This window comes from Mobula hypostoma, chromosome 5, assembly GCF_963921235.1.
Source record: "Mobula hypostoma chromosome 5, sMobHyp1.1, whole genome shotgun sequence".
Lineage (NCBI taxonomy): Eukaryota > Metazoa > Chordata > Chondrichthyes > Myliobatiformes > Myliobatidae > Mobula > Mobula hypostoma.
The window spans coordinates 20981988-21054076 of record NC_086101.1 but is presented as its reverse complement, the minus strand read 5'-3'; the positions used below and the strand labels follow the sequence as shown (position 1 = coordinate 21054076).

Sequence of the window (72089 nt, the reverse complement as noted above, 5' to 3'; positions counted from 1 at the left end):
AATGGGACACTGGGACAGTCAGTCACTTTGCCAGGAAATGTGCCAGGAGAAAGCATTTCATTCATTACTTGGGACTACATATATTCATCTAATCAAAAAATGGTTCAATTATGTGTGAAATATAAAAACAGCCCAATAACTTGTAACAGAGAGAGGATGACATTAAACCGGAAGGACTGTAGCCTGGAAATACAGAACCTAACAGACAGTGATGAAGGTCTGTATGAAATAATTGCAAGGACCAATACAGATCTCCATCATGAAGTGACGGAACTGCGAATTTATGGTAATATTATTTTAATTATAATATATATTCTGGTCTGACATTTTTAGAGTAATTAAAGATGAAAGGGGAGATGTTTATGGTCTGAGCTGAAGTCTGTGGGATACACAAGGCAGAGGGAACACTGAAACACTGCTCAGATGCAGCACCTGCTTTTGTGAAGGACCCGGTCCGAAGCACTGTCTGTTTACTGTATGACTTAGAATGATCTCTTAATGTGAATTCTTGCTGCCACCTGTGTACTCATCCTTTTGTCCTAAAAGCCACATTGTTCAATGGTGAGTGGGTATGTCAGCAGCATTTATATCTCCTCCTTACTATTTGGAAGGAGAATTGTACAGTGCAGAACAGAAGTGAAAGTGAAGGACAGGAGACAAAGGTGCTGTTCTACTGAGCTTCATTTCAGAGAATCTAGATGGAACATAGATAGCATGGGGAAGGAATGTTCCTAGTACTCACAAAGCTGTTGATACAAGATCCATTTGTGTCTCCTTATCTAAAACGTGACATAACATGGGAGTTCTAACTAAATGTCAGCAGTACGGTTCCTGGGATAGAGGGAAATCCCATACAAAAGACAGAGTGGAGTACACCTGTATTGCTTAGAGTTTAAAAAAATGAGAGGTAAACTCACTGAAACTTAAGAACTAGATCTTCAAGGTCTTAAGACAGTGGATGCTTGGGAGACATCTGCCCAGTCTTAGAAGGCTAGAATCAGCATAACGGGTAGGTCTGCTCTGGAAGACTGGGGAACCCTAATTATTAAGGTGTATTAATACTAAAGTAGATAGATGTTTTGTATATTAAAGGAATTAGGATAGTGTAAAAATGGCATTGATGAATGGCAGAGGAGATTTCTCCTTGTCCTGTTTCCAAAGTTCTTGTGAGGGGCTCATGGCTAATACTTACTTGTTGATAACCATTATCTTTATTTGTGTTTTTCTTATAAACAGAATCTGTATCAACACCAGTAATAAAGAGCAGCAAGTTCAACTCAGATGAGGTATGTAAAATTAGTTTGCGCTGTTCACTGGAGCATGGCACGAAGCCAGTTTTCACTTGGTGGACAGGAGGTGATGAGGTCACGGCCGATGAGTCACATGTACTGACTGACGGAGGGAGAAGACTGGAATTGTCCGTAAGGCTGAGTGAGAACAACGCAGTGTACAACTGCACAGTGAGGAACCCTGTCAGTGAGGCAGCTACGAGTGTGGATCTCAGAAGGCTCTGTCTGGTCACTGAAGGTTGGTACATTACATTTTTAAACCCTGTAAACTTTTCCTAAAAATGATAGTGATTTATTTCATTTCTCTTCTAATCTCAAAAGTCTTACAATGGACAGGGTAAGGTCTGAGATAGATCAGTGACATTTTAGGAACATGGAATCTGAGTATAACCCTCCAGACTTGACTTTGGTTCCCTATTCATTCTGATCCCATCTATGGATCAGTCAGAGCTTGACTGCAATGGGTGGGAATCACTCATGTTCAACACCACTGATACCACTCTAAACCTGAGATTAACATTTGAGCTCATCTCTACTCCACCTGACTGTACAATTGCAGTCTTATTAAACAGACTGTCACAAATTCTCTGAGGTACAATTGAGACAATAAGGAATCTCAAAGGACGCTGGTGATGAGAAGACTAAATATTTTGTTTCACAAGGTTAGGGAGTGACCAATATGCGGCAAGCCTTAACATAGTATAGGCCCTTCTTCCCTCCCACATTGCCCTCCATTTTTCTCTCATCCATGTGTCTATCTAAGAGTCTCATCTGTGTCTCTAATGTATGTACCTGCACCATCACCGTGGGCAGCGGACACCAATTTCTGTGTAAGACAATGTATCTCAGCTATCCTCTCTATAGCATCATCCAATCACAATAAAATTATGCATTCTTATATTAGCCACTTCCAAATGGCTGTCCACTATTATCATCTGGAAAAAGGTGCTGGCTACCCACTCTTATCATTTTATAAAACTTCCCACTTCCTCCAACTAAAGGTGTAGCTATGGGCACCCGTTTGGGTCCGAGGTATGCCTGCCTTTTTGTTGGCTTTGTGGAACAACCTATGTTTCAAATCTACTCTGGTATCTGACCCCAATTTTCCTTCTCTTCATCGACGACTGCATTGGTGCTGCTTCCTGCACGCATGCTGAGCTCATTGACTTCATTAACTTTACCTCCAACTTTCGCCCTGCCCTCAAGTTTACCTGGTCCATTTCCGACACCTCCCTCCCCTTTCTAGATCTTTCTGTCTCTATCTCCGGAGACAGCTTATCTATTGATGTCTACTATAAGCCTACTGACTCTCACAGCTATCTGGACTATTCCTCTTCTCACCCAGCCTCTTGCAAAAATGCCATCCCCTTCTCGCAATTCCTCTGTCTCCGCCACATCTGCTCTCAGGATGAGGCTTTTCATTCCAGAATGAGGGAGATGTCCTCCTTTTTTAAAGAAAGGGGCTTCCCTTCCTCCACCATCAACTCTGCTCTCAAACGCATCTCCCCCATTTCACGTACATCTGCTCTCACTCCATCCTCCTGCCACCTCACCAGGAATAGGGTTCCCCTTGTCCTCACCTACCACCCCATCAGCCTCCGGGTCCAACATATTATTCTCAGTAACTTCCGCCACCTCCAATGGGATCCCACCACTAAGCACATTTTTCCCTCCCCCTCTCTCTCTCTGCTTTCCGCAGGGATCGCTCCCTGCACGATTCCCTTGTCCATTTGTCCTCCCCATCCCTCCCCACCAATCTCCCTCCTGGCACTTATCCTTGTAAGCGGAACAAGTGCTACACATGCCCTTACATTTCCTCCCTCACCACCATTCAGGGCCCCAGACAGTCCTTCCAGGTGAGGCGACACTTCACCTGTGAGTCGGCTGGGGTGATATACTGCGTCCGGTGCTCCCGATGTGGCTTTCTATATATTGGCGAGACCCGACGCAGACTGGGACTTCATTTTGCTGAACACCTACGCTCTGTCCGCCAGAGAAAGCAGGATCTCCCAGTGGCCACACATTTTAATTCCACATCCCATTCCCATTCTGATATGTCTATCCATGGCCTCCTCTACTGTCAAGATGAAGCCACACTCAGGTTGGAGGAACAACACCTTATATTCCATCTGGGTAGCCTCCAACCTGATGGCATAAACATTGACTTCTCAAACTTCTGCTAATGTCCCACCTCTCCCTCGTACCCCATCCATTATTTATTTATATACACACATTCTTTCTCTCTCTCCTTTTTCTCCCTGTGTCCCTCTGACTATACCCCTTGCCCATCTTCTGGGTCTTTCCCCGCCTCCCCCTTTTCTTTCTCTCTGGGCCTCCTGTCCCATGATCCTCTCATATCCCTTTTGCCAATCAACTGCCCAGCTCTTGGCTCCATCCCTCCCCCTCCTGTCTTCCACTATCATTTTAGATCTCCCCCTCCCCCTCCCACTTTCAAATCTCTTACTCGCTCTTCTTTCAGTTAGTCCTGATGAAGGCTCTCGGCCCGAAACGTTGACTGTACCTCTTCCTAGAGATGCTGCCTGGCCTGCTGCGTTCACCAGCAACTTTGATGTGTGTTGCTTGATTTTATAAACCTTGACTTTTTTCCATCAGCAGATGTTTCCATGGCTACAAGTCATAGATGCAAGGGGCAAGGCACAAGCAATAGAAGGGAGCATGTTTTTGTATGGAATGATTTTGTGTTAGTGAAAATAGACTCAAAGGGTTTTCCAGAAGAGAAAGTAATTTCCCTGGGCTTGTGTCAGCAGCTTATCTAAAACTGTTCTTTGGTGGCTATCTGCTTTCAAATTAGACACTTTATTTTTCTCTGGGCTGGTTCCGTGGTTGAAACAAAGTATTTATAATTAACCTCCTGACACTTTCTGATGCTTAAACTTCTAGATTCAGCAATTTAGTTTTGATTGCCTTTAACTTGGCAGAAAAAAATTATATGAGGTTAATTACGAACAAATTTAAGGTTTAGGTCTATTTGTAGATGCAGCATTCCGGTCCAAATGAGTTTGTACTTCACATTACAGCCAGATGGACAATCACACCACTCACCCATACATCCTTGGAATATGGGAGGAATCCAGGGCACCTGGAGGATAACCACTACGGCTGTCTGGGAACATATAAACTCCTGACAGACAGCATTTGGGTATAAACCCAGGTTGCTGCTCTGTAATAGCATTACACTAACCACTTTGGTATCGCGCTACCCCATGAACTCGGCAAATAAGGGTAAGTTAGAAAAACTGTCAAAAATAAAAGCAGCGATAGAGATCATTTGAATGCCGAAGGAGGGTGGTGAATTTGTGAAATTCATTGCCACAGATGGCAATGAACGCCAAGCCACTGAGTATATTTAAAGCAAAGGTTGATAGATCCACAATTAGTAAGGACGTCAAAGGTTACATGAGAATGAAGGAGCACTGAGTTGAGAGGTGAAAATAAGCTATGATAAGTGGCAGCACAGATGCAATGGACCAAATGGCCTCATTCAGCTCCTTTGTCATTTGGTCTAATCCTTGGTCGGAATCAATTTATATGCCACCACCCATATGTTCTTGAACAGTACAATTTTCTTTCTTTCAGGAAGAATTTCATTGATGAATAATGTTTAAAAATTATTTTGAATTTATCAATAGAATGAAGAAGGAATTGGCTAGATAAATCTCATTCTTACAGGCTCCTTCTGAGGACAGGGCCAAGATATAGAATGCTGAGACTTGGTGTTTGTTCTTTTTATATGTTTTCATCTTCTCTGCAATGACAAAACTTTACTGTGCAGAAGGCAGCCATTTTGCTCAGTGATTCTGGTCGGACAACCAGGTCAGTCCATTCTCCACTCTCCTTCCTCAGGATGGACAACTTTTTTAATGCTAGGATATTTCTGTTTATCCCTTGAAACCTCTGATTAATTCTAGTTTCAGTCACCATTCATACAGACAACGAGATGTAGAAACAGTCACTCTTGATCAATCTCATCTGCCCCCTCAGCAGTTTCACCTTTTGCCCCTGGTAACCTCTGATCCTTGAACTATCTGCTCATGGGGACAGCGTCCTTCCCTATACCATGCTTAAAGCAGTTATCACCTTGTAAATCTGCATCAGCTCTTCTCTTAATATCAGCTTCACCAGTCTGCTGTATTTCTTATTTTAAGCAAAGTTTAATTAATATGTTGAGAGAATCACAGATGACTGTCCATCCCTTTCCAGGTGAGAAGCTACTGAGGCCACTCCACATTCGTTTAATTACTACCATTGCTCTGAAAGCTTTCATCACTGCAATTGTTTTTGCTTTGTGTTGGAAGAGAGAACTCAAGTTCAATAAAGGCAAGTACTCTTGGAATATTCTTATTGTCACAATGTGCAGCCCTTGGTAATGCCCCATCACAATATTTGGGCTCAAGTTAGTCTTTGTGAATGGGATCTCTGGCATTAAATCCTATCAGGTATGGTCTCATTAAACTAGTGATTACCACCTGGCAATCATTAGTGGAGGAAATCATACCAGCTCCTTGGCAGGAGTTCTGTTCTTCTTCTGAACCACTTAAATGGGACTTTCCTGCATAACTTCCAACTCAGTGGGTCCCATTGCAGGTATTTGTATTCAAGCCCTTCATCAGGCCTTGCATTGCACATGCGTCCAATCTGCTACACTGGACAAGCTCTCTGCATTCACCTGATTGCAGGTACCAAGCTGACCAGACAACCTCACCCCCAGCTACAACACTCAAAACCCTCTCCACCACCAACACAATGGACCCCAGTTTCCTCTTTGCAGTGCAGGACATAATGGAATGGTCTTGTCTTGCATATTCTTCAATACCTGGGTGTGGATTTCCCTGCTGTTCAGCAACTAACAGTGTACCTCATATGGGATCTAAGAATGTGCAAGTCCAAAGTTTGAACCACAACTGGGAGCTCAGATCAGAAGAGCAAAACTGAGCTGAAAGGATACAAGGTAACTCCTACCTAACAGCAATGCATTGCAGTAAAGCAATATCTGTTGCTCTGAAGGGCCATGTAATGCCTTCTGTTCTTAGAGGTTTATGTGATTTTCATAGAATGCTTTCCAATTAAACTAGATCACAGATGATGTCACCTCTTAACTGAGCTGCATAGGTTTCATTACTAACTGCAAATATTTTTTGGATGCTGTACATCCACAGAGGAGGTTGAAGTATCAAAGTCAGCATAGAATTCAATCATTATCTTAGAATGTGCTGTGAAGACAGAAAGAAACCATTCTCAGATTTTTTCAATGGAGATTAATTAACCAAAGAGAAAGCCAGAATGGAAAGAACAGTTTATATTGCAAAAGTGAAATTCCAGTCTGTGAGTAAAGCAAAGATGTTGGGAATAACCTGCTTGATTTTCTGCTCCCACTCCATCTTGCCTATCCCTGCACAATCTGTAATTCTGTAGTTCACCAAACTTGACTGTGTCTGAAAGAAAGGTTAAAGGAAAGCAGGAACATCTAAGCATTGGGGATATTTCTCATACGATAAACTGGTCCAAGCTATGTTCTGCTCCCTCATGGCATTTTAGACAGAACGGTGCAAATCCTCATGTTTCTTCTGTCCTCCGGCATTTCACAGTACTGGTGACATGAAGAAAATTTGTCTTTTGAACTGATCAAAACCATTCTAATCTCCACCTTTGTTGCTGCTGTACACACAAACATGTGGCCTTTCTTTGCTACAATGCAGCATGAGATACTCCTCTACTTTGGGCACAGATATTCACATTTGCCTTCTTAAGGTCTTTCTGAATGCATAGTTTTTATATCCATTATCACAGAGTGTTATTTGTATTGTGGAAATTGGATTGGTGATAATCGACAAATCCTTTGGGTGACCAACATCATAATGTAAATATCAATTCACCTCGATGGCACAGGCATTTTCTGAAACTACACTGGCTGTGAAGAGTACTCCCACTTCATTTTACAATGAAGAACAGAACTCCACCATGTTTTTTTTTTCATCTGAGGGCGAATTTGTGATTTTCCCTGGTTTAAAGTCTACTGTATAGTTTGATACCAGCAAGAAATAACTGGATACCTCATTCCTAGTGGAAGTTTATAAAGGGATGGCAGCTGGGTAGTTCAGTGAAAGGAAATGCCCACAATGTGCCCATTGAGGATAATGTCAGACTTCTCTGAGATGTCCTTGTGGTTGTGCAGTCAGTCAAATTTTTGAATGGAGAAGGTATGGTGGGTAACCTTTAAGGGGAAGGATATCTGGAGAAAATATTTACTGAAAATAGAACAGAAGGAGCATCCAGACATGGTTCCAACAGCAGTTGTGTTTTTTTTTAATTTAAAGCTTCTGATACTGAAAGGAGAAGTAAATCGGTGCTGTATGCTGTGACCAGGAGAACAAACATTGCCATGGACCAGGTCAGTAGAAGCTGCAACATTTGTTGGGTTTACACTTTTCCCATTCTCTCCCCTTTCTGCAGTGCCAAATATTCATCAATACTTTCAAGAAGAGCAAAGTTATTCATACCCTGATCAGTTTCCCTCCTTCTGTGCATGAATGTTGTCTCTGTCTGATGGTGTGAGGAGGTTCCGTTTGATAAAGGCTTCATGATTTGCACAATGGAATTGTAATTTGATTATGTCACAGAATGTTACAGCACATCTTATTCAGTCCACTGTATCTGCACCATCCAAACAATACCAACTCCTCTCCAGCTTTGTCTGCACTATTGTAGAATACAGCACATCAGATGTGATGAGGACTGCTGCCTCCTCCCCTTTCAGTAGGCAAGCCTCAAACAGCCATCAAAATTTTCAATTTTCTTCCAACCTTATTTTTATAGGAACACGCCCTCACTGATTTCGCAAGTCTAAAAATAGATACGATTCCTTCCACTTCATCAACGCCACTGCTGAACTCTATCACCTATGACTGACAGCAAGCATTGCAGAACTGGGTAGGGCAGCTTCATCCGTTATTTATTCTGTTGAGAGATACCTCAGCCATGTGGAAGTAACTGCACACACTTGTTGCAAAGCCTTGTTCTTTCCTTGTTCTTTAATTGTGAGATGTGGTGTGTACTGGCGAGGCCAGCATTTATGACCTCCCCTTGAATGCCCTTGAGAAAGTGGTAGAGTGCTTTTCAGTGCTTTCACTGAGATTTGGTGAAGGTTTACCAGGGTTTAAATTCACCAGAGGTAAATAAACAGGTATAAGCTCAGTGGCCACTTTATTCGTGACCTCCAGTGTGTAATAACATTTTATATTCCATCTGGGTAGCCTCCACCTGATGGCATGAGTATTGTTTTCTCCTTCTACTAAAGAGAAAATTTCCCTCACACTCCTGTCTACTTCCATTCCCCCACTCTGGCCTCTTATAACTTCTCAGCTGCCAGTCATTTCCCCCAGGTCCCCTCCTTCTTCACTTTCTTCCTATGGCCCACTTTCCTCCACCCAATTCCTTCCCTTCCAGACTTTTGCCTTTCCTACAACCCCTGGCTTCACCTATCACATTCTGGCTATTCTCCATCCCTCTCCCACCTTTTGATTCTACCGCCATACACTTTCCTCTCCAGCCCTGAAAAAGGATCTTGGCCGGAAATGTCAGCTGTTTGCTCATCTCCATAGATTTTGCCTGGCCTGCTGAGTTCCTCCTACATTTTGTGTGGTTTTCCCTAGGTTTCCAGCATCTGCTGAATTTCTCATGTCTATGCTTACGATCACAATTTCAAACACTAGGTTTCTTAAAGATACCTTGTTCTGGAAAAAGGAATAAAAAGAAAATTACGACATGAACCAAAAAACAGTCATTGAGCACAGTGGGATTGGATGAGGAACATTTTTGAGAGATGAGGTAATTTAAGGGTTATTACATCCCTACCACATGAACAGTCCCCTCATGGGAGATTTCATCATAGCTCTAAGGTAATTTTAGATGGGACTTCAAGAACAAGGTTGATACCTCTGCATTTCATATGCATTTCTCTGTGACTTCCAATTTATTGAGGTTTCAGTAATCTTTGTTCTTTTGTGTTTTCTCTCAGTCCCTCATTTTGCATTTGCTGCTTGCCACAAGGTACCTCTTGAACAATTCCTTCTGGCTTCTCTTCTTTCATCCCTGGGCATTTCTCCTCCAAATTTTTCTCCCATTCTGTTGCTTTGTTGCATTTTTGTTTCTGCTGCTTCCATGATTCCATGAATCCAACAGAACCCCTTTCAATCTCTTCTAACCATTTCAGCGTGACTAACTTATGAAAGTGGAAGTTTTCCACCAAGACTGTGTAGGATAAAGTTATTACAAACAGAGTTTGAAAAAAATACAGAAATTGCATTTATGCATTGCCTTTAATGTTGTAAAAAATCATCAGGACTTCACTGTGTTAATGATCTAAAATTGGCAATATGTAGTTAACAAAAACTGGAGGCAGACAGCAGAAGTTCAGTCAATGGGGAAACAAAAGTAATTTTAAAAAATTGCCAATAAGATTTGCCCCATCAGTGAGATGATACAGAGATTATGCAGTTCAATGTGGCTTGAGTGCTGACTGCAGATACTGCAGTACTAACCCAACTTTGAGGTCCCACACCATGGGTCTGAATAAAAACACAGATGAATAATCAGATAACAGATAGGATTGGAACAAGAAACAGTAGAGAGACAGCAGTGTGCTAGACGTACCAACCACATCATATTTTAAACAATCCTGGTAAGCTGATAACCTTCACGGTTATATTTGCATATGGGTCAGTTTTGTATTTTTACAAAATTGCTGTTAGCAATTTTCCAAAGTCAAATGCTGTGCTGCTGACCAATAAGGGAAATCAAAGCTTTATCCAGATCACACTGACAGTACAGAGTTCCTTGTATAATGACATTTTAAAAATCTTCTCCACAAGTTCAGCACAAAACCCCGGGAGGAAACTCTATACATTTTAGCAGATCCTGCAATATTCCACAAAACATAGTTAATGTCCCTCCGTAGCTGGACAAAATAGCTCTCCCTGTCCATGTCTTATAGCATGAAGCTTCCTCCATGGTCGAAACCTCCACATTACTATAAAGTACTCCCACGGCAAAGTTAGAGGGTCAGATTATCATAAAGAAAAGCAGAAATATGCAGCCATTTCTCTGCATATCCCACAGTATAGCGGTCTCCAGCTATTGAAAAGACTTTTGACATTACTTTATAACACATAACTCCTCTGTTTCACCTTATACTTCAGAAATTATACAGATTTTTTTTTAATTCCTTGATTTTCCAGTGCTAAATTCTGTCTCCAGGTCTGGAAAATATTTTGTATTCCATTCCCTTTAAACAAACTTCCTCATTATGTTTCAAAAATGACTCAGATAATCACACAGTCTAAATGAATGGATCATTAAAATTACTTTTTTTTCAAGCCACAGAGACATTTACATCAACTGGATGCCAATGTAGGACATCAAAATCCAAGGGCACAGCTCACAACGATATACGATGAGATAAAATACAATCCTGATTTGAACACATCTTTGGCTGGAACGAACATGGAAGAGAAGTTCAGCACTGAACATTGATCATCCACCACATGAAACATAAAAATGGCATTGAAGTGTGCTTTAATCCCAGCAATTTTTATGCTCAGCAACTTTCGGCACTGCCTACAGCTGACACAACTGGCTAGCACACTGGGAGAACAGACCAGGCGTTGGAATAGGCTTGCAAGGAGAATCCAATTTGGAAAGACTGGGAGAAGCTGGACAAATCTAAGTAAGAAATGTTGGAAATACACAGCAAGGTGATGAGTTCTAAGGTGGAGGCATGGTTTATACCTCACAGATGAGTTAGGAAGAAGTGTGATGGATTGATAGCTTTCATTGAAGGAAGATCAGGGAAGACTCACTAGGTTCATTCATGGGATCAAAGTGTTACCTTATAAGGAAAGGTTGGGTAGGTTAAATCTAACCTGATCGGAGGTTATATAGTAAACCCATGTCTGTACTGATGATTAAGATTCTGCATAAATTTGACAAGATCGATGCTGAGATAATGTTTCTCCTTATGGTGAATCTAGCTTGAGGAAATATCACAGTTTAAGGTGGCAATGAAGTGGAGTTTCTTTTCAGGGGATGTAAACATTTGGACTTTCTGGAGGCTGAATCATTGTGTATTGCAAGGCTGCAAAATCCAGATTTTCAGTCTACAGTTAGTCAAGGGTTACACAGGAAACTTGAGCTAAGCCAAAGCCTGATCAGACATGATCTTTGGCAGAGGAGCTTGAGGATTTTGAAGGAAACCACTGCCTTTACATGTGTATACTCAGGTAGAAGTGCTGTGCATGAGCTGTCAACCACAGTGTATTTCCACCATTTCCTATTTGTTATGGTTATCATTCGGCCATGACATTTCGTATTTTATTTAATTAACTTTTTTTTTATTGATGCATTTCTCTGTATGATGGTGATATGTTTGCTCTATTCCAACACAAATGTATTCTCATTTTGTTAACAAAGCATTTGGAATTGGTGTGGCTTTAAACAAAGATGCTCGGTGGTGTGGCTTAGAAAGGGCCCAGTGACAACACTGACATAGAATTTCCAGCGTGCCTTGAAGGAGTAATGCACTGGAATGGTGAAAAAGCAGTGGAACTACTACCAGCAAAAGAAAAGTTGTTGCAGGAACTCAGCAGTTCAAGGAGCATCCGATTGTAAGGGTGGAGTGGGGGAGAGGGAGGCAAAGAGATTGTCAAAGCTCGGGAACAAGACTCTTAATCAGGATTGAGATCAAAAGCTTTGCTGGTAAGTCACTGGTTTCAGGTTCAGTGAAGGTGGTTCTCAAAGAACCGTCTAAGATTCTTGTCAAGTGCTTCAAACATCACATTGGGTTTAGAAAGGAAAATCATGAAAGGAAGGCCCTGTTAAATTTCAGGTTTGGTATGATTTAACATTAACAAGAAACTTGCAAATGTAAAACCCTCCAAAATAAATTTGTCACGTAGCATTGGATAAAAACAGTGTAGCACTACGGAAATGTTTGACAACCACATCATTAATTTTAGCTTTAAATACTGAGGCCCATACTGAGGTTTCTTCTGATTCCTACTCTCGCCTAAAGGGAAAATAGAGCAGGCAGGGTTTTTTTTGCACAGGCAGAGTGGAGAATTTAAATGTAAACAGGGAAATGGCAGTAACCATCAGCTGTCAGAAATATGAGAGAATTTCCCTTGTGGGAAAGGAAATTAAGTGTTGGTAAAAACAGGAGTGGAGAAGCTGGTGAAAAATTCTGAGAATCTACACCACAGTTTTAAAACAGGCTGTGGCTGAGTCAAAAAATGTTGTCTTACTGTCTTCCATTTTTCTGTTGACTCTGGAGTTGTTCTGCAGAGTGGAATCTTAATGACTGCAAACCACTTTTTAGAAAAGTAGGAAGAGATGAAGCAGAGATCTACTGACACGTTTGCTTAACATTAATGGCAGAAAAATTGCTTGAATTTGCAATGTGTGAATACCTGCAAATGAGGGTAATATATTGATGTGGCTGGCAACTGAATAATGCATAGAAAATAGAGTGACGAAAGATAATTGATCTTTCTCAGACCAGCATACTGTGACAGAGGGATATGTAGAGATCAGTGTTATACAGAGACATTTCACTAGACTGATTCTGAGGATATAGACATAAAGGAAGAGTATGTGCTGGATGTTTTGAAAAGCATTAAGTTAGATAAATCACTGGGACTGGATGAGATATAATCCAGGCTACTGTGGGAAGTGAGGGAGGAGATTGCTGAGCCTCTTGTAATGATCTTTGCATCATCAACAGGGACGGGAGGAGGATTAGAGGATTGCATATGTTGTTTGCTTGTTCAAGAAAGGGAGTAGAGATAATCCAGGAAATTATAGACCAGTGAGTCTGTCTTCAGTAGTGGGCAAGAGTTGGAGAAGATTCTGAGAGGCAGGATTTATGAGCATTTGGAGAGATATAATCTGATTAGGGATAGTCTGCATGGCTTTGATAAGGCAAATCATGCCTTACGAGTCTGATTGAATTCTTTGAGGATGTAACAAAACACATTGATGGAGGTAGGGCCCTGGATGTAGTATATTTGGATTTCAGTAAACATTTGATAAGGTTCCCCATTCAAAGTTCCTTCAGAAAGTAAGGAGGCATGGGATCCAAGGAGACCTTGCTTTGTGGATCCAGAATTGACTTGCACACAGAAGGCAAAGGGTAGTTGTAGATGGTTCGTATTCTGCACTCTTGCCAGTGTGGAGGATCTGGGAGATCTTGCAGTCTGTGTCTATAGGACACTCAAAGCTGCTGCGCAGATTGACAGTGTTGTTAAGAAGGCATGTGGAGTGTTGGAATTCATCAACCATGGAACAGAGTTCACGAGCCATGAGGTAATATTGCAGCTATATGATCTTGGTCAGACACCACTTGGAGTATTGTGTTCAGTTCTGGTCACCTCACTACAGGAGGGATGTAGATACTATAGAGAGAGTGCAGAGGAGATGTACAAGGCTGTTGCCTGGAGTGGGGAGCTTGCCTTATGAGAGCATGTCTTCTGAGAATAGGTTGAGTGAACTTGGCCTTTTCTCCTTGGAGCGATGAAGAATGAGAGATGACCTGATAGAGGTGTATAAGATGATGAGGGGCATTGATCGTGTGAATAGCCAGAGGCTTTCTCACAGGGCTGAAATGGCTAACACTAGGAGGCATAATTTTAAGGTGCTTGAAAATAGGTACCGATGGGATATCAGGGGTAAGGTTTCCACACAGAGAGTGGTCGGTGTGTGGAATGCACTGCCGGCGGTGATGGTGGAGGGGCAGAATCAACAGGATCTTTTAAGAGACTCTTAGTTAGGTACATGGAGCTTAGGAAAATAGAGGGCTATGCACTATGGAAATTCTAGGCAGTTTCTAGAGTAGGTTACATGGTTGGCACAACAATGTGGGCTGCAGGGCATGTAATGTGCTGTAAATTTCTATGTTCTATGTTCTTCATTGGAATTACCCTGATAGTACAGATTTCCTTCTATAATACAGATATTTTAGAAATTTGTCTCCTTACTTACAACACTAAACCCCAGGATGTGACTCCATTCAGAGATATTACTGCATTATCCCACCAGGCATTGTGAAAGCCCCTCTATAGCCGGACAATGTAGCCCTCCTCTATGTCTTATAGAATGAAGCTTCCTCCATGGGTAAAGCCTCCACATTACTGCAAAAGTGTTCCCTCTTCAGAGCTAGATGGATGGAGAGTATCATAAAAAGCAGAAATCTACAGCCTGTTCCTTGCATGTCCCATAGTACAAAGGTCTCTAACAATTAGAAAACACTTTTGACATTACTTTATAACACAAAACCTCTCTGTTTCTCCCTCTGTTTCACTTTAAAATTTATACAGATCTTTTCAAATCCTTGATCTTCCAGTACTGAAGTCTGAACCTATCTTGTATTCCATTCCCTTTAAACAATCTTCTGCGCTATATCCTTGGAGTATGTGTTTCAGGAGAGACTCAGATAATCACACGATCTAAACACATGGTCAATGAAATTACCTGCTTTCAAGCCACAGAGACATTTACATCAACTGGATGCCAACGAAGGACATCAAAATCCAAGGGCACAGCTCACAACGATATACGATGAGATAAAATACAATCCTGATGTGAACACATTGTTGGCAGCAACAACATGAGAGAGGAGTTCAACACTCAACGTTGATCATCCACTATAGGAATTCTAAATGTGGCATTGAAGTGCTTCAATCCCAGCACCACTGTTTATGCTCAGCTACTTGTTGTACTGCCTACAGCAGACACAGCTGGCTTGCAAATTGGGAGAGTAGACCAGGTGTTGATACAAATTTGCAATGAGAATGTGATTTGGAAGGACTAGAACAAGAGGAAGAAACTCAAGTAAGAAGTATTGGAAATAGACAGCAAAGCAATCAGTTCTAAGAAGGACAACTGGGTTGAATGAGAGACAGAGAGTTGAGGTTGTGCTTTATAACCAGATGAGTTATGAAGAAGTGTGATGGAAAAAATATATTTTATTGGATACAGATCAGTGAAGATTCAATAGGTTCATTCATGGGATCAAAGGGTTACCTTATAAGGAAAGGTTGAGCAGCCTGAGTCTATGCTGATCAGAGATTATATGGTCAACTCCTGACCATACTGATGATTAAGATTCTGAGTATATATGTCAAGGTTGATGCTAAAATGCTGTTTCTCCTCATGGGGTTTCTAGAATTGGAAGTGTAGTTTCAGAAAATGTATTCACAGTTTGAGGTGGTAATGAAGTGGAGTTTCTTCTCAGGGTTGTAAACATTTGGAATTTGTGAAAGCTGAATCATTCTGTATTGCAAGGCTGCAAAGTCCAGATTTTTAGTCTACAGCTAGTCCAGGGTTTTGCATCAGAGTTGATCAAAGCCAAAGTCAAATCAGAAGTGATCTTATCAAATTAAAGAGCAGGCTTAAGCACCTTGAAGTAAACCACTGCCCCTACCTATGTGTAATCTGGTAAAAATGCTGTGCATGAGCTGTAATCCACTGTGTACTTTGTCCATTTCCTGTTTGTTACAATTATCATTCAGGCATGTAGTTCTGTATTTTTAATTATTAAACGAAACTTTTAACTTTTTTATACTAAATGCACCTCTGTTGATGGTGATATAATTGCTCTTTGCCAACCACAAATGTGTTCTCATATTGTCAGCAAAGTATTTGGAATTGGTGTGTCTTTCAACAAAGGGTGCCTCAGTGGTCTGGCATAGAAAGGGTCCAGTCACAACTCTGACCTGGAATTTGCAGCGTACCTGAAGGGAATAATGAACTGGAATGTTGAAAATGCAGTGGAACATGTACCGGCAGACACACAATGGTTCAAGGAGTATCTGATTGTAAGGGAGGAGGTGGGGCAAAGAGATTGTCTAAACTCTGGGACAATACCCTGCATAAGGCATGAGAGTGGAAAAGGAAGATAGCTGGCATGAAGAGGAGAGGAGAAGGAGTGGGACTGGGGTTGATGGGTGATGTACGTGGACCACGGTGTTGAGGGTTGATGGAATAACTACCACTTGGTCAAAAACACATTTGAGATTGAGACCAAAAGCCGGTCTTGAGTTGATAAGTCACTGATTTCAGGTTCAGTGAAGGAGGCTCTCAGAGAACTGCCTAAAATCCTGTCAAGTGCTTCAAACATCACACTGGGTTCATAATGGAAAATCATGAAAAGAAGGGCTCTGTTAAATTTAAGGATTTGTATGAATCAGATTTATTATCAGCAGCATGTGACGTGAAATTTGATAACTTAGCAGCAGAAGTTCAATGCAATACATAATATAGAAGAAAAAAAACAAAATAAAATAGTAACAATAATAATAAATAAATAAGTAAATCAATTACACTCTAAGTATATTGAATAGATTAAAATTTGTGCAAAACCAGACATGCTATATATTAAAAAAGTGAGGTAGTGACTAAGGGTTCAATGTTCATTTAGGAATTAGATGGCAGAGGGGAAGAAGCTGTTCCTGAATCACTGACTGTGTGCCTTCAAGCTTCTGTACTTCCTACCTGATGGCAACAGTGAGAAAAGGGCATGCCCTGGGTACTGGAGTTCCTTAATAATGGATGCTGCCTTTCTGAGACACCGCTCCTTGAGTATGTCCTGGGTACTTCGTAGCCTAGTACCCAAGATGAAGCTGACTAAATTTACAACACCCTGCAGCTTTTTTCAGTCCTGTGCAGTATTATTTAACATTAATAAAAGTTGGAAATGTTCAGCTTTCTGACTTAGATTAATCTTTTATCACATAGCATTGAGGGAAAATATATAGCATGGCACTACTGATATCTTTAACAATTGAAATATTGACAACCACACTTAATTTTTTGTTTTTTTTCTCTCGCATAAAGGAAGATTAGAAAATAAGAGCAGAAACAGCAGGAATTCTGCAGATGCTGGAAATTCAAGCAACACACATCAAAGTTGCTGGTGAACGCAGCAGGCCAGGCAACATCTCTAGGAAGAGGTACAGTTGACATTTCAGGCTGAGACCCTTCATCAGGACTAACTGAAGGAAGAGTTAGTCAGAGATTTGAAAGTGGGAGGGGGATGGGGAGATCCAAAATGATAGGAGAAGACAGGAGAGGGAAGGATGGAGCCAAGAGCTGGACAGGTGATTGGCAAAGGGGATATGAGAGGATCATGGGACAGGAGGTCCGGGGAGAAAGATGAGGGGGGGGGGAAACTGTCTGGGGCCCTGAATGGTGGTAAGGGAGGAAGTGTAAGGGCATCCGCTTACAAGGATAAGTGCCAGGAGGGAGATCAGTGGGGAGCCGCGTAGGGAGCGATCCCTGTGGAAAGCGGGGTGGGGGGGAGGGAGGGAAAGATGTGCTTAGTGGTGGGATCCCGTTGGAGGTGGCGGAAGTTGCGGAGAATAATATGTTGGACCCGGAGGCTGGTGGGGTGGTAGGTGAGGACCAGGGGAACCCTATTCCTGGTGGGGTGGCAGGAGGACGGAGCGAGAGCAGATGTGTGTGGGGTGGCGAGAGATGCGTTTGAGAGCAGAGTTGATGGTGGAGGAAGGGAAGCCCCTTTCTTTAAAAAAGGACATCTCCATCGTCCTGGAATGAAAAGCCTCATCCTGAGAGCAGATGCGGCGGAGACAGAGGAATTGCGAGAAGGGGATGGCATTTTTGCAAGAGACAGGGTGAGAAGAGGAATAGTCCAGATAGCTGTGAGAGTCAGTCGGCTTATAGTAGACATCAGTGGATAAGCTGTCTCCAGAGACAGACAGAGACAGAAAGATCTAGAAAGGGGAGGGAGGTGTCGTAAATGGACCAGGTAAACTTGAGGGCAGGGTGAAAGTTGGGGGCAAAGTTAATGAAGTCAACGAGCTCAGCATGCGTGCAGGAAGCAGTGCCAATGCAGTTGTCGATTTAGCGAAGGGAAAGTGGGGGACAGATACCAGAATAGGCACGGAACATAGATTGTTCACTGTCTGGGGCCCTGAATGGTGCTAAGGCAGGAAGTGTAATGGCATGTCATTCCAGGTGAGGCGACACTTCACCTGTGAGTCGGCTGGGGTGATATACTGCCTCTGGTGCTTCCGATGTGGCCTTCTATATATTGGCGAGACCCGACGCAGATTGGGAGACTGCTTTGCTGAACACCTACGCTCTGTCCGCCAGAGAAAGCAGGATCTCCCAGTGGCCACACATTTTAATTTCACATCCCATTCCCATTCTGACATGTCTATCCACGGGCTCCTCTACTGTAAAGATGAAGCCACACTCAGGTTGGAGGAACAACACCTTATATTCCGTCTGGGTAGCCTCCAACCTGATGGCATGAACATTGACTTCTCTAACTTCCGCTAATGCCCCACCTCCCCCTCGTACCCCATCCCTTATTTATTTTTATACACATGTTCTTTCTCTCACTCTCCTTTTTCTCCCTCTGTCCCTCTGACTATGCCCATTCTCTGGGTTCCATGCCCCCCACCCGTCTTTCTCCCCGGACCTCCTGTCCCATGATCCTCTCATATCCTCTTTGCCAATCATCTGTCTAGCTCTCGGCTCCATCCCTCCCCCTCCTATCTTCTCCTATCATTTTGGATCTCCCCCTCCCCCTCCCACTTTCAAATCTCTGACTAACTCTTCCTTCAGTTAGTCCTGACGAAGGGTCTCGGCCCGAAACATCGACTGTATCTCTTCCTAGAGATGCTGCCTGGCCTACTGTGTTCACCAGCAACTTTGAAATGAGAGCGGATAAGGGTTTCTAGCACAGGCAGAGTGGAGAATTTGTAACGTACACATGGAAATTGGGGTGGTCATCAACTGCCAGAAATACTAAAAAACAAAGCCCCTTGTGGGAAAGAGAACTGAAGGAAATTAAATGAGGAAGCTGATGATAAATTCTGAGAATATGTACCAGAGTTTTAAAACTAGCTGAGGTAGTTAGGAAATGTTCTCTTAGTGTCTTCCAGAATTCTATGGATTCTGGAGTTGATCTGCAGAGTGAAATCCTATAGAATGCAAACCACTATTTAGAAAAGGAGGGAGAGATGAAGCAGAGATCTACTGACATGTTCGTCTTACATTAATAGCAGGAATATTGCTGGAATTTACAATGATGTGATAACAGAACATCACGAAATGGAACTTAGTACCGTGAACATGGATGTATGAAACAAAAATGACCCCTGACTGTCCTGAGAATGTGATCAACAGAAAAGATAAAAGGAACCAGGGAATGTTCCCTGTATGTTTCTCAGAAGACTTCAATTGAGGCTCTATACTGGTAGTTGTATGAATACATGCAAATGAGGGTATTATATTGATATGGCTGGAAATTGAATAATGCATAGAAAGCAGAGTGAAAAAATGAAATTGATCTTTCTCAGACCAGCATACTGTGACTGGGGGGATATGTATAGATCAGTGTTATGCAGAGATATTTCACAAGGCTTGTCTCAGTTTGTAGTATAAGGTGAGATTGAGTTGCCTAAACCTGTAGGCTTCAGAATGTAGAAGAATAGGCAGCAATCTCATTAAGTTCACAAAATTCTCAGAGTGCTCCACAGCGTGGGTATACAGCTGATTGTTTCCACCAAATGAGGAAACTTAGAACCAGGTGGCAGTCGCAGAGTAAGCAACATGCCATTTAGTGCTGAGATAAGGAGAAATCTATTCACTCAGATGTTAGGATTATCTACTTTGGTCATCCGTAGGATTTCAGTCCCTGAGTTCAATTATGATAAAGGTGAACTGATTTCCGTGTATTGAAGAAATCACTGGAACTGGGATGACTGCAATAAAAGTAGCCCATCAGCAACAATTGTGTTGAATACCAGGACCTGTCCTTATCCCATTAACAACAGCAAGGAGGAAGCACAAGAGCAACACACTCAAAATTCTGGAGGAACACTGCGGGTCAGGCAGTATCAATAAAAATGAATAAACTGTCGATGTTCCAGGAAAGCAGCCTTCTCAGAAGTGGAAAAATGGGGAAGCCGTCAGAATTAGAAGGTGGGGGAGGGGAAGGTGTTTGGTGATTAGCTAAATGGTTAGCTAACTAGATAGTTGGAGGCTGCCCAGACGGAATATGAAATGTTGTTTCTCCACCCTCAGAATGGCCTCATCGTGGAAAAAACAGTGAGCCCAAGGACCGTCAAGTCTGAACGGGAATAGAGACAGGAATTAAAATGGCTGTCCATGGGCAAATTTTCCTTTTGATAGATGGAGCAAAAGTGCTCAACAAAGCAGACGTCCAATTTATGTCTGTCTCACCAATGTAAATAAGGCCACATCTGGAGCACTGGTTTCAATAGACGACCCCAATTTATTCGCAGGTGAAGTGTTGCGTGACCTGCAAAGATTGTTGGGCTTTGATTGGAGATAAAGGAAGATGTGAATGGGCAGGTGTAGCATTGTTTCCCTTGCTGCGATATGCAGCATCTCTGGAAATGATTGATGTTTTTTGGCGGAGACCCTTCTTCAGGATTGGAAAGGAAGATACCAGAATAAAAATGTGGAGGAAGGGAATGAGAAGAGCTAGAAGATGATAGGTGAAGTCAGGTGAATGAGAAAAGTCAATGGCCGGAGAAGCAGGAATCTGGTAGGAGAGGAGAGTGGACTAACAGAAAAGGGAAGAAGGATGTGTACCAGGGGTGCATGATAGGCAGGTGAGGAGACGAGGTAAGAGACCAGAGTGGGAAACAGAAAAAGGGGGAAGGGGAAGTAAAGATATCAGAGGGATATACTAAAAGTGGGAGTAAGGTACAGAAGCCTGACGTCACTCACTCACTCAACCATTCAGGAACAGTTTCTCCCAGATGCCATGGACAATATATCTGACTGATTTTTTTTTATTTCTCAAACAAGAGAAAATCTGTAGATGCTGGAAATCCCAGCAACACACGTTCGTTTTCTCTTTCTATCTTGATTTTGCTCCCTTTTGCAGAACTTATTTTATTTGTTTATCGATTATTTTGTAATTTTTTAGTTTTAAATTTATTGTATTGCAATGTGCTGCTACCGCTAAACAACAAATTTCACAACATAGCCAGTGATTTTAAAGTTGATTCTGATTCTGATTGCATCAGTACTTCCATCTGTTTGCTGTGCTCAGCCAAGCCACAGGGTAGAGCTCCACACAGATGAGGAGCGGCCTGACAGTAGTTGATAGGAAATGAAAGGCGTACACGGAGCAGACTATATCTGTCCACAGGGCGTGACGTACGAACACAGAGGGTTTAAACTAGATACTAGATTGGCTTTGGGGGTGGGGGTGCTGGAGGTAAGGGTGAGGACGGAACACGAGCAGGAACACGCTATTGGATTAGGATAGGCAGAGACATTTTAAGCGGAGGGAAATAAATATTGAACAAATTCCATTTATTTCGAAGCTTAATGGATAAAATGGAGAAACTGGGACTTCTCAGTCATTATTGAAGCAGGATCAATGATAGGTAGATAGATAGATAGATAGATAGATAAATAGATAGATAGATAGATAGATAGATAGATAGATATACTTTATTAATCCCGAGGGAAATTTGGTTTCGTTACAGCCGCACCAACCAAGAATAGAGCGTAAATATAGCAATACAAAAACCTCCAACAATCAAACAACAAAAGGCAAACTATGCCAGATGGAAAATAAGTCCAGGACCACTCTATTGGCTCAGGGTGTCTGACCCTCCACGGGAGGAACTGCACGTTCGATGGCCACAGGCAGGAATGACCTCCCGAGCCGCCAAGTGTTGTATCACGGTGGAATGTGGCCGAAGTCCAACAGTAAAAAGTTCAATATCCAGTCTGCAAACACGTTCCTCAATCGTAATATGCCCCGGATTGCACCATCTGTTGTTAATCAGATCAGTAAGCACCCATCTCCTTTACACTTACCGCTCTCAGTGCACTTCCGGTCAGCCGGAATGGTATTACCCACCAAACTCCTCTTCTCCATAAGTCTCTATTGTCTCGACCCAGTCCTCTTCCCTCAGCTTTGTGATCCCCCTCTGCATCTGTGTGTTTTCCTCTGGATTTCAGCAGGGCTGTCCGCCGCTCTGCTCGCTAAACCGGCCGGCATTTGCTGGTCCGTGGAATACACAATGCGACCTTGCTTCTGTCCCGCGTGTCGGGATGTAACCATTTCCAGCGCTAAAAAAAACCAAATAAAACTCTCTCTACCAGCACGTTAGAGAGGATGCAGCTTCGACGTGTTACCGTGAGAAAAAAATACAAAAAAATAACGTAAATTAAAAAGTAAGAAGAAGAAAGTAAGAATAGATCGGAATGGCTGTACCTGGCTGCATGCACGACCGGCGCATGCGCACACATATGTTCCAGGATACATGGAATGTTCCAGGATAGAGGCAAAGCAGATGTATTTTATAGCTCTTAACTCTGAGTGGAGTCATCGGGATGCCGTCATGACGGTGTTTTATTTTTAGCAGGCTTTCTTATTTTTTTACGAGACCGAGTTGCTAGCACGACGCTCAACCCAGCACGGATGGAAAGCGTGCAAGGGTGACGGCTGGATTCCAACTCGGGGGCCTTTGCTCCGAAGTTCGGCGCTGATGCCACTACACCACCAGCCAGCTAAAAGCAGATGTATGGGTGAAAAGAGGACGTTGCCTTTTTTATTTCTAGGGTCACTATTTAGAGGCTCCTAGTTGGGCTGATGCAATAGTGTGGACCTTCTCTAAAGGAAAGAAGCATCGCAAATTGTTGAAGTGGCAATCAGAGCATTTTAGTTCTCGTGCCATAATTATATTACATTTAAGATAGTGATGGGAAAAGGAAGGACAGCCCAAAGGTTAGGTTGTTAAACTGGAGAATGACCCGCTGAACCTATTTGAAAAGAAAAGGAAGTATGATATCAAGAGACCTGGAGCAGCATGTTCCTCTAAGGATGAATGACGAGACCGGTATGTACGGGATCTATGCGTGATGACTTACTGAGGCGGCGGTCAAGAAAAAAGAAGGAAGTTTAGGAGCCAGTTCCGTGGCTCGGCTTGCAGCATGCGTTCCATGCTTCCACTCCCCATGTTATTACTCTGTTACTGTCAGATCCTCTGTAATTGCTGGTCTTATATCAGACCCTTACCTTTTCTGAATATATTCGTTGGTGGCTGGACTCAGTATTTTGAAATAAGAGACTGCAGATGCTGGAATCTGTAAAAACACACAAAACGCTTGAGGAATTCAATGTGTCAACCAGCAGATATGGAGGGAAATGGACAGATGAAGGTTCTAGACACGAAACGCTGACTGTGCATTTCCCTCCATAGCTGTTGCTGGAGTTGTTATGGTGTCATAAGGGGGTGGCTGGGAACGGACCCAAGTGCAAGACACAGACAATGAAGTACTAGGGACAGGACTAGGATACAGGGTGAGGGCTAGGACATGGACCTGAAAACCAGGAACCCGGAACAGGACTGGACAAGAGAGCTAGGACCCCAGGCTGGGATTCTGAGCCAGAGACTGGACAAGGACCTAGAACCTGGGTCTTTCCTCTGGCCCGGACCCCAGAACTAGGCAAGGACGTGACTTGGCCGGCAAGCAGGACGAGGCTGGAGTCTTCAGACTTGAGGCGAGGCTGGAGACCAGAGACTTGAGGCGAGGCTGGAGACCAGAGACTTGGGGGCTTGATGCTCCTCCTGGGCAGGGCGAGGTAATCCTGGGCAGGGCGCGGATCTCCACCTGATGGAGGCAAGGGACAGGAAGGGACAGAACCAATCGCAGGGTAACGGCAATCTGGCCTGGCTTACCCGATGGAGGCAAGGGACAGGAAGGGACAGGACCCACCGCAGGGTAACGGCAATCTGGCCTGGTGTACCCGATGGAGGCAAGGGACAGGAATGGAGCGAAGTACAGGGTGGCTCCAAGACAAGACTTCAGGCAAGATGAGGTGAGAGTTACCGGCTAGACAAGACAAGGCTTCAGGCAATGCAAGGCAAGACAAGAACTTCAGGCGAGGCGAGAGTTACTGGCAAGACAAGGCAAGGCTTCAGGTAATGCAAGGTGAGGCGAGAGTTACTGGCAAGACAAGGCAAGGCTTCAGGCAAGGAAACAGAAGGCAGGGGAAGGAATATAAGGAGTCTCTGGAGATATTTATGCAGCCAGCCCCAACGAGAAACAGCTGCTTCAGTTAGTGCTCAAACAGGAACAGAAACAGGGTAGACAGGAAAACCTGGAGCAAGGTCGATGGACAGGCCCGTGAACCGGAATGCAGACTTTACAGACCGGACCATGACATAAGGGGTTTCTCATAGAGTCAGCGTTTTGTCACAATCATAGAGAACGACAGCACGGAAACAGGCCGTTTGGCCCATCTAGTCTTCGATGAACTGTTATTCTGCCTAGTCCCATCGATCCACAAATGGACCATAGATCTCAGTACCCCTCCCATCCATGTACTCATCCAGTCTTCTCTTAGATATTGCAAACGAACCCCCATCCACCCACTCTGCTGCTGTTTAATACCTAGTTTGTTCCTCACTTTGTCCCTATTTGCTGAATATACAGTAGCTGTGTTCCGTCCCTTAACTAAAGGTGCTGTAGTCAGTCGTAACCTGTCCGCAGCTTCTGAGGGTGGCGGAACTACTGTCTCACAGCTCCAGGAGCCCGGGTTGGATCCGACCTCCGGTGCTGTCTGCATGGAGTCTGGACGTTGTGCCGGTGATCGCGTAGGTTTCCCCGGATGCCCCGATTTCCTACCATCTCCTAGAGACAATAGGTTAATTAGTCGTGAGAAGCTAAACAGAGCGTGTTGATGAGTGGTAGGGTGTGAGGCAGTTGATGGGTATACGAAGGGAATTAAAAATGGGCTCATGTCGCATTGGTGAAAATGGGCAGATAAAGATCAGCGTGGATTCTGTTCCTCCGTTCGGGTGCTGTCTGCCTGAATTATATGGATGAAAGGAAGTCGATGGAAAGTAGAGGAAAAATAGGTTGTAGGGGTACAGGTGGAGTGGCGAGGACCGATGAGTTCTCTCAGCTAAGAGCTGACATCGTCCGCGATGGACTGAACGTTTCCTCTTCACTCTCGCATCTCCCTTTCAAACTGTTTTCAACCTCCCCGCCCCTTCCTGTGCTCGCCCGCCCGAAAGATATAACCAAAGCTCGCGCAGCATTGCAACATTTAATGACAATCTTCTTCTTCACAGAGCAAATGGCAAAGATAGGTTCTGGGATCGTCTCCGGCCTCACGATTATTTACCTGCTGCTGAGCGATTCGGGAGGTGGGTTCTCGGCTTTACATCTTAAACTGGTGGGGGAAGGTGGAGGGGTTAAACACTGAGACCGAAGTAGGGGACTGCAACGAGTGATTCTGTTGCTTTGGCTTTGTCCGTGCATTGAATTTCAGATCTTGATAAACTTGTCGCAGCCGTTCCTTGCCCAGTTCCTTTCAGCCACCCAATCATCTTTTGGAGTGAGTTTCTTCACTGTGTCAGCCAAGTTTCCCATTGCAGATCGAGGACTGGGGCGACTTTCCGTACAGAACCTCAGTACCTGTCTTAGGCAAAGTACCTGCCTCTCACGCCGTTGCGAGCACGCTTGGAATAAAATGTGAAACCGATTAATGATCGAAATGTGTAGAAAATAAACCCGAGATTATGTTGCCATGTAGTACAGACATCCTACCTCTCCCGGAAGTTCCGGGAGTCTCCCGCATATGAATAGTGGCTCCCTGATGCCCGCAAATTATATACAATATCACGGAAATCAATTTTTTTGAAAGCGACCGAGCGAGAGAAAGCAAGAGAGAGCGCCATGGAAGAGTGTTCCAAAAAAATATAAAACGTACGTCACCCCAGACTGCACTAAAGTGTATCCCTGCCTAATAGGGGTCAAAAATAATGACAGTGTTGTTCGCTGCACTGTTTGCAACAGTGACTTTTCTATTGCCCATGGTGGGTTAAGACTGTAAAAGACATGTTGAGGTGAGTTTAACAGGTGTCATTCGTTCATTAGCGTAGCTAACGTTACTTAAACTAGCTGGTTAGCTGCTAAGGAGCTACTCTATTGCAGACATTCCCCCTCTCCCGGAAGTCTCCCGCAAATTTATGGTGCTACCTCCCTGAAATGAGTTTTTGCAGGGTGGGATGTCTGCGTAGTAGCATAAAATACCAGATGTATATATGTTCTGGAAATTATGGAAATAATTGTCCGGAAATGCGTGACTAGAATCTACTTAATTTCAAGGCAAGTCATTTTCTTAAAGCATGTAACGGCGAACATTGAAATTAATGTTACATAAAATGTCATCGTGTTATCAGTTCAATAGCAGCTCTTTCCCCTTCTGCTATCACGTCAGAAACTTGGCCCAGTATGCCGAGCCGAATTTTTAATCTACTCCAAGATCAATGCTGATACAATTGTATATCGATGTTATATTGACTGTCCTGTTGTACATACTATTTATTATAAATTACTATAATTTGCACATCGTGCATTTAGACGGAGACGCAACGTAAAGATTTTTAGTCCTCATGTATACGAAGTAAAAAAGACAATTCAGTTTAATGTTTTCTTCCCGCATAGCCCTCTATTTCTTTTATTTATGTATCTATCTAACAATCTTTTAAATATCTCTATTCTATCTGTCTCTACCCCTACCCCCGGGAGCACAGTCCATGCACCCACCACTCTCTGCAAAAGACCTGCCTCTGACAACCCCCCATACTTTCTTCCCAACTTCTTAAAATTATGCCCTCTCACATGAGCAATTTTCTTTCTGAAAAAGGGGCTCTGCCCATCTGCTCTATCAACGCCTGTTATCATTGTATATTTCTCTTATCAAGGCAGCTTCATTCCAAAGAGAAAAGCCCTAGTTCACTCAACCCTTTCTCATGAGACATGCTCTCTATTCCAGCCAGTAGCCTGGTAAATCTCCTCCGCATATTTCCTTTCTATAATTAGGAGACCAGAGATGAATACAATACTCCAAATGTGGACTAATCTGAGTTTTATAGGGTTACTTCATGGCTCTTTAACTCAATTTCTCGACAGATAAAGGGCAACAAAAAATTATGCCATTATGTACATCCTATCTTTGTCCCATTTAGAACTCTATCTGCCACTTCTCTGCATCATACCAATGTCCAATTTGTATCTACAACAACTTTTCACACTATCCACAACAGCACTAAAGTTTGGGTCATCTGCAAACATACTAAGCACCTTGCCACTCCCTCATCCAAATCATTTATAAAAATCACAATAGGTATGATTCCCAGAACAGATCACTGTGGAACATTACTGCTCGTAGACATCCAGGTAGGCTCTGCTCTATCTAATACTGCCCTCTGCCTTCTGTGGGCAAGCCAATACTGACTCCACACAAACAAGGTTCCCTGGATCCTACGTCTTCTGACTTTATGAATGAGCATTATCAAATTCTTCACTGAAATCCATGTACACCATATCCACTGCTCTACATTCCTCACAGTATTTTGTCACTTCCTTGAATAATTCCCTCAGCCTTGTGAGACACTGCCTGCCCTGAATGAAGTCAGGCTCACTAATTCTAATCAATCTATCCCTCTCCAAATTCTAATAAGTCCTCTCTCTAAGAATCCTCTCCAATAGTTTGTCCATCACTGACATAAGACTCATTCGTTGATAATTTCCAAGATTGTCACAGGATAATCTAATGTATCTATCTCTGCCACTACCCCTGACAGCATATTCCATGCTCCTACCACTCTTCTTTCCTTACTCCTTTCTTGAACACATTTGCCACCCTCCAGTACATGCCCCTATTCTTGACAGGCCTTTTAATCCCTAATGCACTCTCAACTTGCACTAATGTCATAATTTTATCTTTGTTTATTGCGTTCTGTAATTTATGTATAATTTATGTTAATATATGTTTAAGAACAATTACTTCTATATGCCACGTTTGTAGTGTACTGGACTGCTGCTGTAAAGACCTCATTTTCATGGCAATAATTTTGACATTGATACCATTCACTTACAAATACTCTGTGGGGCTTCAGCTTATTTATCTGCATCAGGATTTGAGCCTGTGCACCCAAATTTATGGCATCCTCTCAGAACCAGGTTACCAATGGCGTATTTCGCTGTATTAATGGTTACCTTGCTGCTGTAGGTGTTTGGGAATTGCCCATGTCTAATATATCTGCATCTCTTCTCAAACCTGTCTAGAATTTAGTGGGGGTATTGGCTAAGGTCTCAGTTCCATTCCCAGGGTCCACCATGTTGTCCAAGGAGGGTTCTCTTCCAACCACCCGAACAAGTGGGCAAGATTTCTCAAAGGAGCAGACAACATCCTGTTTTACTGCATGTTATAATGGGAGACCCAGAACAATCTCACTCTGACTCCCAGAAACAGCCATAGCCCACACTCCCTAATACAATGTCAAATTGAGCTTCCTATTGTGGGAGGGATGAAACTGGAAGATCAGTATGCATATCCTGTTGCTATTATTGTTGTGTAAATGAGATGGTAATAAGCAGTGATGATATATTACAGGAGCTCAGTATAGATAATGATTAAAATACAGAGGGATGGTTTTAGAGGCATAGAGGACTACAGCAGAGGAACAGGTCATTTGGCCCATTAATAATGTCAAATTATTAACTGACCTGCACCAACCATAGCCTTCCATACTACTCTCATCCATGTATTTATTCAAGTTTCTCTTAAAAGCCAAAATCAAATGTGCAACCACTACTTCCATGACAGCTCTTTTCCTCTGAGTGAACAGGTTCCCCTTTTATTCCCCTGAAATATTTCAACTTTCACCCTTAACCTATGACCTCTCGCTCTATTTTCACCAACATGTGGAAACACCATGCTTGTATTTACCCTGTTTATACCTCTCAGAATGTTGTGTTTGCTCATATGTTCATATTTTATGTGTTGATTTTGGATGGAGTCCAATCTGGGAGCTGTTTGTTGAGAAGCCACAGAGAATGATTTGAACATGAAGAGCTCCTGCATGCAAGTTTTTCATTATACCTCTACCTCACTGTACTTGTACACATAACAATAAGCCTGACTAACAAACTCCAAACCAGAGCCATCAATAGCTGATGTCACAAGAATGGTATCAGGCACTTCACTGGAGCATTAGCACAGGCATGAATGTTTGTCCCAAATAGGTCTGTTGGAGGAGCACCTCACTCAGTGGTACAACTGGTAGTGCTGCACCCTCACAGCTTCGATGACCCTGCTTCAATCCTGATTGACAGCGTTGTCTGTGTGGAGTCCATCCCGTGAGCATGTAGGTCTCCTCCCAGAGTCCAAAGTGTGGGTTAATTGGCTACTGTGAATCACTACTCTCCCTCTCCTCCGGTATGATTGAGTGGTAGAACTAAAATGGGATCAGTGTTGGATTAGTGAAAAAGTTTGGGACATATCTAACAGATTGAAGGGTGTGTTCCTGCTATATGGCTTCACCTACATGTGGCATCCAGAGTCATCATCTGTGATTCTTTGACATTTCCCCTTCCCATCTCCTTTTTTGCTTATCACCAGATCCACTCACATGCTAGGCCATATACTTGACTTAGTCTTATCGTCCGGTTTTCCGATCTGCAATGTGGAAATAATTGATGCGTGTCTGTCGGATCATAGTGCTGTTATGTTTGATGCTTCTCTGCCTTTTCCCCTACTAAATTTCATCTCCCTGTACATTGCTTTCATTACATTAACTCTTCGACTGCCGATAAATTCTCTGAGGCTCTCATAACTGCTCCTAATAAGGCTTCTTCTCCCCATCTCAGCACTGAGGAACTTATTTCCTTATTTAATTCCACCTGCTCTTCTATTCTGAACACTGTTGCTCCCCTTAAATTCAAAAACCCTCAGCCTAAAGGTCTGCCTTGGTTTAATGACACCACCAGAGCCCTGAGGAGGAAGTGCAGAATATCCGAACGAAAGTGGAAGCATGATAAGCTTCAAATTTCCTTTCAAGTTTTGAGATAAAATCTTCACAAAAATCAGGATTCAGTTAAGGCTGCGAGAGCAAAATACTTTTCTGACCTAATTCCCAACAACCCTCATAATCCCAAAGTCTTGTTCAGTACCATAAATTCTGTTATTTGTCCCACCCCCAGTATTAGATCAGATGCATCCCCTGCTAAGTGCAAAGAATTTTTTAAATTCTTCACTAGAAAAGTTGAAGACATTAGAATGAATATCCCCCCTCCCCCACCGACCCATGACCTAACTGCCTCACCGGTCTGTTCATCTAAACTGGACTGTTTCCAACCCATCACGCTACCCTCCCTTACAAAGATTGTATCCACCATGAAACCTGCAACCTTCCCCCATTATCCCCACAGCCCTCTTGAAGGATGTCTTTTACACAGCCGGTCCCAGCATCCTCTCTATTATCAACAGCTCCCTGGCCACTGGTACCGTTCCAACCTGCTTCAAGCGTGCCGTGGACCAGTCCCTCCTAAAAACACATCTTAGACCCTACCTTACCTAGTAACTACAGACCTATTTCTAAACTTCCATTCCTGTCAAATGTTCTCGAAAACGTTATTCTTAGTCAATTGCTGCTCTGCCTACATCAAAACAACATCTTGGAAAGATTTCAGTCAGGTTTTAAGGCTCATCATAGCACAGAGTCTGCTCTGCTAAAAGTGTACAATGATCTCCTCCTCTCTACTGACTCAGGTGACTCTGCCATACTAATTCTTCTTGACCTCAGCGTAGCATTCGATACTGTGGATCATGCCATTTTAATAGACCGTTTCCATTACAGGGTTGGTGTTTATGGCACTGCCTTGCAGTGGTTCACATTCGACCTCAAAAATAGAAGCTTCTCTGTCAACTTAGGCAAATTTTCCTCTTCTCCAGCTAGTTTCTCCTGCAGGGTCCCACAAGGTTTCATCTTAGGTCTCATTCTTTTCTCTATATACATGCTTCCCCTCGGCCAAATCATTCAAAAACACATTTCCTTCCATTGTTAAGCTGACGACACACAGCTTTATCTCCCCTTGAAACCAAACGACGAGTCAAATCTAGTCAGCCTCATGAACTGCCTTGAGGACATAAAGTGTTGGATGGCTCAAAACTTCCCACAATTGAATGAAGGAAATCTGAAGTTGTCCTATTTGGCCCCACCGACTCCATCAAAGTGATTACCAACAGTCTTGGTAACCTGTCCACCCTTGTCAAACCCCATGTCAAAAACCTTGGTGTGATATTTGATTCCGCATTTAACTTTGACGAGCGAGTTAATGCAGTAGTAAAAGCCAGTTTTTTCCAGCTTCGTACTATTGCCAAAATCAAGTCATTTCTCTCTTTCAAAGATCTCGAGAAAGTCATCCACACCCTTATATCCTCTCCCTTGGACTACTCCAACTCCCTATATACTGGGATTAGTCAGTCGTCGCTGTCCCACCTGCAACTTGTCCAGAATGCCACAGCCAAGCTCCTGACAGGTGCCCTGAAGAGGGACCATATAAATTCTATCTTGGCCTCTCTCCACTGGCTACCAGTATGGTTTAGAATTGGTTTTAAGGTTCTCCTGTTTGTTTATAAGGCCCTAAATGGGCTGGCCCCCTCCTATATTGCAGACCTTCTAACCCCTTATTCTACTTCCAGATCCCTCAGGTCGGCTGACTTGGGGCTCCTGGCAGTCCCATGATCTAAATTTAAGTTCAGGGGTGACCGCGCCTTTGCTGTTGTAGCCCCTAGACTGTGGAACAGCATTCCCCTTCCTATCAGATCTGCCCCCTCCCTTGACGCTTTTAAGTCCAAGCTCAAAACTTACCTTTATTCACCAGCGTTTGAATCTGCCTGATGTGGCTGATTTTTGGCTTGTGCCTAGGCTCATGTGTTGTTTATTTTGTGCCTATAAGCTGTCTGCCTTCTTGTTTATATCTGTGTTTCTTGTATTTGTGATTTTAGCTACTTGTTATGGTTTGTATAGCACTTTGGTCAACATGGGTTGTTTTTAAATGTACTTTATAAACAAATTTGACTTGACTTGACTTTTTTCCTCTGTCAAGGATCCGCAGTGCAAGTATGGGCAATTTTGTCAGAATTTGGGTTAACAATACAACCTGTGGGCATCGATCAATAGCAGAGATGAAGGGGCGGGATGGCTGTGCCATGGGAAGCTGAACTTACTGAAATGGTACACAGCCACTCTCTGTGTTGGTCACATTCATATCTGTTCACAGCTTTACATATTCAGTCACACAGATGTCCTAACATCAGGATCTTTTATAGTACAGTGGATTTTAGTTAAATATGACACATCAGGACCAGCGCATTTTGGCCTATTTAAGCAGCTGCCCCAAATAGCTGAAGTATCATGTAGATAGTTAAAAACATAAAAAGGCTAAACTACCAGTTAACTGCGTAACAAATTGTGTATTTAAATAAAGAAAAACTAGAGAAAATTAGAATACTATCAACACTCCTATAAAACTGTTTATTAGTTCTTAATAGTTTTTAAAGGAGGAATTAATCCAATGTATGCTGCTGTGTTCTTTTGATTAAATGTAAATTAACATAATCAGTGCAGACACCTAATGCAGATAATGGACTGATAAAGATCCTACAAATCTTCATTTTCATTGTAACATTCAAGTTAGTTGTTAATATCTTCAAATTCATCATAGTTCCTAACTTGTTAAGGTAGTTAAATCATTTTAATTGTACTACCATCCGTTTTTGGCATCTCCACCCCTGATTGCTTGAAAATGCAGAGAGCAAAACAGTTTTTAATTGCCTTACTGGTTTACTTCTCAGCAACTGTGAGTGACAAAAATACTGCTTTTTGAACACAAACACATACACAACTGGTTTTATTTAAAAACTGTACATTCTAAGCATGGTGTAGTGTCTAATATCTTGCAAGTGCAATCGACTAAAACAGTCAGAAACTGTATGGCAACAGTCTCCTTCCCCAACTGAGCAGCATAGTGTGAAGGCAATCCCTGCTATTTTCTTGATTAGTAGTCCCAAATAAGTGGCCAATTAACCAAGATTCAAAGATTTGATGTGCATTTATTATCAAAAAATGTATAAATTATGCAATCTTGAGACTTGTCTCCTTATAGACAGCTAGTTCAAGCCTCAGCTAATGCAGCGTGTTGTGTCCTTGAGTAAGGCACTTAACCACATATTGTTCTGCAATGACACCGGTGCCAAGCTGCACCGGCCCTAGTACCCTTCCCTTGGACAACATCGGTGACGTGGAGAGGGGAGACTTGCAGCACGGGCAAATGCAGGTCTTGCATACAACCATGCCGGGTTGTATGGAAACCTTCCAAGGCACAAATCCATGGTCTCACAGGACAAACAGATGCCTATTAAATTAAGATAGCTACAAAGCAAGAAACCTGAAAGAACTCAATTAAAAAATAAAAAGCAACTCCCAATTCACAGAGAAAGAGAAAAAAACACAAATCATGCAAACAGTAGAAGCAAGCAGCAACAAAAGCACTCCAAATCAAATTGAGTCCTTAGACCCAAATCTCCAGAGCCCAGTTAACCAGATTCCACTGTGTACTCATAATTTTTCTATCAGTTCCTTATTTAACAGCATCACAAGTAAAGCTACTCTTTTACACTTCTCAGTGAACAATGCATAAACAAACAGAGCTTCGTATATGGCATTTGAGGGAAGCTCTGACTGTACTTGTATTGGTTCAGGGTCCAGTGGACACTTGGATGTACCATCTGTTCCAAGCAGTTGGGATCAAAGATGGCAGGCTGCGATAGGAGAGCTCCCTGGTGCACCTTGCACTGAACATGCTGTAAGGTGGGGGGCACCAACTGATTACAAGAGTATCCCTATGCTTTTGATGTAATTACTACTGAAGTGTAGTCACAATGTAGGCCATACTGCATTGATGTGTGCATAACAAGAGCCCAGTACAACCCATTTCTGACCAGGAGAAAGAAGTGTCCCAGATAATGGGGAGAAATACCACTCCTGCACATTACTACTATCTGGTATCTTATGCCCAGCTTACAGAGAGGGAGAATGAATACATTCTATTAATAATGTGTAAAGCAGTTCTATAAATACCCTTCATTTATTCATTAACTTGCAGATCATTCAAGTTCAAGTTCAAATTTATTGTTATTCAACTGTATACATTTATACTGTGAAAAGAAAAAATGTTGCAAGTTGCACAACATGGTACATACAACTCGGAAGCAACACATAAAGTAATATTGCTACAAATAAATCAGCAATTAATAAAATATATCCCACAAGATTGGCATTTTGATGCACATGTGGAATGCTCTGCAACTGGATCTGTAATATGAAGAGGTGTAATTGTATTTACTACTGTGCCCCGATATCTGAAGCCCCTAAGTTGCTCTCCCCTTTTCATGGAAACCTATGACACAGCAACTATAGTATTATTTGCCAATGTGTTACAGCCTGTATAAGTACACAGCTTGTATTATTTAGTTGCCTGGTGCTGCCAACATGGTGTGGATTTTCTATTGCTCAGCAAGGTGTGGTTTGATTCAGACGTCACTGAAATATTAGCTACTAGGCATGACCCACGCGCTGTCTTCTCCACATCCATAAAACCACCAATATATTTCAGTTTATCTGCATCTGGCAACAATTTACTCTTTAGTCAATTGCAAGTCTATTTTGTATCTTCTGTCATGGAGGTGAAGAAACTAATATCCAACCCATTGAAAGTCTAGAAACAAAGTGTTCTATTCTCTACACAAGTAATATAATAAGCCACTGTCTGGATTGGTGATAACATGACCATGGTTTGAACTTCCTAAATTTCAGTACCGGTTTCGATCTATTTAATGTGAAATAATGTGTCAGGCTACATGTCTTGTTTCTTTATGGCCAAAGGTTGAGAAGAGGGAATGTTACACTTGCTAACTGACAATACACCATTTTAAATGTGATGAGACCCCAACCAAAACATTTTCGGTACCTCATTCACATTTCCTCAAGCTTCTCCACTCCAACAACGAACCAGGTAATGGAAGTGGTTCATCCCAGGTCCCAGAAGATGTCATGGACTCTGAAATCTGTGCTCAAGGGCTGCATCCGCCACACTCTGGCTGGGACATAACTTGTGCTTTGTAAAAATTCAGCATTATTCCTTAGCTTCTGTATCCTAATTCATTTTTCATATTTTGAAATGACACAGAAAATAGTCATACAGCCCATTGAGTCTATGCCAGCACGAAGAGAAAACTCATTATGCACAATCCTCCTCTATTTTCCCTTTGATTTGTTTTCCCTCATAGGTTCATAAACACTCTGGATTCTTTCACCAGCCAGCTACACACTGGAGGTAACTTACAGCAGTTAATGACCAGGGGACAAGACCAAAATTGGGTGGATGAAAACAAGAAAAGATCTGTAGATGCTGGAAATCCAAACAACACTCACAAAATCCAAATAACACTCACAACACTCACTCAGCAGGCCAGGCAGCATCAATGGAAAAAAGTACAGTTGATGCTTAGGGCCGAGACCCTTTGGCAGGACTGGGTAGCTGGATCTATGAGGCAGCAGTACCACCCACTGCATCAGCACACCACCAACATGAAGTCAGGCCTTTGGGTCAGCCCTCTGAGCATGTCTGCTTCCTCCAAGGACTTGGGTAGATTTTTCTCAAGTATGTCTGTGCTTGCATCTCCTTTAAAGTTCTATTATTTGTTAATGTCGGAACGGCCATTGTTTCCTGTTTAAATGTAGCATATGGTTCCTGTATCTGTTTAAATACAACACAATCAATTGTGACATTATCCTGAGTTATTCATTATGGACTGTGCTTTTAAAAAGAGAGAGAGAGAGCATGCAGCTGTACAGCACAAACAACTTGTTATTGAGAGAGAGAGGCGAAGACTGCCCAAAGATTGTTTGGAATTTCTGCAAGGACACTACCAGCTTCTGAGTTCCTACTTGATGAGGGAGGAGCTACTTGATGGACAGCTGGTGTTCAGCACAGCAGTATTTAAACCAGCGTCATTGCCTGTTTCACAGGACACACAGACACACTAAGATGTGGTGAAATTACCACTATCCTGTTCAGGTGCCCACAAGTGTGGGACCGAACATCGATTACGAGGTATCGATCTGTGATTTCTAGTGCGTGAAAGAGCGACCCTGTGGGGTTTACCAGTGTGTCTAACCTTTGCCTGGGTTGGTAGACCATCACTTGAAGACGGTGCTCTTCAGTTGGTCAAGTTTGGCTAACTTGGAAGCTTCGGAGGACAATGGAAAGATCAACGGCATCAGCTCACCTGAAGAACTAGACACCTCTCTCTACATCACTACTCAACTCAATATCATGAACTGAACTGATTTCATTTACCCATCACCGTAAGACTGTATCTATTTATCCCCTAGACTTGGTGAAGCTTGGTTTTTATATTTCCACACTTATATATGCAAGAACTTTGCTAACCTGTTTGATATATCTGAATTTATATTACTGCATTGCGTAGTTACTAATAAACGAGCATTAGTTAACAGCAATACCAGACTCAAAAGGTATTTTCCATTTCTGCTGGTTCTTAACGGGGTATGTGAAATGGTACCTTCAGCTTTAAGCTTTGTGCTAATGAAAGGACATGATGCAAATACTGTTACCTGTAGAACCCTATTCTGTCCGTCTCTTTGCAGGTGCTGCCTGACTTCCCAACTATTTTCAGGCTTCTTTATATATCTACTGCTATAGACTCACCTCCAGTCTTCTGTAATTCTATAAAACATGAGACCTGGAAGTGAATATTATAATGAAGTGCTCAACAAAGTCAGGCGTAGGTAACCCATGACACACTCCTTAAGGCACAGCAGGAGGTGAACTTGAATCTTACACCAAACCCGGGCAGAAACAGTTTGCAGACAAACAAGGCTCTACAAAACTTCGAATGTTCTGAAAAAGATTTAGCATAAAATCCATCCTGCAGAGCCAATTTTTGTGTTCTCACTTGCATGTTTGTGTGTGAATGAAGGAGGCTAGAGGTTTTGCAGTGAGCTATGAGATACAGACACTGTTTCTTGGTTATTCTGTGCTGAAATTAAACCAGTGGTGAACGATGACCACAGAGAAATTTGTTCTCAACATTTGCCACTAATCTAATTTGTTTTGTCATGCCACAATAATGTCTCCAACCTTGCCCCTGAACAAAGCAATAGGAGAGGTTCAAGCAGAAATAGACCATTGGCTCCTTTTTCCTTATCCACATCCAAATAGCTTCATGCTTGATCGGTTATCTCTGCTGGCTTTTCTGCACTAGAATTTTGAGCTATTAATCTTTGTCTTGCTTGCACTTAATGACTCAAACACACAGTTCTCAAGATTTGCAAAGATTAGCCACCCATTCAAATAATAAATTTCTAACATCCCTGAATAGAATGGTCCATCCTTTACTTTGGAGACTGTGCACTCTGCTTCAAGACATCCCAGGCCTGGAATATTCTGTCTGTGAAGATAATTGGAGATCTAAGCTTTAGATCAAAGCTAAAGATCATCTTTACCACTGCAGACATTCAAGAGGGGGCCTAGAAGAATCTTGCAGTAGGGTCTCCTGAAATTCACAGTACATTGTCTTTATACTCCCAAGAGCAAAAATAACATTAGTTAGATTAAATATAATTTTATTTTGATAGTTTGCAGAGAAATACTTTTGTTGAAAGACACATTTACAATGGGACCACATCGTAACTGACAAGACCGCTTGGAATATTCACCTACCTTTGTTGGGTCAAGGGATTTAATCTGGATGGTAAAAGCTGCTGAGGAAAGATACCCAAGACACTGGACATTAGTGCTGTGTGGCTGACTCTAGGTACACAAATGCCAATTATTGATTGCATTGCTGAACAGGTCCAATGCCTGTTTTGATGCAGGTCCATTAACACGGCCCTGATGTCTGTAATTTGGCAGATACATATGGAATGAATCATGGTTCGCAGTGGTAATGGCTATGCTTCTGCATCACAAACTTCATACTTTGATAACAGCTGCTTTGTCCTCACAGACCCCACAGTGAACAGAAATCTGTCCTAGGAAGATCAAACTAGGGATTGGGTGGTGTGGCTTCGAGGTTAATAGGGCAGCAAAGACCCTTCACTATGGATCATTGCAAATCCTCAGCCGATACAAAAGCTCATCCGCATGTGGACCTGCATCCATACTCACTACTGTCCCTAAATGGCTTTCTATAAGAATGCAGGGAAATAGTAACACAGTGGTGTCAAGATATCAACCTTTCCATCAATGTCCAAAAAACAAAAGACTGATCATGGATTACATGAGGAATGGAGACAGACTCATCCTGATCAACATCAATGAGACTGCAGTTGATACGATGACCAGTTTCAAGTTCCTCAGTTATACGTCACCAAAGATCTCACCTGGACTGTACACACTGGCTGTGTGGCAAAAAAAAAGCACAACAGTGTCTCTTCCACCTCAGGCAACTAAAGAAGTTCAGCATGAGCCCTCAAATCCACAAGACCTTCGACAGTGGCACCATTAAGAGCATCCTGACTGGCTGTGTCACCACCTGGTATGGGAACTGCACCAACCTTGATCACCGAGCACATCTGTTCATGTGAAGTTCCTTCAATTGAGGACATTTACAGCAGCAGGTGCATTAAGAAGGTCTGGAAGATCATCGGGGACACCAATCACCCCAACCAAAACTTTTCAGCTGCTTCCATCTGGAAAATGGTACCGCTGCATTAAGGCCAGGACCTACAGGCTATGGGACAGCTTCTTTCTACACGCCATTAGACATAAATTCACATGTCTGTACATTGCAACGGAGTCATAATGCAAAGATTTTTACTCACATTGTGGAACGGACGTAAATAAATCCAATTTCAAATATCTCGAAGCTAACATTCATAGTGTTACTATGTTTCTCTGGGTGTTGACCACATCCTGGGTGTTGGGGGGGACAGCTTACCTGAGGGAAGCGACAGTGGCCGTGCCTCTGGCACAGATTCCAGCCCTGTAGCTCAGAAGGGTAGGGAAAGGAAGAGGAGGGCAGTTGTAATAGGGGACTCAATAGTAAGGGGGTCAGATGGGCGATTCAGTGGACGCAGTCCAGAGACCCGGATGGTAGTTTGCTTCCCTGGTGCCAGGGTCCGGGATATTTCTGGTCGTGTCCAAGATATCCTGAAGTGAGAGGGTGAGAAGCCAGAGGTCATGGTACATATAGGTACCAATGACATAGGTAGGAAAAGGGAAGAGGTCCTGAAAGGAGAATATAGGGAGCTGGGAAGGGAGTTGAGAAAAAGGACCGCAAAGGTAGTAATCTTGGGATTACTGCCTGTGCCACGCGACAGTGAGAGTAGGAATGCAATGACGTGGAGGATAAATGCGTGGCTGAGGGATTGGAGCAGGGGGCAGGGATTCAAGTTTTTGGATCATTGGGACCTCTTTTGGCGCAGGCGTGACCTGTACAAAAGGGACTGGTTACACTTGAATCCTAGGGGGACCAATATCCTGGCAGGGAGATTAGCGAGGGCTACTGAGGTGATTTTAAACTAGAATGGTTGGGGGGTGGGAATCAAATTAAAGAGGCTAGGCAAGAGGCGGTTAGTTCACAACAGGGGGATGGGAACCAGAGAGACAGAGGGGTGTAAAATGAGGGTAGAAGCAAAAAGTAATAAGGTGAAAAGTAAAAGTGGCAGGCCGACCAAATCCAGGGCAAGCATCAAAAAGGGCCACTTTTCAACATAATTGTATAAGGGCTAAGAGAGTTGTAAAAGCCCGCCTGAAGGTTTTGTGTGTCAATGCAAGGAGCATTCGTAACAAGGTGGATGAATTAAAAGTGCAGATTGTTATTAATGAATATGATATAGTTGGGATCACAGAGACATGGCTCCAGGGTGACCAAGGATGGGAGCTCAACATTCAGGGATATTCAATATTCAGGAGGGATAGACATGAAAGAAAAGGAGGTGGGGTAGCATTGCTGGTTAGAGAGGAGATTAACGCAATAGAAAGAAAGGACATAAGCCGGGAGGATGTGGAATCGATATGGGTAGAGCTGCATAACACTAAGGGGCAGAAAACGCTGGTGGGAGTTGTGTACAGGCCACCTAACAGTAGTAGTGAGGTTGGGGGTGGTATTAAACAGGAAACTAGAAATGTGTGCAATAAAGGAACAGCAGTTATAATGGGTGACTTCAATCTACATATAGATTGGGTGAACCAAATTGGTAAGGGTGCTGAGGAAGAGGATTTCTTGGAATGTATGCGGGATGGTTTTTTGAACCAACATGTCGAGGAACCAACTAGAGAGCAGGCTATTCTAGACTGGGTATTGAGCAATGAGGAAGGGTTAATTAGCAATCTTGTCGTGAGAGGGCCCTTGGGTAAGAGTGACCATAATATGGTGGAATTCTTCATTAAGATGGAGAGTGACATAGTTAATTCAGAAACAAAGGTTCTGAACTTAAAGAAGGGTAACTTTGAAGGTATGAGACATGAATTAGCTAAGATAGACTGGCAAATGACACTTAAAGGGTTGACGGTGGATATGCAATGGCAAGCATTTAAAGATCGCATGGATGAACTACAACAATTGTTCATCCCAGTTTGGCAAAAGAATAAATCAAGGAAGGTAGTGCACCAGTGGCTGACAAGGGAAATTAGGGATAGTATCAATTCCAAAGAAGAAGCATACAAATTAGCCAGAAAAAGTGGCTCACCTGAGGACTGGGAGAAATTCAGAGTTCAGCATAGGAGGACAAAGGGCTTAATTAGGAAGGGGAAAAAAGATTGAGAGAAAACTAGCAGGGATAATAAAAACTGACTGTAAAAGCTTTTATAGATATGTGAAAAGAAAAAGATTGGTTAAGACAAATGTAGGTCCCCTACAGACAGAAACAGGTGAATTGATTATGGGGAGCAAGGACATGGCAGACCAATTGAATAATTACTTTGGTTCTGTCTTCACTAAGGAGGACATAGATAATCTTCCGGAAATAGTAGGGGACAGAGGGTCCAGTGAGATGGAAGAACTGAGGGAAATATATGTTAGTAGGGAAGTGGTGTTAGGTAAATTGAAGGGATTAAAGGCAGATAAATCCCCAGGGCCAGGTGGGCTGCATCCCAGAGTGCTTAAGGAAGTAGCCCAAGAAATACTGGATGCATTAGTGATAATTTTTCAAAACTCTTCAGATTCTGGACTAGTTCCTGAGGATTAGAGGGTGGCTAATGTAACCCCACTTTTTAAAAAAGGTGGGGAAGAGAAACCAGGGAATTATAGACCAGTTAGCCTAACATCGGTGGTGGGGAAACTGCTAGAGTCAGTTATCAAGGATGTGATAACAGCACATTTGGAAAGCGGTGAAATCATCTGACAAAGTCAGCATGGATTTGTGAAAGGAAAATCATGTCTGACGAATCTCATAGAATTTTTTGAGGATGTAACTAGTATAGTGGACAGGGGAGAACCAGTGGATATGGTATATTTGGATTTTCAAAAGGCTTTTGTCAAGGTCCCACACAGGAGATTAGTGTGCACACTTAAAGCACAGAGTATTGGGGGTAAGGTATTGATGCGGATAGAGAATTGGTTGGCAGACAGGAAGCAAAGAGTGGGAATAAACGGGACCTTTTCAGAATGGCAGGCAATGACTAGTGGGGTACCGCAAGGCTCAGTGCTGGGACCCCAGTTGTTTACAATATATATTAATGACTTGGATGAGGTAATTAAATGCAGCATCTCCAAGTTTGCGGATGACACGAAGCTGGGCGGCAGTGTTAGCTGTGAGGAGGATGCTAAGAGGATGCAGGGTGACTTGGATAGGTTAGGTGAGTGGGCAAATTCATGGCAGATGCAATTTAATGTGGATAAATGTGAAGTTATCCACTTTGGTGGCAAAAACAGGAAAACAGATTATTATCTGAATGGTGGCCAAATAGGAAAAAGGGAGGTGCAACGAGACCAAGGTGTCATTATACACCAGTCATTGAAAGTGGGCATGCAGGTACAGCAGACGGTGAAAAAGGCAAATGGTATGCTGGCATTTATAGCAAGAGGATTCGAGTACAGGAGCAAGGAGGTACTACTGCAGTTGTACAAGGCCTTGGTGAGATCACACCTGGAGTATTGTGTGCAGTTTTGGTCCCCTAATCTGAGGAAAGACATCCTTGCCATAGGGGGAGTACAAAGAAGGTTCAGCAGGTTGATTCCTGGGATGGCAGGACTTTCATATGATGAAAGACTGGATGAACTAGGCTTATACTTGTTGGAATTTAGAAGATTGAGGGGGATCTTTTTGAAACGTATAAAATCCTAAAGGGATTGGACAGGCTAGATGCAGGAAGATTGTTCGCGATGTTGGGGAAGTCCAGAACAAGGGGTCACAGTTTGAGGATAAAGGGGAAGCCTTTTAGGACTGAGATTAGGAAAAACTTCTTCACACAGAGAGTGGTGAATCTGTGGAATTCTCTGCCACAGGAAACAGTTGAGGCCAGTTCATTGGCTATATTTAAGAGGGAGTTAGATATGGCCCTTGTGGCTAAAGGGATCAGGGGATATGGAGGGAAGGCTGGTACAGGGTTCTGAGTTGGATGATCAGCCATGATCATACTGAATGGCGGTGCAGGCTCGAAGGGCCGAATGGCCTACTCCTGCACCTATTTTGTATGTTTTCTATGTTTTCTATCCTCTTTTGCAGGAGCTACTTGAATATTACACCATTTTGTTATCTTCAGCTCCCCTTTTGGGTTATGCTTTAGGCACAGACTATTTCTGCCAGCAGATTAACACATTATTCATGACATGTAGTAGAGTTGTAGAGTTACGACTCTGAGACCATGAAACAGGTTGTCAGTGGCTGCTGTGTGGGCAGGGGCACAGCTCAGTAAGTTAATCTGTCTCAGGGTGAGGAGCACACAGGCACTTTAGTTTGTGTGGTTGCCTTGACAATGAGAAGTTCCTTTCAGTGTAATCACAATTCTGTTTGTAGTTAAGTTCTCCATTTCCCAAACATTCCACAAACTAAACAATCTCTAAATGCATCAATACGACCATCATTGAACTGACAATGCTCAGGCAACTTCTGAAATTCAGCAACATAATAAAATGGACTCCCCTTCCTGTTGATTCCACTTACGATGGCTAAATTATTCTGCAATCAGCAATAGCTTTGGTTTTAAACGTCCCCACATTATTTTCATATCAGCAAAGTTCATTTTGGCCGGTTTATTTGGAGTAGTAAAACTTCAAAGTAAATTGGATGCTTTAAACTCCAATGCACTTAACAAAATTGGCACTCAGTTCTCATTGGTTAAATTTGCTCAGTGTACAAAATCCCATTGTTTATCTTTCTGATGGAGCCAGCCATTTTAGCTTTCTTTTATGATTAATATCACATATACTCACTGTTTATGAATTTGTGAATTTGTCTGTTTTCTGCCTTTTTTAAAACTCAACCATGTCTGTTTTCTTCATTGGTCTATTTCTTACTGCGCTTTTAAAAAACTTGAATATTTTGCTTTGTGTTTTTTTTTACTTGAACATCTTGCTGCGCTTCAACGGGTATGTAGTGGTTTTGGGTTCATTTAAATCTTCCTCATCACACTGTTATATCTTGCAACTGCAAAACATAAAAAACTAATTGAAAGGAAAATAAGGGAGCTAGGAGATAAAAATGTGTAAGGTTTTAACTTTAGGTGAGGCACACACACATAACATTCATCTACTTCATGCATATGAATTATTTAAATGATCAAGAATGCTTAATCAAACAATATATTTACAATATTACTTAATTAGTACAGAAATATTAAAACACATGATAGGAGTAAATTGGATTAGACAATGGACTTTTGAGCAAAGCCAGAGATCAATAGTTGATAGCTGCCTTGCTGACTCGAGGCCTGTGCCACAGGGACTGGTGCTCAGTCAGTTAATTACGTGGACATCAATGACCTGTATGATAATGTGGTAAATGGGATTAGCAAATTTATAGATGACGCTAAGAAGGGGGATCCACTTGGGTCCATTCTAATTTGCTTACTGTCGCAACAGGTCAACAGCAGATGCCGTTTCATTGGCTCTTCATTCAACCCTGGAACATCTGGGCAGCGAAGATTCGTATGACAGGATGCCCTACATTGACTATTGTTTGGCATTCAACATTATCATCCTCGAAAAAAACTAATCACTAAGCTCCAAGATCTAGACCTTAATGTCTCCTTGTGCAACTAGATTGATGTTTTCCTTATTTGCCGCCCCAGTCAATTCGGATTGGCAACAACATATAACTGTGTATTTAGAGATTTTCTCAACTCGCTTTATGTTTATATCTGTGGAGCTAAGCTCAGCTCCAATGCCTATTTAATTTTGCCGACTTCACCACTGTCATTGGCTGAATCAAAGGTGATGGTAAGTCAGAATATAGGAGTCACCAAGACCAAGGAGCTGACTATTGACCACAGGGGGAGGAAACCGGGGATCCATCAGCCAGTCCACATCGAGGTATCAGAGGACAGCAACTTTAAATTCTTTGGTGTGATCATTTCAGAAGATCTGTCCTGGGTGCAACACGCAAGTGCTATTACAAAGAAATTTCGGCAGCTCCACTACTCTTTTAGAAGTTTGTGAAGATTCGGCATGGCATCCAAACTGGACAAACTTCCATAGATGTGCGTCGAGATTATATTGGTTGCTCATGTCATGGCTTGATATGGAACTTCCAATGCAATGCCCTTGAATGGAAATGCCTGCGAAGTAGTGGATACAGCTCAGTCCATCATGGGTAATGCTCTCCCCACCATTACACACATTTACACAGAGTGTTGTTGCAGGAAATCAGCATCTTTCTTCAAGGACCCCCACCATCTAGGCCATGCTCTCTTTTTGATGCTGCCATCAAGAAGAAGGTACAGGAGCCTCAGGTTCAGAGACAGTTATTACATCTCAGCCATCAGATGCTTGAACCAAGCCAGGGATACTGGGCAAAAGTCACAAGCAATAGGAGGGTTCATTGTGTGGACTGGTTATGATCTGCAACCAACAGTATGTAACATTTCTCTTTTGGAAACCCCTTTTGACTGTGTCCACGTTTTTTTTTGCTTGTGTTAGCCACTTATCTAGTACTGCATTTCAAACAAATGGCTTTATTTTACTCTGGGTTTGATCCTAGGTTGAAATAAAATATTAATAATTAACCCACTGATACTTTTCAATGCTTAATTGTTCATATGCAGCATTTTAGTTTTGATCGCCTTGAATTTGACAGTAAAAATATGTGAAGTTAATTATTAATAATAGGAAACAATTAAGATTTAAATTTATGGTGAGATACAGCAGGGTAAGAGCCGATTCCGGTCCAACTGAGCCCTGATGCTCAATTACACCCATGTGACCAATTATCTTACTAAACGAGGCATTTTTGGAATGTGGGAGGAAACCAGGGCACCCGGAGAAAACCTATGCAGTCAAGTGGAGAACGTACAAACTCCCTACAGACAGCATTGGAGAATGAACCTGGGTTGCTGCCACTCTAATAGCGTTAACACTAATCACTTCGGTAATCTGCCCCAAAATTTCAATAAATGAGGTGGTCAGAAAAATTATCAATAATAAGAGCAGTGATGGAGAGATGGACTGAATGCTGAATGAGGGTGGTGAAGCCATTGGGTATAATTAAAATGGAGGTCAATAGGTCCTTGATTAGTAAGGGTGTCAAGCGACACGCAAGAATACGGGAGAAAGGAGTTGAAAGGGAAAAACTTTTTATAGCCCTGATGGAATGGTGGAGCAGACTCCATGGGCCAAATGGCCTATTTCTGCCCCTCACAAAATGCTGGAGGAACTCAGTAGGTCAAGCAGCCTCTGTGAGGGTAAGTAATGTATGGTTTCTACTCAAAACATTAATAGCAGCACCCCCACCCCCGCCAGAGAAGCTGTTTGAAATGCTGATCTCCTCCAGCAGATTATTTTTGTTCTATGTATCAGTAACTGCAGTCTCGTGTATCACCAACAAAAATGCTCTGTGTATTCACAGCCTTGTATTGAGCACAGTTGTTCTATCAGAAATCCACTTCTGTGTTTCAATTGTCTTCCTCCATTGTCATTAGACACCCCGTGTGCCACTGAGGTAAAAGAGCATCCCCTTATCATGAGGTGGTGTCCTCATCTGCCTGCTTCCTCTTGTCCCTTGAGTTTGGAACGCTGCTGAGTGACCATGCTATGGAAATGTGTACACCAATACACTGGGACTAATGGTTTGTCTTTCTGTTTCAGTTCTGGCAGAGACTGATGGGAGTCTGGCTACTTATCGTGTGGTGAATGGGGCACTGGGACAGTCAGTCGTTTTGCCAGGAAATGTGTCAGGAGAAAGCATTTCAGTCGTTACTTGGGACTATGCAAATTCATCTCATCAAAAAATGGTTCAATTATGTGTGAAATATAAAAACAGCCCAACAACTTGTAACAGAGAGAGGATGACGTTAAAACTGAAGGACTGTAGCCTGGAAATACAGAACCTAACAGACAGTGATGAAGGTTTCTATGAAATAAATGCAAGGACCGATACAGATCGCCATCAAGAAGTGATGGAACTGCGAATTTATGGTAATATTATTTTAATTATAATATATTTTCTGGTCTGACATTTTTAGAGTAATTAAAGATGAAAGGGGAGATGTTTTGGTCTGAGCTGAAGTCTGTGGGATACACAAGGCAGAGGGAACACTGAAACACTGCTCAGATGCAGCACCTGCTTTTGTGAAGGACCCGGTCTGAAGCACTGTCTGTTTACTGTACATACTGCTGGCAAAAAAATTGGATGGTTCCTTTCTGGGAGGGAACACTAAGCCATCTGACAGTATGATCTCTCACAATAAATTCTTGCTGCCACCTGCGTCCTCATCCTATTGTCCCAGAAACCACATTGCTCACTGGTGAGTGGGTACGACAGCAGCATTTACTTCTCCTCCTTACTATTTGGAAGGAAAATTGTACAGTGCAGAACAGAAGTGAAAGTGAAGGACAGGAGACAAAGGTGCTGGTCTACTGAGCTTCATTTCAGAGAATCCAGATGGAACAGAGATAACATGGGGAAGGAATATTCCTAGTACTCTCAAAGCGGTTGATACAAGTTCCATTTATGTCTCTTTATCTTAAACGAGACATACCTGGGAGTTCTAACTAAATGTCAGCAGTACAGTTCCTGGGATGGATGGGTTTCCATTCAAGAGACTGAGTAGTGTACACCTGTGCACTAAAAGTTCAGAAGAATGAAAGGTAATTGTGCCAAAACTTAAGAAACATATCTCATAGGTCCTAATAGAGTGGATGCTTGGGGAACATCTGCCCAACCTGAGAAGGCTAGAGTCAAACTAAGGGATGTGACTACTCTAGAAAACTGGGGAGACTTAATTATTGAAGTAGATAGATCTTTTGTATATAAGAGGAATTTAGGATAGGGTAAAAATGTGATTGATGAATGGCAGAGCAAGCTTCTCCTAGCTATATATCAAAGATCTTGTGACATGTTTATAACTAATATCTGTCATTGACAAACCATTATCATTATTTGTATTTTTCTTATGAACAGAAGATGTATCAACACCTGTAATAAATAGCAGCCAATTTGACTCAGATGAGATATGTAACATTAGCTTGGACTGTTTACTGGAACATGGCACGAAGCCAGTTTTCAATTGGTGGACAGAAGATGATGAAGTCACGACCGATGAGTCTCATGTACTGACTGATGGACGGAGAAGACTGGAATTGTTCTTAAGGCCGAGTGATAACAACACAGTGTACAACTGCATAGTGACAAACCCTGTCAGTGAGGCTAGAGAGGCTGCAATATTGGCTCTCCTGTTAGGAAATGAGTTAGGACAGGTGATGGAAGTCTGTGTAGGGGAGCACTTTGGTTCCAGTGATCATAACACCATTAGTTTCAACTTGATCATGGACAAGGATAGATCTGGTCCTCGGGTTAAGGTTCTAAACTGGAAAAAGGCCAAACTTGAAGAAACGAGAAAGGATCTAAAAAGCGTGGATTGGGACAGGTTGTTCTCTGGCAAGGATGTGATCGGTAAGTGGGAGGCCTTCAAAGGAGAAATTTTGAGAGTGCAGAGCTTGTATGCTCCTGTCAGGATTAAAGGCAAAGTGAATAGGAATAAGGACTCTTGGTTCTCAAGGGATATTGCAACTCTGATAAAGAAGAAGAGAGAGATGTATGACATGTATAGGAAACAGAGAGCAAATTAGGTGCTTGAGGAGTATAAAAAGTGCGAAAAAATACTTAAGAAAGAAATCAGGAGGGCTAAAAGATGACATGCGGTTGCTTTGGCAGTCAAGGTGAAGGATAATCCAAAGAGCTTCCACTGGTATATTAAGAGCAAAAGGATAGCAAGGGATAAAATTAGTCCTCCTGAAGATCAGAGTGCAACCAAAAGAAATGGGGGAGATCTTAAATGGGTTTTTTGCGTCTGTATTTACTAAGGAAATTGGCATGGAATCAATGGAAATAAGGCAAACAAGTAGTGATGTCATGGAACCTATACAGATTGAAGAGGAGGAGGTGCTTGCTATCTTTAGGCAAATCAGAGTAGATAAATCCCCAGGACCTGACAGGGTATTCCCTCGGACCTTGAAGGAGACTGCTGTTGAAATTGCAGGGGCCCTGGCAGATATATTTAAAATGTCGGTATCTACGGGTGAGGTGCCGGAGGATTGGCGGATAGCTCATCTTGTTCCGTTGTTTAAAAAAGGCTTTAAAAGTAACCCGGGAAATTATAAGCCAGTAAATTTGACGTCGGTAGTAGGTAAGTTATTGGAAGGAGTACTAAGAGATAGAATCTACAAGTAATTGAATAGACAGGGACTTATTAGGGAGAGTCATGTGCATGGTAGGTCATGTTTAAGAAATCTATTAGAGTTTTTCGAGGAGGTTACCAGGAAAGTGGATGAAGGGAAGGCAGTGGATGTTGTCTACATGAACTTCAGTAAGGCCTTTGACAAGGTCCTGCATGGGACATTAGTTGGGAAGATTCAGTCGCTAGGTATACATGGAGAGGTAGTAAATTGGAATAGACATTGGCTCAATGGAAGAAGCCAGAGAGTGGTAGTGGAGGATTGTTTTTCTGAGTGGAGGCCTGTGACTAATGGTGTGCCACAGGGATCACTGCTGGGTCCATTGTTATTTGTCATCTATATCAATGATCTCAATGATAATGTGGTAAATTGGATCAGCAAATTTGCTGATGATACAAAGATTGGAGGTGTAGTGAACAGTGAGGAAGGTTTTCAAAGCTTGCAAAGGGATTTGGACCAGCTGGAAAACTGAGCTGAACAATGGCAGATGAAGCTTAATACAGACAAGTGTGAGGTATTGCACTTTGGAAGGACAAACCAAGGTAGAACATACAGGGTTAATGGTAAGGCATTGAGGAGTGCAGTAGAACAGAGGGATCTGGGAATACAGATACAAAATTCCCTAAAAGTGGCGCCACAGGTAGATAGGGTCGTAAAGAGAGCTTTTGGTACATTGGCCTTTATAAGTCAAAGTATTGAGTATAAAAGTTGGAATGTTATGGTGAGGTTGCATAAAGCATTGGTGAGGCCGAATTTGGGGTATTGTGTGCAGTTTTGGTCACCAAATTACAGGAAGGATATTAATAAGGTTGAAAGAGTGCAGAGAAGGTTTACAAGGACGTTGCCAGGACTTGAGAAACTGAGTTACAGAGAAAGGTTGAATAGGTTAGGACTTTATTCCCTGGAGCGTAGAAGAATGAGGGGAGATTTGATAGATGTATATAAAATTAAGATGGGTATAGATAGGATGAATGCAAGCAGGCTTTTTCCACTGAGGTTAGGGGAGAAAAAAAAACCAGAGGACATGGGTTAAGGGTGAAGGGGGAAAAGTTTAAAGGGAACATTAGTGGGGGGGCTTCTTCACACAGAGTGGTGGGAGTGTGGAATGAGCTGCCATGTGAAATGGTAAATGCGGGCTGACTTTTAACATTTAAGAAAAAGTTGGACAGGTATATGGATGAGAGGTGTATGGAGGGATATGGTCCAGGAGCAGGTCAGTGGGACTAGGCAGAAAAAAGGTTCGACACAGCCAAGAATGGCCAAAAACCCTGTTTCTGTGCTGTAATATTCTATGGGTCTATGGTTCTATGATTCTATGAACTGAATAAAGTGATGACTGAGTGTGCCTATTGTAGTTTATGGGACCAGATCGTTCTCCCACCATTTCCCTTCTCCACCCTGTACTTTGCTGTCAAGGTCACCATTACTGCTCATCACAAACTGCCCTTGAGAAGTGCTGGTAAGCTGCCTTCTGGAACAGTTTAAGTCCTTCTGGGGAAGATGCCCGCACAATGGTGTTGGGGAGGATGTTCTAGGGTTTAGAGCCAGCAAAAATAAATGTTGTGCCAATGCAATTAAACTGTGGCAAAAAACATAAACTGCTGGAGGAACTCAGCAGGTCAGGCAGCATCTGTGAGGGTAAGTAATGATGCAGGATTTCTACCCAAAACATTAATCGACCACCCCCCCCCACCATAGAAGCAGTTTGAAATGCTGATCTCCTCCAGCAGATTATTTCTATGTACCAGCAACTGTAGTCTCCCGTGTCACAAACAAAAATGCATTGTGTATTCACAGCCTTGCGTGGAGCATAGCTGTTCTATCAGAAACCACTTTTGTGTTTTAATTGTTTTCCTCCATGGTCATTAGATAGCATGTGTGCCACTGAGGTAAAAGGGCATCGTCCCAACATGTGGTGGTGTTCTCATCTGCCTGCTTCCTCTTGTCCCTCAGATTTGGGACCCTGCTAGAGTTGCCATGCTGTGGAAATGTGGACACCAACACACTGAGACTAATGACTCTAATGACATGTCCTTCTGTTTCAGTTCTGGCAGGGACCAATGGGAACCCGGCTACTCGTTGTGTGGTGAATGGGACACTGGGACAGTCAGTCACTTTGCCAGGAAATGTGTCAGGAGAAAACATTTCATTCATTGCTTGGGACTACACAAATTCATCTCATCAAAAAAAGATTCAATTATGTGTGAAATATACAAACAATCCAACAAATTGTAAGAGAGAGAGGGTAACATTAAACTTGAAGGACTATAGCCTGGAAATACAGAACCTAACATACAGTGATGAAGGCCTGTATGAAATAAATGCAAGGACCGATGCAGATGTCCATCATGAAGTGATGGAACTGCGAATTTATGGTAATATTACTTTCATTATAACATATATTCTGGTCTGACATTTTTAGAGTAATTAAAGATGAAAGGGGAGATGTTTGCGGTCGAGCCGAAGCCTGTGGGATACACAAGGCAGAGGGAACACTGAAACACTGCTCAGATGCAGCACCTGCTTTTGTGAAGGACCCGGTCCGAAGCACTGTCTGTTTACTGTACATACTGCTGGCAAAAAAATTGGATGGTTCCCTTCCAGAAGGGAACACTAAGTCATCTGACAGTATGATCTCTTACAATAAATACTTGCTGCCACCTGCATCCTCATCCTATTGTCCCAGAAACCACAATGTTCAGTGGTGAGAGGGTACGACAGCAGCATTTACCTCTCCTCCTTACTATTTGGAAGGAGAATTGTACAGTGCAGAAGAGACGTGAAAGTGAAGAACAGGAGTGGAAGCTACTAGACTATTGAGCTTGCTAACTGAAAATCCACGTGGAACAGAGATAATATGGACAAGAAATGTTCTAGTACTCTCAAAGCTGTTCATACAAGTTCCATTTCAGTCTCCTTATTTAAAACGTGACATACATGGGAGTTCTAACTAAATGTCAGCAGTACAGTTCCTGGGATGGATAGGTTTCCATACAACAGACTGAGTAGTGTACACCTGTATTCCTAAAAGTTCAGAAGAATGAAAGGTAATCTCACCAAAACTTAAGAAACAAATCTCATAGGTCCTAATAGAGTGGATGCTTGGTGGATATCTGCCCAGCCTGAGAAGGCTAGAGTCAGAGTAAGGGGTAGGACTACTCTAGAAGACTGGGGAGACTTAATTATTAAGGTCAATCAATACTAAAGTAGATAGATCTTTTGTATATAAAAGGAATTTAGGATAGGATAAAAATGAGATTGATGAATGGCTGAACAGGCTTCTCTTAGCCCTATATCAAAGTTCTTGAGACAGGCTCACAATTAATATCTCTTGTTGACAAACCATTATCTTTTTTTTGTTTTTCTTATAAACAGAACGTGTATCAACACCCGTAATAACTAGCAGCCAATTTGTCTCAAATGAGCTATGTAACATTAGCTTGGACTGTTTACTGGAACGTGGCACGAAGCCAGTTTACTCTTGGTGGACAGGAGATGATAAGGTCACGACCGATGAGTCTCATGTACTGACTGACGAAGGGAGAAGTCTGGAATTGTCCTTAAGGCCGAGTGATAACAGAGTGTACAACTGCACAGTGAGGAACCCTGTCAGTGAGGCAACTATGAGTGTGGATCTCAGAAACCTCTGTCCAGACACTGAAGGTTGGTGCATTACTTCTTCAACACCCGTAAACTTTTCTCAAATACTGACAGTTATTTATTTCCTTTCTATTCTAATTTCAATACCCATACAATGGATTAGTCAGGTCTGAGATAGATCGGTGAGTTTTAGGAATGTGCAGCCTGAGCATAAACTCCAGACTTAACTTTGCTGCCCTATTCATTCTGGCCCCATCTATGGGCCAGTCAGAGCTTGACTGCAAAGAGCTTGACGGCAGCGTGTTCACGTTCTTAGGGCTTGCCAATTGGCTGTGTTTTCAATATCTCCAGGCGAGGCCTGGAAGGAAGCTCCTTCAGGTCGTGACCTTGTATGGTCTTGTTGAGCTGATTTTTCGCCGGCATCACAAACTGTAGCATCATGGGAAGCCGAAACATTGAGACAACGAGACGGATTGAGATTATTCGGGCAGTGGGTGAATCAGCTCTCTTGTGCTTCTTGATCTTGTCACTTGAGATTCTGTGTCACACAACCCTGCCACATTGATCTGGCCCATGCCTTCATTAACCAGGTCCAACACTTGCCTTTATTGGATCTTTCCCCCCCTCCTACACAAGTCATTGCATTTGTGAGGTTGTGCCTAGGGTTAGTGGGGGGTATGTGCCCCCTTGGACATTAAGATTAGGTTTGAGGGTAGGGATGGTGGATGTATATGTTGGGTTGGGAGAGAATGGGTTGGGAGAGAACAGGTTGTGAAGTTTTGTGTGGTGAGCATATAGGGCTTTGGTGGATAGGGTAGTGTAGTGGCTGCGGTTTTATGGGGGGTGTGGCCAGAGTTAATTGGGGTGTAAAAATAAAAACAATCCCTTCAGCTACTTCTTTAAGAAACCTGGGGTGTACACCATCTGGTCTAGGTGACTTACCTTCAGAGCTTTCAGTTTCCCATAAACCTTCTCCTTCGTAATGGCAATTTCACACGTTTCATGACCCTTGACACTCTGGAACTTACACCGTACTGCCAGTGTTTTCCACAGTAAAATCTGATGCAAAATACTTATTCAGTTTGTCTGCCAATTCCTTGTCCCCCAATACTACCTCTCCAGCATCATTTTCCAATGGTCCGATATCCACTCTCACCTCTCTTTTACACTTTATGTATCTGAAGAAACTTTTTGTATCCTCTTTAATATTATTAACCAGCTTACTTTCATATTCCATCTTTTCCTTCTTAATGACTTTGTTAGTTGCCTTCTCTCGAGACTGTCAGAGGCCTCTCCACTCGGGTGACCGCTCTCTCTCTGTCTCGATGGTGAGTGAGAGGTTGCTGCTGATTCTCGAGTTGGGGGAAACTCAAATAAAAGTAGTGCTACGGACTGTAACATCGAAACAGCGACTGTGTGTCCCTCTTACTGTGGAAGGAGTGATATCCGTCTCTGCTTAGCTGAGAGAGAGAGCCTGAGGGATGTTGAACAGTAGTTTTTTATGGACTGTAGACCATGCTCTCTCTTTGGCCCTTTGCTGTTTCTTGCATAATGGCTGGTGGGAGTGCTGATGCGCTCTGCCAGAATAAGTGGGGAGAGGGTTAATGCTGCTTGCTGTTGCTTGTGTGTGGGAGGGGACAAGGGGCTTTGGGGTTCTTACATCTTTTCTGTCATTCATTCTTTGGGATTTTTCTTCTGTTTCAAGGCTGTCTGCAGAGAGTAAGATTTTCAGGTTGTATACTGCAGACATTCTCTGGAACCACTGAACCTCTGAATGATTGAACCCCCTATACTATTATCCAATCACTATATAATTATGCCCTCTTATATTAGCCTTATTTGAATGTCTCTCCAGTCTTATCATTTTATACATCTTGATGTATCCTTGATGTTTTTCCATTAGCAGATGTTTCCATGGCTACATGCCACAGATACTGAGCAAAAGGCACAAGGGAGGGAATATGCTTTTGAATGGAGTGGTTGTGGTGTGCAATCAACCACATGTAGGATCGGTGGAAACAATCAATCTGGGCTGTGTGGAAAGACCAAGGGAGAGGGAATGCTGGAATTGGTGGCTAGCTTCCTTCTGTGGTGTAGGGATTCCTGGTACTGCAGCTTCACGCGTGTGTCATCACAAGCATGTTACAGGAAATAATTGACCATTAAAATCATTTTGTTCCTTCACTGAATGTTAATGTCACACTCTGTATCAGCTCTCCTCTTGATCTCAGCTTCACCAGTCTGTTGTATTTCCTATTTTAAAGCAAGTTTAACTTAAATGTTGAGAGAATCACAGATGAATGTCCATCCCTTTTCAGGTGAGAAACTACTGGGGCCATTCCACATTTGTTTAATTACTACCATTACTCTGATAGCTTTCATCACGGCTATTGTTTTCACTTTGTATTGGAAGAGAGAACTCAAGATCAATAAAGGCAAGTACTCTAGAGTATTCTTATTAAGTCAGATTGTGTACCCCTGGTAATGCCCATCACAATAGTTGGCTTCAAGTTAGTCCTTATTAATGGGATCTCTTGCTTTAGTTCCCATCGTGTATGGTCTCACTAAACTAGTGATCATCACCATGCAATTATTAGTGGAGTGAGGGTATACCACATCCTGAGTAGGAAAACAAATACAATAAGTCCTTGAACTGAGGGGATAACTCACCACATGTTCCACCATGTGTGCCGCATGTTTAATGAAATTTGGTGACTATAAAATGTGGTGCGTGTGACTCCAGTTCTGATCCCTTTTGCAGCTTGACAAAGAGCATCCCAGGAAAGTGCAGTGGCCCTCAACGCGCACTATCCCTGGGATTTTCCTTCACTTCGGAATGGCCATCACCATTTCTCGGCCTGTCACTACAGAAGAAAGCTTTTGCAGTGCCTGTCAGTCAGGTCTTGCACCACACACTATTTTCTCCCCCATGGTTCCAACCCACAACACCGGACAAGCTCTCTGCCATCTCCTGATTGGAGGTACCCACCTGACTAGAAAACCTCTCCCCCAGCTACAAATCTCAAACATCTCTCCACCCCAACACAACGGACCCCAATTTCCTCTTTGTAATCCAACACATAAAGGAACAGTCTTGCTTTGCATACTCTCCATTGCCGGGGGTGTGGATTTCCCTGCTGTTCAGCAACCATCTGTGTACCCCTTATGGGATCTAAGAATATGCAGGGCCAAAGTGTGAACCACAATTGGGAGCTAGCTCAGTTCACAAAAGCAAGTTCAGTATTGAATGGATCCAAGTTATTTCATTCCTAACAGTGGTACATTGCAGAAAACCAATGCCTGTTGCTCCGAAGTGCCATGTAATACAATCTGCTCTTAAAAGTTTTAGTGATGTTTATATATCTGCATTCCATTTAAACTAGTTTACAGATAATGTAACTTCATAACTGTGCTGCATGGGTTTCATTATTAACAGCAAATGTTTCTTGGATGTTGTACACTGAGGGTGGAGGCTGAGGAAACAAAGAGAGTGCAGCACACAATCATTATTTGAGAAGGTGCTGTAGACAAATAAATAAATCAAGCTGGGAATTTTTCAATGGAGATTAAAGGTGATTAAAATGGTTATGAATTGGACAGTCTGAAGAACCATCCAGACAGCCAGAATGGAAGGAATGGTTTTATGTTGCAAAAGTGAAATTCCAGTCTGTGAGTAAAGTAATGATAATGGGAGTAACCTGCTTGGTTTCCTGCTCCTGCCCCTACACTATCTGCATTTCAGTGGCTGAAGCAAAGGACAAGGGAAAGCAGGGACAGCCAAGCATTGGGAACATTGCCCACAGGATTCACCATTAACTTCATGAAGTCTGTCTGATTAGGCAGTTTTTTATCCTTTAGCACAGAACACTGTTCGTATTGTGGAAACTGGAGACAATTGGGGATGACCAACTCATCCTTTCAACGGAAGATTCAGGGGTGACCAACATCATGATGTAAATGTCAGTTCACCTAGACTGGGCACAGGTGTTTTCTTAAATTGTATTGGCTGTGAAGAGTACTCCCAGTTCACTTGACAATGAAGAATGGAATTCCACCTTGGTTATTTATTTTTTCCTCTGAGGGTGAGAGTTTATGATTTTCCCTGGTCCAAAGTCTACTGTACAGCCTTGATACCAATGAGAAATAACTGGATTCTTCATTCCTAGTGAAAGTTCCTAATGGGGCTGGATGGCAGCTGGGTAGGTCAGTGAAAGGAAATGCCCACAGTGTGCACATTAAGGATAGGATCAGACTTCTCTAAGATGCCCTTGTGGTTGTGCAGTCAGTCAGGTTTTTGAATGGAGAAGTTATGGCTGGTGGAAGGATTGAGCACAGGTAATCTTTAAGGGAAAAGATATTTAGAGAAAATATTTTCTGAAAACAAAACAGAAGGAGCATCCAGAAATGGTTTCAACAGCATGTTTTTTTTTAATTTAAAGCTTCTGACACTGAAAGGAGAAATAAATCAGTGCTTATGTTGTGATCAGGAGAACAAGCATTGCCAGGGACCAGGTTAGTACAAGCTGCAAATGTTTGTTGGATTTATGCTCTCATATTCTCTCCATTTTTCTCAGTTTCAGTACCAAATAACCAGTGATACTTTCAACAAGAACAAACTTGTTCACACCCTGATCAGTTTCCTTCTTTCTCTGCCTGAACTTTCATCTTCTGTCTGATGCTGTGGGATGGTTCCATTTGATAAAGGCCTCTTGCTTTGCACAAGAGAATTGCAATTTGATTACTGTATGTCACAATGTTACAGTTCATCTCGCTCAGCATATTGCACCCACGCCATCCAAACAGAGCTACCAATAACAAATCCTCTCCAGCTCCATCTGCAAGATTTTAGAATACGGCACATCAAATGTTAATGATCTAGAATTGGCACACTGCAGTTAACAAAAACTGAAGCCAGACAGCCAGAAGCTCAGTCAGTTAGTTTTACAGAGGCAGAAAAATACAATATAACAGAATATAGCATTAATGGTTAAGACTCTTGGCAGCGTGGAGGATCAGAGGGATCTTGGGGTCCGAGTCCATAGGACACTCAAAGCAGCTGCGCAGATTGACTCTGTGGTTAAGAGGGTGTACGGTGCATTGGCCTTCATCAATCGTGGGATTGAGTTTAAGAGCTGAGAGGTAGTGTTGCAGCTATTTCGGACCCTAGTCAAACCCCACTTGGTGTACAGTGCTCATTTCTGGTCGCTTCACTACAGGAAGGACGTGGAAACCATAGAAAGGGTGCAGAGGAGATTTACAAGGATGTTGCCTGGATTGGGGAGCATGCCTTATGAGAATAGGTTGAATGAACTCCGCCTTTTCTCCTTGGAGCGATGGAGAATGAGAGGATGACCTGATAGAGGTGTATAAGATGATGAGAGGCATTGATCATGTGGATAGTCAGAGGCTTTTTCCTCGGGCTGAAATGGCAAGCATGAGAGGGTATAGTTTTAAAGTGCTTGGAAGCAGGTACGGAGGAGATGTCAGGGGTAAGTTTTTATGTAGAGAGTGGTGAGTGTGTGGAATGGGCTGCCGGCGGCAGTGGTGCAGGCGGATATGATAGCGTCTCTTAAGAGACTCCTGGATAGGTACTTGAAGCTTATAGTCATAGTCATACTTTATTAATCCTGGGGGAAATTGCTTTTTGTTACAGTTGCTCCATAAATAGTAAATAGTAATAGAACCATAAATAGTAATATGTAAATTATGCCAGTAAATTATGAAATAAGTCCAGGACCAGCCTGTTGGCTCAGGGTGTCTGATCCTCCAAGGGAGGAGTTGTAAAGTTTGATGGCCACAGGCGGGAATGATTTCCTATGACGCTCAGTGCTGCATCTCGGTGGAATGAGTCTCTGGCTGAATGTATTCCTGTGCCCACCCAGCACATTATGTAGTGGATGGGAGACATTGACCAAGGTGGCATGCAACTTAGACAGCATCCTCTCTTCAGACACCACCGTGAGAGAGTCCAGTTCCATCCCCACAACATCACTGGCCTTATGAATGAGTTTGTTGATTCTGTTGGTGTCTGCCACCCTCAGCCTGCTGCCCCAACACACAGCAGCAAACATGATAGCACTGGCCACCACAGACTCGGAGAACATCCTCAGCATCATCCGGCAGATGTTAAAGGACCTCAGTCTCCTCAGGAAATAGAGACGGCTCTGCCCCTTCTTGTAGACAGCCTCAGTGTTCTTTGACCAGTCCAGTTTATTGTCAATTCGTATCCCCAGGTATTTGTAATCCTCTACCATGTCCACACTGACCCCCTGGATGGAAACAGGGGTCACCGGTACCTTAGCTCTCCTCAGGTCTACCACCAGCTCCTTAGTATTTTTCACATTAAGCTGCAGATAATTCTGCTCACACCATGTGACAAAGTTTCCTACCGTAGCCCTGTACTCAGCCTCATCTCCCTTGCTGATGCATCCAACTATGGCAGAGTCATCTGAAAACTTCTGAAGATGACAAGACTCCGTGCAGTAGTTGAAGTCCGAGGTGTAAATGGTGAAGAGAAAGGGAGACAAGACAGTCCCCTGTGGAGCCCCAGTGCTGCTGATCACTCTGTCGGAAACGCAGTGTTGCAAGCACATGTACTGTGGTCTGCCAGTCAGGTAATCAAGAATCCATGATACCAGGGAAGCATCCACCTGCATCGCTGTCAGCTTCTCCCCCAGCAGAGCAGGGCAGATGGTGTTGAACGCACTGAAGAAGTCAAAAAACATGACCCTCACAGTGCTCGCTGGCTTGTCCAGGAGGGCGTAGACACGGTTCAGCAGGAAGACGATGGCATCCTCAACTCCTATTCGGGGCTGGTAGGCAAACTGGAAGGGATCTAAGTGTGGCCTGACCATAGGCCGGAGCAGCTCCAGAACAAGTCTCTCCAGGGTCTTCATGATGTGGGAGGTCAATGCACTGGTCTGTAGTCACTGAGGCCGCTGGGGCGCGGTATCTTCGGCACAGGGATGAGGCAGGACGTCTTCCACAGTACAGGAACCCTCCGGAGCCTCAGGCTCAATACATGGCGAAGTACTCCACATAGCTGAGGGGCACAGGCTTTGAACACCCTGGTACTGACACCATCCGGTTCCGCAGCCTTGTTTGGGTTGAGACGTTTCAGCTGTCTTCTCACCTGTTCAGCTGTGAAGCCCACCGTGGTGGTTTCGTGTGGGGGAGGGGTATGGTCATGAGAGCAGGGTGGGGGACTGTGAGGAGGGGTAGGAGGGGAGAGTGGAATATTTGTTAGAGAAATATAGTGCTATGTGTAACCCTAGGTAATGTCTAAGGTAAGGACATGTTCGCACAGCTTTGTGGGCAGAAGGGCCTCTATTGTGCTGTAGGTTTTCTATGTTTCTATGATATGATTAGAGAGGGATTTTATTGTTTTAGAATTTTACAACTGATTAGATGCAGCTATCCAATCAGTTTGTTGCATTCCTTCAGTGACAAGGTGAAGTTTTTTTAGAGGATTATATTACTCAGAGCGATTGCTGCTGGGAAGGGGCAAGTCTATGGGAGAACAAAAAATATATATTTTTTTAAATTATCAATAAAATTTGTCCTGTTGGCTAGGAAATGTAGAAGTTGTGGAGCTCAATGTGGTGTGGATGCTGACTGCAGAAAATGGTCACACACCATGGGTCTGAATAAAAATACAGATGAGTAATCGGATAACAGGTAGGACTGGAACAAGAAACAGGAGAGAGAGAGAGATGGAGATGGAGAGGGTAAGAGAGAGGTTAGTACTAAAGGTAGCACATTATATTTGTACAATCCTGATAAGCTGATAACATGTATGGTTTCACCTGCTTTTGACTCAGTTTTTGTGTTTGAAGTGGAAGAGTATGTGACTCTTTACATTAGAGCTGCCCCTGCAATATTCCACAAGGCATTGGGAAAGACACTCCATAGCAGGGTAATGTCTCCATTCCTTTCCATGTCTTATAGCATGAAGCTTTCTCCGCAGTTAAAACCTCCACACTACTGTAAAGTACTCCCTTTGCAGAGATAGAGGGATGGAAATTATCATAGAAAGCAGAACTCTGCAGCCAGTTCTCAGTAGCCCACAGTGTAAAGATGCCTAACAATTAGAAAACACATTTTACTTTATGTTATGATATAAAATCTCTCTATTCCGCCCTATACTTCAAAAATTATACTGATTTTTTTTCAATTCTTTGATTTATCAGTGCTAAAGTATGAAAACTATCTTGTATTCAATTCCCTTTAAACAGTCTTCTGCGTTCTCTCCGTGGACATTGTGTTTCCAGAACAAGTCAGATAATCACAAAGTCTAAACACATGGATCATTGAAATTACTTTTTTTTTCAAACCACAGAGACATTTACATCAACTGGATGCCAACAAAGGACGGCAAAATCCGAGGGCAGAGCTCACGACGATATACGATGACACAATCCTGATGTGAACACAACATTGGCAGCAACAAACATGGAAGAGAGGAGTTCAACACTCTGTTGATCCTCCACCATAGGAAATATAAGCTTGAAATTGAAGTGCCCTTTAATCCCAGCAATTTTTTTTTGCTCAGCTAATTCTTGCACTGCCTACAGCTGATACCACTGACTTGCACATTGGGAGAGCGGATCAGGTGTTGGAACAGGTTTCCACTGAGAGTGTGGTTCGGAAGGACTGGGAGACAAGCTGGGGAACCCCAAATGAGAAATGTTGGAAGTACACAGCAAGGTGATCAGTCCTAAGGAGGGAAATTGGAGTGAATGAGAGACCGAGAGGTGAGGGTGTGGTTTATATCTGGTTGTTGAGTTGTGGAGAAGTGTGATGCACTAATAGCTTGCATTGGAGGCAGATCAGGAAAGACTCATTTGGTTTGTTCATGGGGTCAAAGGGTTATCTTATAAGGAAAGGTTGAGCAGGTTGAATCTAAGCTGATCAAAGGGTATATGGTTAACTGCTGACCATGCAGAAGATTAACATTCTGGGTAGATGTCAAATCAAGATTGATGCTGAGGTGATGTTTCTCCTAGTGGAGAATCTAGAATTCAAAAGTGTATTTACAGAAAATGTCAGAGTTTAAGCTGGCAATGAAATAGAGTTTCTCCTCAGGGGATTGTAAAGATTTGGAATTTTTGGAGACTGAATCATTGTGTATTTTAGTCTGCAACTAGTCTATGCTACATCTCAAAGAAAATTATTGCCTCTGCCTACATATAATCTGGTATGGCAGAGATTGTAGGTATCTAAGAATGGTAAGTGTTGTGCATGGTCTGTCATCCACAGTGTATTTTCATCATTTCCTGTTTGGTACGGGTATCATTCTGGCATGTCATTTTGTATTTTATTTTATTAGTAAACTAAGCCTTTAACTTTATTTATGGTATGCATTTCCCTGTGTGAAGGTGATACGCTTGCTCTTTGCAAACACAAGCATTTGGAATTGTTGTGGCTTTCAACAAAATGTGCCTCGGTGGTCTGGCACAGAAAGGGCCAACACTGACCTAGAAATTCCAGCGTCCCTTAAAGGAGTAAAGCACCGGAATAGTGAAAGAGCAGTGGAATGACCTGCAGCAAAAAAAAAACAAACAATCTGCTGCAGAAACACGGTGGTTCAGGGAGCATCTGATTAGAAAGGGTGGGGGGCAACAAAAAGATTGTCAAAGCTTTGGGACAAGACATTGCATCAGGAGAGGGAAGATAGCTGGCATGAAGAGGAGAGGAGGAGGAGTGAGACAGGGGTTGGTGACTGATATATGTGGAACAGAGGACCAAGGGATGATGGGACAACTGTCATTTGGTCAAAAAACGTCTGAGATGATGATAAAAAGCCTTGATGGTAAGTCACTGGTTTCATGTTGGGTGAAGGAGCAGCTCAGAGAACAGTCTAAGCTTCCTGTCATGTGCTTCAAACATCACATAGAGTTCATAATGGAAAATCATGAAAGAAAGGAAGGGCCTTGTTATATTTTAGGACTGGTATGATTTATCATTGAAAATAAAACTTGGGAATTTACAACTCTCAGATCAAATCAAGTTTAACCATCATTCAACCATACATGACTACAGCCGAACAAAACAGCATTCCTCTGGGCCAAGGTGCAAAGCATACACAGTACGTACATAATCATGAGCAAAAAATCATTGTTGCACAAAAAAACACATATAGCCCAAGACCATGAGCATTATGTCTCACAGATTAATAGTACAGTTCCTGGCAATTGTGTGCACAAAGATTAAATTCATCTTTTATCACGTAACATTGAAAAGAAAGGAGCATGGTATTGTACTACTGAAATTTTTGACAACTAAAATATTGAGAACCACAGAGTTTTATTCTGTCTTCCACTTTCAGCTAAAGGACAGCAAATAGGGGTTTCTTGCACAAGCAGGCAGAGTGGAGAGTTTGTAATCAACTGCGACAAATACTAAAGAACAAAGGGCATCACGGGAAAGAAAACTGAAGGAAATGAAATAGGGAAGTTGGTGATAAATTCTGAGAATCTGCATCACTGATTTTTTTAAATAGCCTGTGGTTGAGAAAGGAAATGTTTTCTTAGAGTCTTCTAAAATTCCATGGATTCTAGAGTTGTTCTGCAGACTGTAAACCCTCTAAAGGAGGGAGAGATGAAGCAGAGATCTACTGACACATTTGCTTGATGTTAATAGCAGAAAAATTGCTAGAATTTACAATTTGATAATAGAACATCATGAAACAGGATTCAACACAGTAAACATGGATTTATGAAACAAGAAGTACCTTGACTGATCTTCTGAGAATGTGATCAACAGAAAGGATAAAGGGGAACCAGTGAATGTGCCTTGTATGTTTCTCAGAAGGCTTGGAATGATGCTCCATATAGGTAGCTGGTCAACAAAGTGTAATAACTGCATGCAATAACTACATATTACATGCAGTTCATGGTAATATGTTGATGTGGCCGACAACTGAATAAAGCAAAAAGTGATGAAAAGAAATTCTGCTTTCTCAGACCAGCATGCTGTGACCAGTGGGATATGTAGTATGATTTTATACAGAGCGATTTCACTGAGCTGGTTTCAGTTTGTAGCAAAATGTGAGTCTGTGTCTTCTAGGCCTGTATTCTGTAGAATTTGGAAGAATGGACGGTGATCTCACTGAAATTCACAAAGTTCTTACAGTGCTTCACAGTGTAGATAGACAGCTGATCATTTCCACCAAATAAGGGAATTTAAAACCAGGTCACAGTCACACAATAAGCAACATGCCATTTAGTACTGAGATAAGGAATCTGTGGGATCTCAATCTGCAAGTTCAATTTCAAGAAAAGTTCAATCGATCTCTGTGTATTAAATTAATCACTGGATATGGGAAGATTGCAGTAAAAGTAGATAATTAGCAAAAATTATGTTGAATATCAGAGAAAGATTGAGGAGCTTACTTTTATTTCTATTTCTTAGTCACAAAACAATTAAAGATTGCTTTGATTTTAGCATGATGACTGAAAAAAATCGTCGCTTGGGCTGAGACCATTTATAAATACTTCCCTGTAATGTGGTTTTAAAATTCAGTTCCATTTGCCTCATTCAGTGTCTTTTGTGGCAGTTTACATGAGGGATGTGAATCCTGGCCAACTTTTTCCCTCCAAAATTGGAGAACTGCAAAGACATTTAAAACACTCCCATCGGAAAGAAGTAAGATGCAATATCTTCTTTCTCTAAAGACATCACTAGGCTACAGTGTAACTTAGTGAATGAGTCTGATCTGCACTCAAGCTGAATAGCCAATTTTGAGGTCTCATTTAACAGGCAAATGCTTGTATTAATAGTATAGGCTACACCCTTGGACCACAAGTCTGCTTTGGTGCCCAGTAAAGTAGGGAATAATCTAAGTGTAACTTCAACTCTAATGTTCTTGTTTATCCAAAAACCTTCCATCCTCTTGCTCATCAAGAATTGAGCTATCTTTGCCTTAAAAATATTTTTAAATGATTTAATAAATGGAGTTCCAAAGACCCAAAGAAAAGAATAACCTTATCTTTGACTGAAGTATCTGACCACTCATTACTTTGAAACAACTGTCACAAATATAGCAAATAGAGATTAGGCAACTTTAGCGATGTTGGTTGAATGATGGCTCTCGACCAGAAAGGTTTCCAATCATTTCCATTGAAATACTGTGATTAGCAATCTTATCAGATAGGGATCAGGCACTTATTTAACATCTATAACAGTATAAGAGTTACACAAATTCAGGGGACACTCAGCTGGTACGACAGTGTTGGATTAGGGTTTAAATTGCTATGTAAAGTGTTATTTTTCCTTTCGCTCAACTTTCTTTATGTTTACTTGCGTGTTTGTTTAATCACCTGTTTGTAAACTTACAGGGGATTTTCAGTAATTTTCATTTTGTTGGCTCTGTACTTACATTATTTCTATATCTGCAAGCCTGAGATGTCACGCCAAATGCAAATGAAGCCTGCCTATCATTGGAGACTCCCCTATCTAATCATGTTAAACTAGTTTCCAGTATAAAGAGGGACTGTAACAGAGTTTTAACATTGTAAACCAGTGAGTTGTTTGTTATGTCTCCCTGCTCACTGGGAAAACGGGGAAACCTCTTTCTCCCTCGTTAGGGAGGGAAAGAGTCTGTGGTATGTCGTACACCGGGTGAAACGCGAAGTCTTTGGAGCAACTGCAAGTCTGTGTCTTTGCTATTGCTTTGTTTATGCTTGAGTGCTCGGTGGTGGGTGCCGATGCATTTTCGGCCAGTGGGGGCAGGGGGTATTGTTGCTTGCTGCCGCTTAGGCTCGAGAGGGAGGGGAGCTGGGGGGGGGGTGCTTTGAGGTTCTAACACGTAACTGTCATTCATTCTTTGGGCACTCCTCTGCTTTCGTGGATGGTTGCGAAGAAAAAGCATTTCAGGATGTATATTGTATACATTTCTCTGACATTAAATTGGACCTTTGACCTTTGACTTTGAAATATCTTTCCCAAAAGCATTTAAATGAGGGTTCCAAAGCTTGTGTTGAAAGATTTGAGAACACAGCCTCTGGTGATTAAAATCAGCAGTCTGCTACAAACCCAGAAAAAAAAAATCATAGAGACCAAAAGTGATAGTATTCTACAGGATAGAAACGTGCCCTTTGGCCTATCTAGTCTGTGCCGAACTATTTATCTGTTTGTCCCATTGCTGTGTACTTCGACCAGAACCCTCCACGCCCCTCCCATCCATGGACCTCTCCAAATTTCTCTTGAATGTTGAAAATGAACCAGCATCCATCACTTCTGCTGGTAACCCATTCTACACTCTCATTACCACCGACTGAAGAAGTACTCCCTCATGCTCCTCTTGAACATTTCAACTTTCACTCTTAACCAATAACCTCTTGTTCCAGTATCTCCTCCCACTCTCAATGGAAAAAAAATGCTTACATTTACCCCAAGTACACCCCACATGATTTTGTAACCTTTATCAAATCCCCCCCCCCATTCTTTAACACTCTATGTAATAAAGTTCTAATCTATTCAACACTACCATTTAACTCAGGTGCTCAAATCCTGGCAGCATCCTTGTAAATTTTCACTGCACTGTCCCATCTTATTGACACCTTTCCTGTTGGTAGGTGACCAGAACTGCACACAATTGTCCTTTGTGCCTTAACTACAAAATGTTTAAGTGAATTCTATGTACTGCAATTATCTTGATAAATTTGATACAATTCTTATGGGTGAAATTCAACTCAACATGAAGTTTGCACCAGAATGGCACTTGGAGTGAGAGCTCAAGGGCAGGGAAATTGATCCTTTGTCCTCATGCACACGGCACATGAACTTATTTAAATAAAGAGCCGCAAACTGTTTACATCCATGGTCAATATATTCAGCAGTGTTACCTTACTATTTTAAACATCAAACCATTGTTACTCATGTGGCCCCCTGATACAACATTTCAGTGTTGTACTCAGCCCCTCCATGTACAGCAGTGGAAGCACCCTGTACCGTGGTCCGTACCCCTGCAGCATTTGCATTGGCGGCACCAAGCTACAGCGCAACCCTCATCACATACTTCTGCATCCTGGAGATTGCAGCCTGTAGCGTTCCCTTACAGAGATCTGTAAGCAATTGAAGGGTTCTCTGGGTATTGATAAAGGATCGAACTTTGCTGTTGTTTTACTATTGTTTTGCAAACAAATCAAGCAGGTTTCATATACTCTCGGGGGTGGGGGGGGGGTGTTGATATTCCCGGGTAAAACATTGTTGTGTGATCGTATGTGTGTTCCTTCCTTTTCCTGCATGACAATGCCGCTGCGTCGACCCGCGCTTGTGCTGTTCGGATGTCGTCAGGCGGAAGGCTGAGTGAATACTGATGGTGACGGAACATAACTTTAACCTTCTCCGGTGCAGAAAGGACCGTGAAAATGAGCTCATCTTTCCTGGATAATTCTTTGGTTTAAAGCACGCCCCTCTCCTGCTCGTCGGCTTTGGTTGCCGAGCATTATAAATCGGGGTCGGGCTCTTTGATTCTGTCGTCTAGCTTCTGTTAACATTAAAACGTCTACAGAAGATTTAATGTTAAGAGAATCCGGGATAGGCTTGGGCTGTTTTAGACTACCCAACGGGGCTAACCCTTGAGACACCTCCCTTTTCTTTTGTTTGGAAGTCGTTTGGTCTTTTTTTTTGTTTCGGAGATTGATGTCGCTTGGCGACCTCCAGCCACATATTCGTATCAAGTCCACTGTCATTCAACTACACACATGCGCACTGCCGAACGAAACAACTCCTCCCCGAACCAAGGTGTAAAACACAGAGGCAATACTCCACTCTCATAACATGCAACAGCTTATTAAAGTAAGAATAAAATCTACCAACGAATTGCGCACAAGTAAACAAAGCAAAGTGCATAAATTAAAACACGTCATCGAATAATCATACTCTCAGGTAGTATCTCCGTCACAACTACCAGTTTCTTGTTTAAAATGTTAAATTTTCCTTCAATCAAAAGAGCACCCATAGGCCACCGTCCTTGTGTCCAACCATGAAAGGAATCACATGCCTGGTATCTCCTGTTTCCAGCCATAACTTATCTCCAGCGAGCTTGGTGGCACTAAGGTCTCTCCCAGCGATTTCTTCACGCGTTCAACATGGGGTTCTTTCTCATTCTCTTCTTTATCTTTACAGGGAAACTCTTTCACCGCATTCCTCTATCAATATTACCAAACATCCCACCTCTCCCGAAAATTTCTTCCGGGAGTCTCCCGCATATTAATAGCAGCTCCCTGACGCCCGCAAATTATATACAATATCCCGGCAATGAGAGGGAGAGGGAGAGGGAGAGGGAGAGGGAGAACGGGAGCGAGAGCGAGCATCCTGATTGGTCTCTCTTTATGCTAAGTAGACCTATCAGTTTTCTCTGTGGGCGGGCTTTACAGTCGACCTGTGTCTCTCCATCAGTTCAGTTTCGTGTCGCGCAAAAGAAAGAAAATATAAAACGCACTTCAGCCCAGATTACACTAAACTGTACCCCTGCCCAATAGGGGTCAAAAATAATGACAGTGTTGGTCGCTGCACTGTTTGCAACAGTGACTCTTCTATTGCCCATTGTGTGTTAGGACTGTAAAAGACATGTTGAGGTGAGTTTAACAGGTGTCATTCGTTCACTAGCATAGCTAACGTTATTTAAACTAACTGGCCAGCTGCTAAGGAGCTACTCTATTGATATCCTACGAGATGAGGCCAAACTCCCTGCAGACATGCTTAAAGTTGTAATAGAATTAAAAAGCGACTCCATGATAATATTTTAATGTCACTAAGGGGCAGAGGACGCTGGTGGGAGTTGTGTACAGGTCACCTAACAGTAGTAGTGAGGTCGGAGATGGTATTAAACAGGAAATTAGAAATGTGTGCAATAAAGGAACAGCAGTTATAACGGGTGACTTCAATCGACATGTAGATTGGGTGAACCAAATTGGTAAAGGTGCTGAGGAAGAGGATTTCTTGGAATGTATGCGGGATGGTTTTTTGAACCAACATGTCGAGGAACCAACTAGAGAGCAGGCTATTCTGGACTGGGTTTTGAGCAATGAGGAAGGGTTAATTAGCGATCTTGTCGTGAGAGGCCCCTTGGGTAAAAGTGACCATAATATGGTGGAATTCTTCATTAAGATGGAGAGTGACATAGTTAATTCAGAAACAAAGGTTCTGAACTTAAAGAGGGGTAACTTTGAAGGTATGAGACGTGAATTAGCTAAGATAGACTGGCAAATGACACTTAAAGGATTGACGGTGGATATGCAATGGCAAGCATTTAAAGGTTGCATGGATGAACTACAACAATTGTTCATCCCAGTTTGGCAAAAGAATAAATCAAGGAAGGTAGTGCACCCGTGGCTGACAAGAGAAATTAGGGATAGTATCAATTCCAAAGAAGAAGCATACAAATTAGCCAGAGAAAGTGGCTCACCTGAGGACTGGGAGAAATTCAGAGTTCAGCAGAGGAGGACAAAGGGCTTAATTAGGAAGGGGAAAAAAGATTATGAGAGATAACTGGCAGGGAACATAAAAACTGACTGTAAAAGCTTTTATAGATATGTAAAAAGGAAAAGACTGGTAAAGACAAATGTAGGTCCCCTACAAACAGAAACAGGTGAATTGATTATGGGGAGCAAGGACATGGCAGACCAATTGAATAATTACTTTGGTTCTGTCTTCACTAAGGAGGACATAAATAATCTTCCAGAAATAGTAGGGCACAGAGGGTCCAGTGAGATGGAGGAACTGAGAGAAATACGTGTTAGTAGGGAAGTGGTGTTAGGTAAATTGAAGGGATTGAAGGCAGATAAATCCCCAGGGCCAGATGGTCTGCATCCTAGAGTGCTTAAGGAAGTAGCCCAAGAAATAGTGGATGCATTAGTGATAATTTTTCAAAACTCGTTAGATTCTGGACTAGTTCCTGAGGATTGGAGGGTGGCTAATGTAACCCCACGTTTTAAAAAAGGAGGGAGAGAGAAACCGGGGAATTATAGACCAGTTAGCCTAACGTCGGTGGTGGGGAAACTGCTGGAGTCAGTTATCAAAGATGTGATAACAGCACATTTGGAAAGCGGTGAATTCATCAGACGAAGTCAGCATGGATTTGTGAAAGGAAAATCATGTCTGACGAATCTCAGAATTTTTTGAGGATGTAACTAGTAGAGTGGATAGGGGAGAACCAGTGGATGTGGTATATTTGGATTTTCAAAAGGCTTTTGACAAGGTCCCACACAGGAGATTAGTGTGCAAACTTAAAGCACACGGTATTGGGGGTAAGGTATTGATGTGGATGGAGAATTGGTTAGCAGACAGGAAGCAAAGAGTGGGAATAAACGGGACCTTTTCAGAATGGCAGGCGGTGACTAGTGGGGTACCGCAAGGCTCAGTGCTGGGACCCCAGTTGTTTACAATATATATTAATGACTTGGATGAGGGAATTAAATGCAGCATCTCCAAGTTTGCGGATGACACGAAGCTGGGTGGCAGTGTTAGCTGTGAGGAGGATGCTAAGAGGATGCAGAGTGACTTGGATAGGTTGGGTGAGTGGGCAAATTCATGGCAGATGCAATTTAATGTGGATAAATGTGAAGTTATCCACTTTGGTGGCAAAAATAGGAAAACAGATTATTATCTGAATGGTGGCCGATTAGGAAAAGGGGAGGTGCAACGAGACCTGGGTGTCATTATACACCAGTCATTGAAAGTGGGCATGCAGGTACAGCAGGCGGTGAAAAAGGCGAATGGTATGCTGGCATTTATAGCGAGAAGATTCGAGTACAGGAGCAGGGAGGTACTACTGCAGTTGTACAAGGCCTTGGTGAGACCACACCTGGAGTATTGTGTGCAGTTTTGGTCCCCTAATCTGAGGAAAGACATCCTTGCCATAGAGGGAGCACAAAGAAGGTTCACCAGATTGATTCCTGGGATGGCAGGACTTTCATATGAAGAAAGACTGGATGAACTGGGCTTGTACTCGTTGGAATTTAGAAGATTGAGGGGGGATCTGATTGAAACGCATAAAATCCTAAAGGGATTGGACAGGCTAGATGCAGGAATATTGTTCCCGATGTTGGGGAAGTCCAGAACGAGGGGTCACAGTCTGAGGATAAAGGGAAGCCTTTTAGGACCGAGATTAGGAATAACTTCTTCACACAGAGAGTGGTGAATCTGTGGAATTCTCTGCCACAGGAAACAGTTGAGGCCAGTTCATTGGCTATATTTAAGAGAGAGTTAGATATGGCCCTTGTGGCTACGGGGATCAGGGGGTATGGAGGGAAGGCTGGGGCGGGGTTCTGAGTTGGATGATCAGCCATGATCATAATAAATGGCGGTGCAGGCTCAAAAGGCCGAATGGCCTACTCCTGCACCTATTTTCTATGTTTCTATGTTTCTGCATATACCCGGTTTACAGATTACAGATTGGTTTACAGATTAGGTAAAATCACTAAACAAAGTATTACATAAGACAATATAATAAGGATACACCTTATGCTTTTATTTCTTTTAGGGACCACAACATATTAGGGAGGCTAATCGCAGGGAAGGCTGCTCAAGTATTTCACAGTTCTTTTCAGCAGAACCACATCACAGTACAAGGAAAGTTTGCAAAAGAACTAGAAAAGCTATTTGCATTCGCATTGAGATTGCCAACAAAATACTCAACAAGGAATATATATACAATATATATACTCATATTGTGTGTGTGTAAATACTTTCAATATGCGTCAAATAAATTGTTCTGTTCTTTCATAATTAAATGTCTTGTATACTTGCACCCTTGGAAGTCGACGGGGGCGGGGGCGGTTGGATATGGGGTTGCGGGGGGCGGGGGTGCTAGCTCCCTGAAATGGTGGTGCTATCTCCCTGAAATGAGTCTTTGCAGGGTGCCAGGGTCCAGGATGTCTCTGACCGGGTGGGATGTCTGTACTGTATTACTACTGTATTACTACTTCAAATCTACTTACCTGGTCTCGCAAAAATAAGTCATTCGCAAGCGCAAGCGCGAACGAAATTTCATTCAGTTTGCTCCTTGAAGTCTTATTTATATAATTCTTTGAATGTATTAAATGCGGGGGCCAGGATCAGAGGAACTCAAAGCGGATCAGGCAATGAAAGGGCTAACTCGAAATTGCCTTTCAGAAGTTGTCCACAAGGTTACAAAGCTCTGTCAAAGAAGGAAACATAAGAAACTCAAGCACGATTAAGAAGCAAATCACAGATCCATAAACATTTATTATTCTGTCGCTGGTGTCCTTGAAGTTATTTCGAGTTTATTGTACCATTTTAATTGTTTTTGATTATTTTTATGGACTCCAAATGCATTTTGACTGGTGTGTCCGCGTTTGTGAATCGTTGCTTTAAACCAAGAGATGAAATGGATCATTGCAAGCGATTGGGAAACTGCCGCT

At 42.6% G+C, this 72089-nt stretch overlaps 2 protein-coding genes across 2 annotated transcripts in view; both read left to right on the top strand.

The window, feature by feature from the left end:
* Positions 1-10838, top strand: part of LOC134347285 (T-lymphocyte surface antigen Ly-9-like) — a 16716-nt gene extending 5878 nt beyond the window's left edge. The window contains exons 2-6 of the mRNA XM_063049686.1: positions 1-286; positions 1237-1527; positions 5511-5627; positions 7625-7698; positions 10683-10838. The exon at positions 1-286 is cut by the window's left edge and continues 44 nt beyond it. Coding sequence (XP_062905756.1) covers positions 1-286; positions 1237-1527; positions 5511-5627; positions 7625-7698; positions 10683-10838 — 924 coding nt within the window. The remainder of the gene's footprint in view (positions 287-1236; positions 1528-5510; positions 5628-7624; positions 7699-10682) is intronic.
* Positions 10839-25423: 14585 nt separating this feature from the next.
* Positions 25424-61126, top strand: LOC134347284 (SLAM family member 5-like). Its single transcript, XM_063049685.1, has 6 exons — positions 25424-25531; positions 46510-46839; positions 51144-51473; positions 52474-52761; positions 55017-55147; positions 61037-61126. Exons 1-6 carry the CDS (start codon positions 25435-25437, stop codon positions 61124-61126), a joined length of 1266 nt encoding a protein of 421 aa, XP_062905755.1. The 5' UTR covers positions 25424-25434.
* The last annotated feature ends 10963 nt before the right edge of the window (positions 61127-72089 follow it).

Excerpts from the sequence above, each read along its gene's own strand:
- LOC134347284 (XM_063049685.1), top strand. The coding sequence starts at position 25,435 with ATGACAATCTTCTTCTTCACAGAGCAAATGGCAAAGATAGGTTCTGGG. Across the intron at positions 25,532-46,509 it reads GCTGCTGAGCGATTCGGGAG|TTCTGGCAGAGACTGATGGG; the intron begins GTGGGTTCTCGG and ends TTTCTGTTTCAG. Across the intron at positions 51,474-52,473 it reads GATGGAACTGCGAATTTATG|AACGTGTATCAACACCCGTA; the intron begins GTAATATTACTT and ends TCTTATAAACAG.